Source organism: Scomber scombrus, chromosome 22 (assembly GCF_963691925.1).
Source record: "Scomber scombrus chromosome 22, fScoSco1.1, whole genome shotgun sequence".
Classification (NCBI taxonomy): Eukaryota; Metazoa; Chordata; class Actinopteri; order Scombriformes; family Scombridae; genus Scomber; species Scomber scombrus.
In genome coordinates this window covers 5,317,736-5,389,824 of record NC_084991.1, presented here as the reverse complement: position 1 = coordinate 5,389,824, position 72,089 = coordinate 5,317,736, and the positions used below count along the sequence as shown (strand labels likewise).

The 72,089-nt window shown below is 39.0% G+C and overlaps 5 protein-coding genes across 5 annotated transcripts; 3 read left to right on the top strand and 2 right to left on the bottom strand.

Moving 5' to 3' along the window:
- Nucleotides 1–42,311: 42,311 nt before the first annotated feature.
- LOC134004696 (fish-egg lectin-like) lies at nucleotides 42,312–44,736 on the top strand. The gene is made up of 5 exons (XM_062444062.1): nucleotides 42,312–42,390; nucleotides 42,531–42,767; nucleotides 42,947–43,167; nucleotides 43,256–43,383; nucleotides 44,595–44,736. Exons 1-5 carry the CDS (start codon nucleotides 42,336–42,338, stop codon nucleotides 44,734–44,736), a joined length of 783 nt encoding a protein of 260 aa, XP_062300046.1. The 5' UTR covers nucleotides 42,312–42,335.
- Nucleotides 44,737–48,370: 3,634 nt separating this feature from the next.
- Nucleotides 48,371–50,680, top strand: LOC134004704 (fish-egg lectin-like). The gene is made up of 5 exons (XM_062444070.1): nucleotides 48,371–48,449; nucleotides 48,590–48,826; nucleotides 49,005–49,225; nucleotides 49,314–49,441; nucleotides 50,539–50,680. The coding sequence occupies exons 1-5, from the start codon at nucleotides 48,395–48,397 to the stop codon at nucleotides 50,678–50,680; spliced, it is 783 nt and encodes a 260-aa protein (XP_062300054.1). The 5' UTR covers nucleotides 48,371–48,394.
- A 3,619-nt stretch (nucleotides 50,681–54,299) lies between these two features.
- Nucleotides 54,300–56,106, top strand: LOC134004706 (fish-egg lectin-like). Its single transcript, XM_062444072.1, has 5 exons — nucleotides 54,300–54,378; nucleotides 54,519–54,755; nucleotides 54,934–55,154; nucleotides 55,243–55,363; nucleotides 55,958–56,106. The coding sequence occupies exons 1-5, from the start codon at nucleotides 54,324–54,326 to the stop codon at nucleotides 56,104–56,106; spliced, it is 783 nt and encodes a 260-aa protein (XP_062300056.1). The 5' UTR covers nucleotides 54,300–54,323.
- A 4,338-nt stretch (nucleotides 56,107–60,444) lies between these two features.
- LOC134004652 (fish-egg lectin-like) lies at nucleotides 60,445–62,275 on the bottom strand. Its single transcript, XM_062444000.1, has 5 exons — nucleotides 62,221–62,275; nucleotides 61,869–62,105; nucleotides 61,422–61,642; nucleotides 61,207–61,334; nucleotides 60,445–60,586 (listed from the first exon to the last, which is right to left on the bottom strand). Exons 1-5 carry the CDS (start codon nucleotides 62,273–62,275, stop codon nucleotides 60,445–60,447), a joined length of 783 nt encoding a protein of 260 aa, XP_062299984.1.
- A 3,484-nt stretch (nucleotides 62,276–65,759) lies between these two features.
- Nucleotides 65,760–67,365, bottom strand: LOC134004659 (fish-egg lectin-like). Its single transcript, XM_062444010.1, has 5 exons — nucleotides 67,287–67,365; nucleotides 66,912–67,148; nucleotides 66,465–66,685; nucleotides 66,250–66,377; nucleotides 65,760–65,901 (listed from the first exon to the last, which is right to left on the bottom strand). Exons 1-5 carry the CDS (start codon nucleotides 67,339–67,341, stop codon nucleotides 65,760–65,762), a joined length of 783 nt encoding a protein of 260 aa, XP_062299994.1. The 5' UTR covers nucleotides 67,342–67,365.
- Nucleotides 67,366–72,089: the final 4,724 nt, after the last annotated feature.

Sequence of the window (72,089 nt, the reverse complement as noted above, 5' to 3'; positions counted from 1 at the left end):
AATGTGGGGAAGGAGTGAGACCAAAGTGCAAAAGAACAGCAAGGAACAGCAAGCAATGCGTGGATAGATAAGATTAAATTGATTTCCTTTGTAGCAAGAGTGATAAATGCAACGTCTGAGATCAAATGGAAAGACATAAGGAATGAATTCAGTGTACCGCCAAGTCAAGAGACATCATGTGTGGGTTGATACTACTAATAATTTGAATCCATCAGTGGAATGTGAGAAGCCTGATTGCTAATTGACAAGATTTCAAACCAGTTTTGTTGCGAGGAGAACCAGACAGTGCGTGTATTCAAGAATCCTGGTTAAAGCCTAACTTGGATTTTGTTTTATACAGTTATGTGGCAGTGAGGCGAGATGGAGAGGAGCATGTGGCAGGTATAGGAAATGAACAAGAGTATGTGGTAGTGGAAGTGTGGGCTGAAAGGAAAGAGTTAGTGATTGTAAATTATTATAATCCATGCAAAAGACCAGAGTTAAGCAAGTTTGAGGAGACAGAAGGGCAGAATGGTAGTATAATGGACACTAATGGGCAGGTAATAATTTAGTATGGTTAAATGATGATAGTAACACAAGAATAGATGTTAATACAGGAAAAGAATATATGCTTGATCTTACATTTGTATCAGACACCATTGCATAAGTATGTGATTAGACAGTGTACCAAGATGGAACACAAAGGAGTGATCATTACCCAGTCAGGTGAAAGATAAATACTGTAACCTCACTGAGTGTAGAGAGCATGTGTGAAAAATGGATCTTTGAGAAAACTAATTGGAAGAAATTTCTGGAAGAAAGTGATAGATATTTAAGTCAGGTTAATGATGGAATGAACATAGAAGACAGCAAAATAAAGCAAAACATAATATCGGTTGCATTAGAATCTATTTGTAAAAGTATTAGGAGCAGTACAAAGAATAAAGAAGTACCATGGTGGGATGATAAGGGTGAGAAATAGACATAAGTTAAACCAGTCATAAGAACATAATTTTCAGCCAATGATTCAGTACAAGCAAGCCCAGGCACTAATAAGGAAGACAATAAAACAGGCACTGTGATACAATCAGAAACACGACTCAGGCAGGACAGGTGCGGGAGGGGACAAGAGGTAGTGGCGTTACCCAGTTCTGACCGAGGGAAATGAGACTGCAGTAACAAATAAGGAAAAGGCAGAGTTAACTGCATCGATTTTTGTATCGTGCATAGCTCCAATAATTTACCTGAAGAAAGACGAGGCAGACAGAAAACAACATTTGAAATCATGGAGGCTTTATGTTGAAATTGTATTGCTGATGGTGGGCAAAATGTCCCTTTCTGCATGGGAGATCTAAGAAAGGCACTAGATAAAACAGTAAAGACTGCACCAGGTAAACACGAAACAAGCCTATGTCATAGCATGTAAGTGTAGGAAGTCAGGAGAAATTATTACTGCTGTGTAACAACGTGTGGGAAGAGGGAAGAATGCCAGGGAGCTGGAAGGAGGTGATAATTATTCCAATAAGGTAACCTGGAAAAGATGACAGCAGGTCTGGAAAATACAGACTAATTGCCTTGACATCACATCACACATCTACAATTAATGGAACATATGATAAATGAGAGTTTAGAGTACTTTGTGGAAAAAACACACCGAAGGGGATTCATGAAATAAAGGAGTACTATGGATTCACTGTTGTGTTTAGAGTATGAAATGAGGAAAGCTCAAATAAATAAAGAGACAGTGGCTGCAGTGTTTTGTTGTTGTTGAGAAAGCTTATATGTTATGGAAAGAGGGGCTTCCAATCAAACTGCACTTAATGTGAGTTGGAGGGAAAATTTTCAATTGGGTTATGGAGCTTTTAGATGGAAGAACCCTTTTGGGTGAAGATAGGGTCAGAGTTATCAAGTCAGTATGTTGTAAAATAAAAAAGAAAAAAAAAAGAAAAAGGGACACCTCAGGGGAGTGTAGTAAGTCCAACTTTATTTTCCAATATGATAAATGATATTTGGAATGTTGAACTCACTCAACTCCAGAAAATGCAAGATGGAATCAATTTTAAAAGTGGGGAACAAAATGGAAATTTTAATTTTCAGTGAAAAAAGCAAAAGCCACGTTCTTCAAAAAAGAGAAAGAACGGGCAGGTCATTTGAAATTGCATGGAAATAACTTGGCGTGAGATAAATTGGGAGTTTATTTACATCTGAGATTAACATGGAGAGAGCATATTAGATATGTATTTAATAAATGTAAAAAAAAAATTTTTTTAAAGTGATAAATATAGAAATGTCATGAAGTGTTCTGGCAGGATTGAGTGGGGAGCTGTTATTGCATCTCTGAAATGGATTTATGTAGCCTTAATAAGATCAAAATTAGTCTATGGAAGCAAAATCTGTACTTGCAGAATTGGATAGTACACAGACTCAGGTTCTGATAGTGTGTTTAGCAGCAGTTAATACTTCTCCAGTGTGTGCGCTCCAAGTTGATGCAGGTGAAATCCCACTGTGGTTGTGAAGGAAACAACTTGTGGCCAATTACTGGAGTCTGTGATAATAAAAAAAAAAGAGGTACAACTCTGGTGTGGCCTGTTAGACCTGTCTGGGTACTAGAAAATCCGTGTGTATATCTGGAATTATTTAAGATTAAAGAAAACAATAAGGGCCTGATTTACTAAGGGTTTGCGTGTTTAAAAACATGTGCAAACTTGACATCACCCACAAAAAATGTGCAAGCTGATCTACTAACGCAGTGCACTAAGGCTCGGTCTTTCAACTGTGCAAGATAATAAGCGCTGTCCATTTAGTATGTTTGTTATAATGAATATGTTATATGGGGCGTTTTAACCCCAGTGTGCAAAATACAGGGAGGAGAAAATGCAAATATGTTATTAAGCACACGCATTGTGATTTACCAAACCTGAAGGTAATTTTTCTGATGGAAACTGTGTCTATAAATTGTGTCTATAAAGTGTCGCGTATAAAACGAAGTCACAGCAGTTTCGCGGAGCCGTGCTATGACGACCCCGCCCAAGTTGAGTAGGTGCTTTTTTGTAATGGAAAAGGTTGTTCCTGGAACCAAACCGAGCCGAGCCGATTAGTGCTAGAACTGTATAGTGGAAAAGTGCCATTACTTGAGACATGATAGAGCTATATTTGGGACTTCCTTTGGAGATAAAAATGAACAATACTGGAGCCATACCCAGAGGAACATTTTACTGCTCAAAGCTTGCTCCTTTCCAGCACGGGGGAGACAAAACTGAGATTTCTTGCTTGTTTCTCCTAAAATTCACTAGGAGCAATAAGTGAGACATAACAGCTAGCAACAGAAACCTTACTTGAGACATGACAGAGCTTTATTTGAGACCTGCTTTGGAAACAAAAATGAGCAAAACTGGAGTTATTTAAACAACAATAACAAACCCACCCAGAGGAGTATTTTACTGCTCAAAGCTTGCTCCTTTCCACCACGGGGGAGACAAAACTGAGATTTCTTGTTTGTTTCTCCTAAAATTCAGTAGGCACAATAGGTAAGACATGACTGCTAGCAACAGGAACCTTACTTGAGACATGACGGGGCTTTACTTGAGACCTCCTTTGAAAACAAAAATGAGTAATACTAGAGCTATTATTGAGCATATATATCGACACTTACAAATGTTGAAAAAAGGCCTTTATTAAAACCAACATCTTTAGTATACAACACAGCAGCACTTTATAAAGCACAGTTTGAACAGAATCATGATAACATTTCTGACAATAGTGATCTCTTCAGAAAAAAATGCAGAGTGCCTTAACCAACCTGTAACAACTGACTATTTCAGCTAGTAGTGTAAAGACAGTTTATTGATGGTGTCTCTTCTCAGTGAAACTTCTTAAAGAAGTGTTTTACAGTGTTCCACACAGCTGCACAACAATGCAGAGCATTCAATTACATTCATCATTCAAAAGGTAGAGAAGTCATTTTCTAAACCACAGAATGAAACACAGGGAAAAGAAGTTGACAGTGAAAGCACAGCCCATCCATCACCCCAAAACAGTCAACCTAGTGGAAACACTGGTTTTAAAAATTAAAAACTGCATTACCATTTTGGTTATCCTTGGGTGAGCCAGGGTCTGGCTCATATCATCTTCGGTGGGTAGTGCAGTCTTTTGGCCATCTCTTTTTTAAATGTTCCTGCTGAACATTTCTTTCTGTGAAATACATTAAAGTATAAAAAAACATTTTTAAACTTCAAATTTACATTATATTTCTTAAGTTTTTGCAGCAAGACCTACATAAATATCATGTGTTTCACAGAAAACTTACTACTGAGAATATAGTCACTTCACCAAGAAACACATACACTCCCTAAATGCCCTACAGGTCTATATTTCAGGGTTGTTAACGGGCTTACTGAAATGATTTCTTACTATAAATGACTACTACTAAGAGCTAAGATCACCATAGATCAATAATATGATGTTGTTTGGATCCACAATAGTTACAGCTTTCTGTTCATACCCAGTTTATGCAACACACAAACTGTTTAAGGCATGCAGTATGCAAAAATAATCAAATGCCTCATTTATGGAAACGGTGAAAATAACAATTGTACTGTGTTACCTTGTCTATTCGGCTCAACCTCAGCAGACTGAAGAGACCACTCAACGACTGTTCCTTGGGTTCACAGCAGGTTTATTTAAGAGAGCAGCACATCTGTTGAATAATAAAAAAAAACACAATAACGTGGCCGGTGGTGATCTGCTGTACAGCTCCTTACCCTACACATTAAAAATGAATAAAATAAACACACTGTAACAGTCGCCATATTACATGAGTTACATTTTACATCTCAAACAGTACTGCTCGAGGCTCAACGGATGACATGACTAACGGCATGTGCTGGCACGGCTGGCCAGCGCAGCTTCACTCAAAGAAAGAAAAGACAGAAATAATAAACAATAAAACTGTGACACAGTGACTGTCAAAAAAAACATTACAGGACAACTCAAATAACATAACATGAACTTAAACTTATATGAAGGCAGTTTCATAGATTAATATCTGACTAAATCACGGAGCTGGTACAGTACATACCACAGCTGCAGTCGTCCCTGTTGCCGTTGTTCTGAAAATTTAACCTACCTCTCAGAATGACCTACCTACACAATGTGCACGTGCAGTGTGTTGACAGTGTTCACAGAGGACATATCTATCCGAATGACCTACTGCATAATATAATGGGTAATAGGTCATTCTGATAGGTATTTCCTACCTGACAGTATGTGCTACCCATGGTTTAAGCACAATCTACCCATGGTTTTAGCACAATATAATAGTCAGGTAATTCTGATAGATATTTCCAGCATGACAGGATGCGCTACCCTACTTGACGGGATGAGCTACCACGATTTCTTTAGGGTAGGTTATCCTGAGTGGGTAGGTCAGTTTATCAGACTCAATACTGAAGGAATATAAAAAATACATTTTGACGAACTTCATTAATCTATAACAACCCTGTTACAACTGCTTGAAAAACACTTGATTTCTACACCAAATTGCATGACTTTAACATAAAGTGGGCATGTCTGCAAAGGGTAGACATGCGGGTACCCATAGCATCTATTTTCATACAGTTACACCCCACAGCAAAATGTAAGTTTAGAGCATTATTTTACCCCCTTGCCCATATCCTAGGATGGCCTGCTTGGTACCAATGTTACCTTAGGTCGCGTAGTTTAAAATAAAACTAGAGTTTTCACTACAGCTTCAAACCGCGTTAGCTTTAGACAGAGTTAGCTGGCGTCATCTGCTCATTTTAAGAGGCTAATTTGTAGCTATAACATTAGCTTTGAAACTGAGCCCTCTACACACCGTCTGAAATAATTTAATGTTACATATTTCGGCCGAGGTCGCTGAATTCCCAGCGGGTTTCAAGTGATTAAGTTAACCAACCAACCAACCAACCAACCAACCCCCCCCCCCCCCCCCCCCCCCCCCCGAATAACCGGACTACTATAGCTAATGCTGCTAATGCTAACAAGTTCATAGTCATAAGGTGGTTTTAGGCTAACGTTAGCTAACGCGCTAACGTTACAATATGCAGACATGTTTTTGCCGAAGGAATCACAACCAACATGAACACTTGCCCTCTAAATGTTCAATTCAGTCAAATTACAATTAACAATGATGTGGCTTACCTTCTTTTTCCAGGTACACACGTTTCGTTTTCGCTCCCAGCTGCCTTTCCGTAGCCAGTGAGAATTCAAAATCAACCAATCACGATGCAGAGTGTGTGACGGACAACGCTGCTGTCCAATGACATTTCTAATGCTGACGCATTCGCACATCATCCAGGGTTCACAGGTCACATCTTTTAGCGCCATGTTTGTTGTGATGAGTGTCTGCAAACACATGAAAAAATGTATGCATGTGCGGTATTTATAGTTATTAAGTGGAATTTAATAAGTGGACATCTGACTGAATGTGTAAACTGTTGATGGCATTAAATAGCTTTAAAATAAAATGGGCTCTAAGGGCGATACAACCTGAAGGTGGCAGTAATGGCAGCAACATATGGATGCCATCAGTTGTGACAAAAAAAAGGTGAAAACACCATTTGTACCCATCTACAACTTTTGTCAAGAAAAAATGATGTTCTATAGAATGTGATGTCACTTGTCCTGTTACACATCTTGTAACTATGTTCATTTAGACAGAAATGCATCTTAATTAGTAGCAGTGTAAACTGAAGTGACCCTATCAAACTGTGCAGAGACTTACTATCCCGGGTTTGTTTGTGTTTGCATATTGGGTTATAAGTTACATCTTAGCAGACTTTTGGTTAAAATAAAACACACACTGGTATTGGGTTTGGTTAGAGTTTATTGGTTTAGTTTAATGTCACAAGTTTAGTATTTTCTTTGTTATTCATATACTTACATGTGTTCAGGAGACAAAGGGAGGAGGCGGCCTATGTTTCCTTGATTTATAGACTGGTGACATCATTAGTGATGTCACTGGGGAAGAACCATGTGGAGGGAGGTCTTAGAATTATTTTACCACATAATAAAGGGGGTTTTAATTTGATTTAAGTTTAGTTGCAGATGGACTATAGGGATACTCTATAAAAGTGATGCCATGTGACTGATGTAAATGTTAATCTTGTTGGTGCTTACCTGTTTCAGGAGGGGATCAGGACTTACCTGATGAGTGGTATAGTCCACATTCATGCAGAGTGCAGGCTGATGAGAGCGCTATATAAGCAGTAGCTTTAAGACTGCTCAGGGAGAGACTGTTTTGGTAGTGTAGCTGTGTACACATTCCTTAAACTTGATTTCAGTTATACTTAAGTTAAGTTAACTGTTTAGTTTTTTCTTTAGTTTTGTATATTTTTTCTGTGACACTTTGTATTATAATAAAGGACCATGGAACAACTGATCAAGCCTTCTGTGTCTGCCTCCTACTAAAGAGCGTACCCCTTTGGTCGGCCTGTACCACAGTCATGTGGTGTTGTTTACTGACGCAAGCTCCGACACAACTCCTTGAAACAAAATCATGTTAAGAAATCATGTCAGAAATACAAAAAAGCATGTGATGTTACTGATGTTCATTGCAATGAGTTACCTTCAAACCCTGTACTTTTATCAATTTGAATCACAATAAAACATGTTAATGGCCCATAATATTCTTACTCTAATTTATCAGTTTACCCTTAGTGATTCTTTACCTTCAACTGGCAAATGTTGTTTAATCGCCGTCTTACTTACATGGATTAAACTAGCATACGTTCATTTGAGTGAAATCTTTACAACACGACATCACTGAAAGCATATCTTTAATAAAAACAAACATACAAACTGAAAACAATATATGATTTAAGAATGTTTAAGAAATGTTTAAGAAAGTAATTAGTTATATAGGAGAAAAACTCCACAGTAAACCCATATAAATGTGTGAAGAACAAGGCAGGGGTTGTAAGAAAGATTTTGATATAATTTGTTTATTTTTTTTAATTAGGGTTATATAATTTATTTTTAAATTTACATTATATTATATGTTTTATATTATATTATATATTATTATATCACATTTCATTATATATACATTATACATTAAATTATATAACCCTTAAAAAGTCTTAATTGAGGTTACTCTGAAGATCCTCATATTCTCGCCGGAGTGCATCCACCTTGTGAGAAGTAGCTTTCATTGTGTTAAACTTGTCAAGCCAAGGTTTCGCACTTTGATACTGCGCTCTTAGTTCCTGGACTCTGTTTCCAAGGTGATAGCAGTCGTCCATATTAGCAGCGTGTTGTCTCTTCAGCATGTGATATTGTGTCCTCATTTTGTCTTCGTCTGTCAGTTTTTCGGTCCACTGCTGCACTTCTTGTTGCAGGTTGAGAAGGCGTCGGCTAATCACTTTGTTTTCGGCCTGCTTTGCTTGAAACTTCTCTGCAAGTCGATCTTGGCCGCTGACTCTTTGACGGAGTTCCTCAATTTTCTCCTGCAGGTCAATGTTTTCCTGGCTCATCGTTTTTTTTTCTGTCTTGATGAGCCCGTACTCATCTTTCATTTGTTCATGGTCCTCAACTTTCTTTGTAATCTCGGCAATTTCTTGCTCCAGATTGTATTTTTCTCTGACCATGATGTCTTTTTGTTCGACCTCGATGTTGTATTTCACTTGAAGTTGATCTTGACTGTATATCGTCAACTTCAGGTCGTTCAGAGTCTTCTGCAAGTTGTTATTTTGCTGACTCAAGACTTTGTTATCTGACTTTGTCAGCTTAATTTGCTCCTCCAGTGCTTCCCTGTGCCTAAATCTGTTGGTTATCGCCGCGATTTTGTTCTCAAGCAGGCGATTACTTTCGATCATCGCTTGTCTGTCTATTTCTTCAGACCTGCACTTTTCCTCCAGGTCTGTTTGAAGCTGAAGCTGGTTACGCAGCTGCTGAACTTGTTTTTGCAGCTTTCTGTTCAGTTCTGTTGCTGCCTTTCTTTGAGCTTTGATTTGTTTGAAGCTCAGATCTGCCATATAACTTTCTTCGAGCTTGGCTTTAAGCTCATCTATTTGACCAGCCAAGATCTCATTCTGTCGGTCCATGGCTTCAGTCTCTTCATGATCCTTACAGAACTTGCGGAAATGTTGTTCACTGGAGGATGAATGAAGGAGTTGAATGTTGTCGCCTTCAAACTCCTGAGGAATGGTGTGCTTACGACGAAACATTTTTGTCTTATACCAATCTTGTCTTTTTCACTGTATATAATGTGCTCTGTATGAGACACACTGGTTTATAAGTAGTAGTAGTAGATAGTACACGACTCAGTACCATTAGGATTATCCCTATTTCAGGAAAACCAGATCAAAGCCAGATCAAAGGCTTTGTGACATCATCGGGCATGTGACATCATCATAGTGACATCATATACCACTCATCACTGTCACACCACATAATGTGAGGTTGCTATGACACCCACATTGATTGACAGCTCTTTTTTATTTTAAACATAAACACATCTCAGACATTTGGGGGAGTTTTCTTTTGAGAATTTACAAAACGTATCTTGTCTACTGTGAGATTGTATTTGTGAATGAATTGTTGCTAGTGAAATGGAAATGAACTCTGTTACAAATACTTAACCACATATAATAATTCAATTCCATTCCAAGGTATTTTTTTCCAAACCCTTACTCATTAAAGGAAACATAGCTTTTGATTAAAATATAAAATCCCTTAATCTTTCCAAGCTGATATTTCCAATTAGTATCAGCTGGGGGTTTTTTTTATAAGCAGTCAGCATGGAGAGAATGACAGAATGATTTTTTTTCATATCTATAAAACAAACAAATATAAATGTGAGTTTGCCTACAATTTATGCTGCTAATATAATTGTAATGGGGATTTCATCACCATTTATAACCCAGAACTATGATGTTTGGACATAAGAATTGTGTCAGATATTGTTTGGAGAGATAAAAAGTGACCATGTATAGTCAAGAAAGAAGCCACGTACTGTATATATGAATGACTACAGTACATCACTGATTGACATGAGTAACATATCGGTGACACTTAAGCACTACTTAATCATCCAACAATCCAAACAGGCTCCTTGAGGAATATTACTATATTATTAAGTTATTTTATAGTAAAACAAGGGGTCGTGATTGAGCTTTATAGACATGGATAATAAGTTCTTCACATATAGACAATGCATATCAATTGAGCTAACTGTTAACTGTTCAAATTTGCTCATTGCATTCCACAATGCAAAACTCAGCTGGCTACAGGAGTACACTTAGTAGTTGGGTCGGCTTCAGGTCGGATCACTTTCTCACCACAAACAAACTGCTTTTTGGGACTGTAACAAAACTACTTCCTCTAAGAATGTCTTGGTGTGGTTGCTTTTGTCCACACCTGCCCAAAAGAATCGCACCAAGGGGGAAAGTTAACCAAAGTTTGATTTGACTGGACTGAAAAGTGCAAGTATGAAAAAACCCTAAGACGCAATTCCATTAATAATTTTGCTATCCTTGTTTACCACCATGGAAAGAATGCAACACAGTCACATGTTATAAGTGCTATGCAAATGGTAACAAAATATGTTAATCTAATGTATGAAATGTTCAGTGAGTAGGTCAGTAAGTGTTGGTGACTGAATGTGTGAATGTGTTGTATGGTGTTTCATAACCAATCAAATAAAATTGAGGATCAAGCTGGAGAGCCAGCAATGACGTGAGACACAAGGAATGGGGATGGCTGATCCTAAATTAATTCTGGATAGACTGGCCAGGTGTCACCAGTTATACTAATACAGTCCCCACCTACCACACACACACACACACACACACACACACACACAAGCCCAGTGCCACAAACCTGAGGTCCATGGCAAAACCAGAGGGCTGTCATTCTTTCAGCATCTTGGGACCATTTTCAATCAAGTGTTCTCACTTTAACATGTTATCTCTTGGGTTTTTGTTTTTTATGTCTTTTAATCCATGAATAAAAATCAATTCTTTGAATTCATTTACATCCCTTCATCATTGCTACTGGACTATGAAAACACCCCCGGTGATGTTAGTGGAATTTGATTGCTACTACAAGAATGGATTTTCCTAAACATTGCATGTATAGCAAACACACAGCCTATTCCTGTTGTGGATATAAAAAGATGGTGCATTCAGCAATCAATATTATTTACAATTTCAAAATGTGTAGTAACTGGGTTATGTCTGTGTGGGCTATATTACTTTCAACTGCCTATTTACTTCCTGCCCGTGACTACTACAAACCCCAAGTAAAGCCCGTAAATAAAGACACTGAATTGGATAGCAAACAATAATGCAAGCTAATGTAAGGTATTTAACATGTGGGTTGATTTACAAAAAATAGTTATGGGATTAAAACAGTTCACATTAAAAACAGTTTAAAAAGAAACAAATTCTACTTAATGTTTTCAGCAGACAATCTTCTGACAAAACTAAAAAAGATGCCGGACTTTTGTGCCGCTTGTGGATGTTCCAATGAGCAGAACATAAAAACCAGATCCAGTGGAATCACTTTTCACAGGTAAGGTGCAAAACAACAATAATAATGTGTCCGGAAAAGGAGTAGGATGAAGCATATGCTTATTTAAACCTACCCCTTCTCTCCACTACTCAATTAGCAATCCATCTACCCATACATATTTACAAAAACATAGAAAAAATAAATAAATAAAAAATAAGTGAACAAACACATAAATTATTCATGAAAACACCCGATTGTTAAAGCCCTTCATCCTCCCTGTACCTCGTGAAAACCATGTGTTTGTACCGCTTTTTAAACTGGGTCATGCTTGGACATTGCTTGAGCTCCCCACAGTATGGATAGTGGTTGTATTGTACATTTGTAAGTATTCCCCCAAACCTCTGCACAGTAATGTAAATATGGTAAGATCAGTGAACAGTAGAGAATGTGGAGTGATTTGTGGTCCAGAATGTGCTTTGCTTTACTCAGAACTGAAATGCTTCTTGACAGTTTGCTTTGTATATGTTTTATCTGAGATTTCCAGTTTATTTTATCATCAATTATTACCCCAAGAAACTTGTTTTCGTGTACTCTTTCGATGTCCACCCCCATCTACCTGTATCTGTACTTGTGTATTTTTATTGCAATTGCTGAATAACATGAATTTGGTTTTACTTAAGTTCAATGATAATTTATTTCTGTCAAACCACATTTTCAGTTTGCACATTTCAGTAGTGATCCCCCCCAGAGCAAAAAATATTAGTGTCATCTGCAAATAATACTAATTTTAATGTATTTGAAACCTTGCATATGTCATTAATATAAAGCATAAAGAGTTTTGGTCCTAATACTGACCCCTGGGGGACGCCACAAGCAATGTCCAAGCATGATGATGTATATTCCCCCAACTTCACAAATTGTTTTCTATTACTTAAATAGCTTTTCACCCAGTGCAACACTAACCCCCTGATCCCATACCGTTCAACTTTATTGATTAATATTTTATGATTGATTGTGTCAAAAACTTTTTTAAGATCTATGAATACTCCAACTGAATGTAGTTTGTGATCTCCTCAATTGATTCAGTTAATGCCAGTGATGTTGAGCTGTTTGTTCTAAATCCATATTGACTGTCCGAAAGTAATTTAAACTTGTTTATGAATTTGTCTAATCTGTTATTGAATAGTTTTTCAAGAATTTTGGAGAATTGTGGAAGTAAAGAGACTGGCCTGTAATTTGTGAAGTGGTGTCTATCCCCAGTTTTATACAGCGGCACAACTTCAGCTATTTTCATTTTGTTAGGAAATTAATCTAATTTGAATCAGTAGATGCTTTGTGTTTACATTTATTTACAATATCTTTTATTTATTTTTCTTCCACTGCTGTAAGGAACATTGAACTGGGATTTCTCTCTATAAAAAGGTTATCATTCCAATCCTCAGATAACAAAGAATCAGGAATTTCTCTGGCCAGGTTTGGTCCAACATTTACAAAAAAATTATTGAAGATGTCGACCGCATCATCCATATTGTCGTTTTTACTATTGTTATCAATAAAATATTGAGGGTAGCTCTGTTGTTTATCACCATTTTTAATAATACTGTTTAATATATCCCATATTCCTTTAATATTATTTTTGTTATTATATAATATTTGACTATAGTATTCCTTCCTACATACCCTTATAATATTGATTAACTCATTTTTATATTTCTTATATTTATTTTCTGCCTCTTTAGTCCTTTCTTATATGAATTTTCTATATAGTGCATTTTTCTTTTTACAGGCATTTTGTAATCCCTTCGTGAACCATGGTCGATCTTTGCATTTTTGTTTTCTGTAGTATTGTTTTATTGGACAGTTTTTATCATATAATGATGTGAATATTCTTAAAATGGTTTCATATGCACTATCGATATTACTGTGATTATAGACCTCTTCCCAATTTTGTGCCAGTAAATCATTCTTAAATGTATTCATAGTTTCCTCTGTCCTCACTCGTCTGTATTTTGGTTTTTCCTCTGGCTGATTTTTCAGGTAGTTGCTGTTATAAACTGTAAAAGCTGGTAGGTGGTCACTGATGTCGTTGATTAATAGTTCGCTCATTGTATTATTTTCAATATCGTTGGTAAATATGTTATCTATTAAAGTGGCACAATGGAATGTGTTTCTACTAGGTCTGGTGATTTTTGGATATAAACTCATGCTATACATTGTATTGATAAATTCATCTGTCATTTTGTGCTTATTTGGATTGAGCAGGTCAATATGAAATGGATTATTGACAGTTTACTGTCCGTTTTGATGGTCTGGTTGTACTGTTCAACTGTGTAATAGCAGCAATTGTCGTTGATGTTAGAGAAGAAGTTATTGTCAGGGTCTATATCGTGCTCCAAGTCCAGTAAATTATGGTCAGTGTATTGAAATGTTCTCAGTTCCAATTTTCCATGCTCAGCAATCCTTTGAGTTATATCCCTATTGTCTCCAGTTGTAAATGAATGAGATCTTTCAAACTGTGTCATAGTGGTATGATGTGGATGAGTCATCATACCTTACAGTCCGGATTGTGATGATCGATGTTCCTAATGACCAGAACTTTGGCTTGTTCTGGTGTCCCGTTTAGTTTAATGAATACTTTACAGTTTGATGTAAATGTGTGTTGGATTTTTTTCATGAGGTGTGCTTTTCTGGCGATATCGGCGTTTTGTTTGGTCAGATGCTCATTGATGAATACGTTAGATCCTTTCAGTTTCCTTCCTTGTTTTAACAGTGCGGTTTTGTGTTTTGTGTTGACAAATTTCATGATCACGCCTCGTTTGTCGCTGTCATCTCTCCGGGGCAGAGGGTGGCATGCCTCAATGTTGTTCCAGTCCATTTCAATCCCTTTGGATTGTAGTAAGACAGTCACCTGTTGCTCTACGGAGCTGACATCCTGCTCACCGGGCTCCCCCCCGTTGACATTGGTCACCGCCCGGGCGTATGACCAGGGTTTGATATGGAGCCCGGTCACAATCACATCATTGACCCTGGTGAACTACTCCAGCTCCGCCACTCGGCTCTCCAGGTGCAACAGACGCCGGTCCTTCTCGGCGTTCTGTAACCGGAGAGCCTTCACCTCCTCCACCAGGTCTAGAATGGATTTAATAAATCATCTCTCAGAAAATAAGTTACTTCATACATAAGGAAACAACATAAACTCACTCAAAATAATGCATCGAAGGCTGACAATCGACTGGAAAACTGGCAGTTCCACATCCATGCAGCATGCTCCAGACCAGCAGACAAAGAGAAGAGGCTGAGCAGAGGCTGACTGAGTGTTTATCACCTCAGGTGAGGCCTGTTAGGTTGAGCCATGTAAGCCCCTCCCACCCAATCCTCGGCAGGTGGGAGTATTTTCTACAAGTGGTGTCTGTGTTTCTCAAAAATAGGCTGCACCACATTGCAAAAATGACTTCACTCAAGTACAAGAGTGGCAGCACAAGAAAGAAACTGTGCAAAATAGTTCTCTTTCAGGGGTTTTAGCTCCCATAGGCCTGATTAATGAAAGACAGGTCTTGTAAATATTTTTTCTAGGGGGATTCTTTATGGTCTTACACTTACCTTGAGTATTTCCAAGTTCTGCTACTTAACCCTACAATAATAATAATGATAATAATGAGAGTGATAATAAAAATAATAATAGTAATAATGATAATAATAAAATGATAATGAAGATAGTATTGTTAATTATGAGTGATAATAATAATAATTGTAATAACGGTAATAATAAAAAGATAATGATAATAGTATTATTAATTATAATGATAGTGACAATAATAATAACGATAATAATAATAAAATGATAATGATGATAGCAATATAATTATAATGATAGTGATGATAATAATAACAATAATAATAAGCAATACCTCTTAATAGATGGAGAGTGCCAAGTTTGTGGACCAAATTCGAAGCATCAGAAACAACAGGGGATGAGCCACAGACTGTCTGATTCACAAGATTAATACAGTGAGGACGGCAATGGACATACAGAGCAAGAGGATGTTTGCAGCTCCATCATAGGTCTGCCCTCCAAGACAAGACAAGAGTCACCACTTGAGCCAAATCCTTTCCTGTTGTCGAGGACACTTCATATAGACCCACAAAGTCTTCATGAAGGACAAGATCATCATCCACATAACAGATGCATACGGCCTCTTGTTCAGCTCTTGACACATCCCTGGTTCAATCAATAATAATGGAGAACTGCAGTGTGGGCAACTCCTGTATAGTATTTGCAATTCTCCTAATGATGGAGTTGGCCATTATATTCCATATCTCATTTGAATTTCAGGGCTTGTGTAGTTGTTTGAGGGCTTACATAGCCATCTCTTCAGCACATCATCATCCTTTGATCTGAGTTGCAGAAGCTGCCTCAGATTGCCTTTATATCTGTCATGGCCACGCAGAGCAAAACCCTGGTGGGCAAAAAAATTAATTGGCATAATTATTCTGTGCAGGCATGATCTGTGTAATCAGATTTGTGTCTTTATAATCAAGCAAAACTTCTTAAAGAATTTGAAAGAAAAGTAAAAAAAAAAAAAAAAAAAAAAAAGTCATCTCAAAAGTAAAACTTATAACAATCAAATTATTTGTGTTTAATTGTGTAAACTATTGGTCTTTAAAGTTTTTTTTGTTTTTTTTTGTTATTTCAGTAGTCACATAAACCTCTGGTGTAGGCGAGTTTGTCAGGGGTGCGTCCCCATTGGCGAATGAGACTTTGACTGACACAGCTCAGTGCCTCAATGTGCAGTGTATTATCATGGGTAGCCAGTGTGAAAACAACATGGGCATCTCGAACACCAGCACCAGCTGGGCATTCACTACCAACTAAGATGAATGAAATGAAAGTATTCTGTAAGTGTCTGTACTGTACTAGACGTTTTGTTGATTTGTTAAGTTAGAAGTGAAGCTAATTTAATTACAAAATTTACATAATTGTAATCCGTTACATTACTGGGAGAAAATGTGTAATTAAATTACAGTTGCTTTTGGAAATTTTGATATGGTCATGTGCCATTCAGTCAGACTCAGCAACATGTCGGAGGCGCAGAAGAATAAATTCCTGTGTTGGAAATACAAACACAGACATCCCAACTCTCCTGGAAGTTCTGGGAGTCTCCCGCATATTGATAGCGGCTCCTTGACGCCCATAAATGAGACACAATCTCACGGAATCTGGAGTGAGTGAGCGGTGACGTAGTCCATGAAAGGGTCTATGGGTCAGCATCAACAGTGATCAAACACTGATCCCAGAAAAGATGCTCCATTGGCTGAAAGACAGTAAGGTTACATGTAACCCCCATTTAAAACCTTGTAAAATAGATAATGTAATTATGGTAAGGTGAATCTGTGATGACCTGATTTTGAATGTTAAATAAGTACATAAATTAATAAATATCATGATTAACTGTATTGATGTAATTCACATCTATGAAAGAGTTAAAACAGCGCCCCCTAGTTAAATCTGCTCCCCTTACATTGCATATAAGACCGTGTTGAGAGGCAGCATGTCCTCTTCCCGCCTGAGCAGGGATGAGTTAAAGCATGAACAGATTCATCTACCCCACAAAAACAACAAACAAAACTGTAGCAGTTACAATCCTGCTGCTAATTGCAAAAGTTAGGACTGGGATGCTTATGTGTCAATTGCAGCTTGCTGTGATGATAGTAACATAGAGCTAATCAACCGTTAAACTTGGTGAAATAGTGTGAAAACGTTAGCGTTAGTAACCGTTAGCGTTAGCCGCGCTAGCACGAGCTGCGCTAGCCACAGCTTAATCTATTAGTAACTGCTAATGATAGCTCGGATGTTGCAGGCCTGTGACCTACTACGCTTAAGCTGACTAGCAGCTATTTTCTTAAAAAGCTCACCAGTGGTGATGCAGCCTTTGAATTTAAGTAATGTGTGTTGTTTACTAAGTTTCATGTTAATTTTAAAACGTTTTATCAGCCATAGTGTGATTAAAATTATCTTTTGCTTGTTCAAGCTAAAGTGAGTTGAAGCTAAACGTATGTTGTGTGTACAATTGTGTAATTGCCCTTTTGATTTTTAATGTTAAAAAACAAGCTGTTAAAGGAAGAATTCAAGTTTTATTTTGTTTTAGTAACAGTTCAATTACAGTCGAATGATACAAGGTGTTATATTATTTGTTAAATATAGATAAACAGTGCTGTAGTGACTTTGGTGGAAAAGAATGTGTTTGAGCTGCGTAACAATTTTCCTGGCTTTGAGAATACAAGGCTCGAGTTGGCTTTAATAAGGGGGGATTAAATGAATCACCTGTTGAATAAGAGTCCATATTAAATTTTAAAAAAGGATTTATTCAACCACAGTAAGATAAAATAGGAACAAATAATTCAATTAGTACCCGTTGAATACAAGTTAACTATAATAACTTTCAAAAGTAATTTAAAAAAGGAAAAAACAAATAAGGCTTAAGGCCAGGCTTTTACTTGTCAAAACTGGTCACTGCTAGTTAGCTCAATTTAAATGACTACTATTAATGAATGACTTACTTTACTCTTGTATGAATAAAAATATCAGCAAGCAAATATATCAAAGAAACCTGTTCTGACAGTACCACATGAAATGAGCGCCACCTCTTAACACGGAATTCCGTGATGATTCAAATTCCGTGTCAGTACCACGGAAACAATACCAATGGAAAGTCAGTTAGGATCCTCTGTGGTGGTGGTCACACGGATTCTCTGGTTCAACAATGTCACGCAGTGAGGGGTGGTTAAAAAATATTTTCTACTATAATAATAACCATTACATTACTCAATATGTATTGCTTTCTTCCGAAACTACCAAAGCGCCATCAGCGCATCCGGAGCAGTCAGATATCTGCTACACAGCTAATAGACTTCCCGTTAAGGAGTCACGTCACCTAGCACGGTACTGTGCGGTCTGTGCTGGTAGGCTTCATAGCGAAGTCATTTGAAAAGGCATCTCGCTGCGAGAAGACGTGTGGAGTAAAATCCAGTGTACCACAAAGGCCTCACTGTAAAAGAATTGGCTGTAGCCATATGGGGTACAATGGAGTTGAGGGGAAGAAGTGTGTCTGGGAAGGAAAATATTTTTTAGTTCATAGAGCACAAATTAAAATAATCGTAAAACAAGGCTGATACTTAAATGTTTTTTTTACCCCTCTCTTTTTAAGAGTGCTTCAGATGGTGGAAGACACTGGCACAGACAGAGAGGGAGAAGGAGAAGCTGGTGGGATATTACCTTTCCCAAAAAATCCAGGACATTGTGAAAAAGGAAAGGAAACAGCTTGAAAAACTGTTGGATAGTGTTGTTACCACTGGTGTTAATTTAGTAAGTGTCTAGTAAATAATTTTCCTGCTCCAAATCATATGTTGTATGTATGTTTTTACATACTACAAACACTATAATGTTTGCATCATCATTTATCAGCAGCGTAATCATCAGGCTAGCCCAACTAAAATGTACTCAAGACCTTTCTGACCAGCAAATAAACGATGACAACCAGCTGTTATCATCCATGTCCAGATTTGACCAGCTTAACCAGCAAGTCTGTCCAGCTAGTGTCCAAAACCCCATTAAACCAGCTAGCCTTGCTGGTCTAAGCTAAATATTAAGCTAATTAAGTAAGTAATTAATTAATTAACCATAAAAATGCATGAAGAATTAGGTAGAGATGATAAGAAAGATGCTGATATGTTTGTTTATTTAATATTTTATTTATGATTTAGTGATTTATAATACATATTTTACATTCTATTATATTACATTACATTATATATACATTATATGACACCAAATATTGAAAAAAGTCAGAAATAACTCTGAAGGGTTAGGGTGACTCTGCTGCAGGACAATCTGTTGCTGGCTCATTGTTTTGTTGGCTGTCTTTATGAACCTATATTCATCTTTCAGTTTTTCATGGTCCTCAAGCCTCCTTTGAATCCCCACATTTTCTTGCTCGAGATTAAATTTTTCTCGGACCATGATTTCTTTTTGTTCGACCTCTACGTTGTATTTGTCTTGAAGTTGACCGTATATATTCAACTCCAGGTCGTTCAGAGTCTTCTGCAAGTTGTTATTTTGCTGACTCAAGACTTTGTTGTCTGATTTTGTCAGCGTATATTGCTCCTCCAGTGCTTCCCTGTGCCTAAATCGGTTGTTTATCGCTGCAATTTCAATCTCAAGCAGGTGATTACTTGTGATCAGTGTTTGTCTGCTTGTTTCTTCAGACCTGCACTTTTCCTCCAGGTCTATTTGAATCTGAAGCTGGTTACGCAGCTGCTGAACTTGTTTTTGCAGCTTTTTGTTCAGTTCTGTTGCTGTCTTTCTTTGAGCTGTTATCTGTTTGTAGCTCAGCTCTGCAATATAGTTGTCCTCAAGCTTGGCTTTAAGATGATCTATGTGGCCAGCCAAGATCTTATTCTGTCGGTCCATGGCTTCAGTCTCTTCATGAACCTTACAGAACATGAAAAGGAACTCTTGCCACTGTCCCCGCATCCTGCCCCTGTCTCTGACTCTCATGTATGATGTCACGAGATTCAAAATTGATAATAATTTAGTGAAGATTATTCACTCCTTTACATTTATAATCACGGAATTCCGTGATGGTGGTATTTAGTAATGTTTAAAATGTACGTGTAATTACCACGGCAACAATAATAATGTAAAGTCAAGTAATAAATTCCATTTATATCCTCAATAGAAAAACATAAGAGTCCTTGATAACTCAAAAACGACTACTCAGAACTGCTCATATTCTGACCTTTCATAGCATGGAGCTGATCATTTTTGACTTGGCTCAAGACTTTATAATTAGTCCCTATTGTTTTGCGCCTCACCAGGTGATATGGTCGCAATGCTGTATCGTTGCACCTGTCCAGCTGCTGAAACTGGCCCCACACAACAAATCAATCCATGTGCCACTCAAACAGCTGGACACAGGATTTAATTAGTAAATTAAATCTGTAAATAGTAAATAGTTACAGTAAGTATAAAGACAGTGTTCAGATTGTTACAGATGGATCAAAGGATCCACAGACAGATAAAGCAATGTCTGAAGTTGTTGTGACAATAGTTAGTAAATGGAATTTAATGAGAGAACATCTGACTGTTTGAATGTGTATGGAATAGTGACAAATAAGGGTTGACAAAATGAGAAATTCAAAAATCTCTTAAAAATGTGGTTTTTTTTTGCAGCGTCAGGTATATATATATGTATATTTTGTGTTTATGTTGGTTTTATGTCATTGAAATGACATTTGCAACATTGTTTTTTTTTAACCAAAAGTAAAACTGAATGTGCCTGAAAAACTTTCTGAAAAACCTTTTTGGCTTTGTCATTATGTGGTATTGTGTGTAGATTGATGAAGGGAAAAAAGGAATTTAATCCATTTTGGAATAAGGCTGTAACATAACAAAATGTGGGGAAAGTGAATGGGTGTGAATACTTTCTGGATGCGCTGTAATAACCAGGTATGCTTCGCCAGAAGCTGTTGTAATTTTTAGTTTTTTAGTTTTAATATTGAGAGAGTAACCATTTAGATTCCCAACATGTGGTCAGTTTATCCAAATTTGTCCAAAGTTTTGACACACCATCCCATCTTTGGTACTGGAATATATCTTTCTAGTGTATCGCCATATTTCTCAGTATTTCTCATTATGTGCTTATCATTCGTAAATTCATCCTAAATTGTAGACTTTTACAAAATCTCTTTTATTCAGGTTTCCCCACAGTAATATATAAAATGAACCAAAAAATTCACGTAATGTTACTGATGTTCACAATGTTTACACTACGACATCACAGACAGCAAAAAAACCAGTCCCCCAGAGTAAACCCATAAAGATTTGTGACGAACAAGGCAGGGATTTTAAGAAAGATTGGTTTATTTAATATTTTATTTATTTTTTATTCAGGATTTAGTTTTATATAATGTATTTGTTTTATTTACATTATATTACAAGGTATTCTATTATATTACATTACATTATTTTGAATTATATTATATTAATTTGCATTATATTATATTACATTATATGTACATTATATTACATTAAATAGCTCAAAAAGTCTTAATTGAGGTTACTCTGAAGAACCTCATATTCTCGCCGGAGTGCATCCACCTTGTGACAAGTAGCTTTCATTGTGTTAAACTTGTCAAGCCAAGGTTTCGCACTTTGATACTGCGCTCTTAGTTCCTGGACTCTGTTTCCAAGGTGATAGCAGTCGTCCATATTAGCAGCGTGTTGTCTCTTCAGTATGTGGTATTGTGTCCTCATTTTGTCTTCGTCTTTCAGTTTTTCGGTCCACTGCTGCACTTCTTGTTGCAGGTTGAGAAGGCGTCGGCTAATCGCTTGGTTTTCGGTCTGTTTTGCTTGAAATTTCTCCTCAAGTCGATCTTGGCCGCTGACTCTTTGACGGAGTTCCTCAATCTTTTCTCCTGCAAGTCAATGTTTTCCTGGCTCATCGTTTTTTTTTCTGTCTTGATTAGCCCGTACTCATCTTTCAGTTTTTCATGGTCCTCAAGCTTCTTTGTAATCCCGGCAATTTCTTGCTCGTGATTTAATTTTACACAGAGCATATTTTCTTTTAGTTCGACCTCGATGTTGTATTTCACTTGAAGTTGATCTTGACTGTATATCGTCAACTTCAGGTCGTTCAGAGTCTTCTGCAAGTTGTTATTTTACTGACTCAAGACTTTGTTGTCTGACTTTGTCAGCTTAATTTGCTCCTCCAGTGCTTCCCTGTGCCTAAATCGGTTGTTTATCGCTGCGTTTTTATTCTCAAGCAGGCGATTACTTGTGATCATTGCTTGTCTGTCTATTTCTTCAGACCTGCACTTTTCCTCCAGGTCTGTTTGAATCTGAAGCTGGTTACGCAGCTGCTGAACTTGTTTTTGCAGCTTTCTGTTCAGTTCTGTTGCTGCCTTTCTTTGAGCTTTGATTTGTTTGTAGCTCAGATCTGCCATATAACTGTCCTCAAGCTTTGCTTTAAGCTCATCTATTTGACCAGCCAAGATCTCATTCTGTCCATCCATGGCTTCAGTCTCTTCATGAACCTTACAGAACTTGCAGAAATGTTGTTCACTGGAGGATGAATGAAGGAGTTGAATATTGTCGCCTTCAAACTCCTGAGGAATGGTGTGTTTACGACAAAACATTTTTGTCTTATACAAATCTTGTCTCTTTTCCACTGTATATAATAAAGATAAAGATAAATGTATTGATAATGGCGGAGGTGAGGGAGCAAGCAGGCAAAGGGAGCTGGAGGTAGGCTGGACTGTGCTCAGGCTGGAGGGGATGGGACCAGAATCAAATCTATTGAAAAATAGGTTTAACTTGTTAGCCCAGTCTCTATCCCCAGGTTCAGGGTCCCTCTTCCCGCTTTTGACCTGGCCTGAAATAGTTTGGAGTCCTCTCCAGACCTCGCTTGAGTTGTTCTGCAGTTGGTCCTCTATTTTTTCTCCTGTAGGTTGCCTTGCACTCTCTGATCTTTCTTTTAAGATCCCTCTTCACCCTCCTCAGTTCCTCTCTGTCACCAGATTTAAAATCCTTTCTTTTCTCCAGCAGCAAGGCTCTTAGCTCAGGAGTCACCCAGGGCTTGTTATTTGAGAAACATCTCACTCTCCTGGTGGGCACGGTGGTCTCTACACAGAAATGTATGTATTCTGTGATACAGTCCGTTAAACTGTCTATGTCCTGTCCGTGTGGCTCAGACCACTGCTTCACACACCTTTTTGTGGGGGGCTGTCTCTTCACCATAGGTGTGTAGGCAGGGAGCAGATGGACCAGGTTGTGATATGAGCGGCCGAGCGGGGGGAGCTGTAGGCGTCTGCTGTGTTTGTATACAGCAGGTCCAGAGTTTTACTGTCCCTGGTGTAGCAGTCCACGTACTGATGGAAGTTAGGGAGAGTGGCAGACAGGGAAGCATGATAAAAATCTCCGGTGATGAGGAGAAAGGCTTGAGGATGCACTGTCTGTTGCTGTGACACAACACTGTGGAGAAGCTCGCAGGCTGCATCGGCATTGGCCGAGGGAGGGATGTACACCGTTATTGCGATGACGTGTGAAGGTAGTATGGCCGGATGCTAGCAGCTCAATGTCCCTAGTACACCGTTGCTCCTTAACATAAATGTGGCCAGGGTTACACCACTTTCCTCCGCCCTTCTTCTTACCATTCGCTCTCATGTTCCTGTCCGCTCTGACAAGATGAAATCCATCCAGCTGCACCAGTGAGTCCGGGGTGAGCTTGTTTAGCCAAGTCTCTGTGAAGTGGATCAGACTGCACTCCCGGTACTCCTGCTGCAGCCTCATTAGCGCCACTAGCTCATCCATCTTGTTCAAGAGAGACCTCACATTCCCCGTAATAACAGCTGGAAGGCATGGTTTGTACCGACGTCTTATTCGGCACATAATTCCGGCTCTGCATCCCCTCCTCCTCCTCCGTAGTTCAGCCGGGATCTCCGGTCTCTCTTCGGGGGGTAGCCTAGCTTGGCCTAGCCTAGCACATAAATACACATACTGTGTATACATACAGTATATGACTGACGCAATTATATGACATCACACAATACACACTAGATGACACCTCCGCTCTGACAACGTTGCCACAGCAACCTGTCAGATTGGTCATTAATGTGGCCCAGTCTGAACAGAGCCAAATCCGATTTGGACACTTTCTAAAAACAGTGTGGACAGTCAGGCCTAAAAATAGGATTTGAGAAGGAATCAGATTTGAATCAGATTTGCCTGCAGTCTGAACGCAGCCTTAATCAACACAGTTTAACATCAAGTCAGTTGCACTAAATGGATATCAATCTGTCCATTTAAGAAGCTCAAGTGATTTAAAGAGTCAAACTTCTTATGTAACTTAAGCAAGTCAACCTCCATCTAAAATATGACATTCATGAATATTCGTGAAAATGTACTTTGGGTAGAGGGTAAGGACCAAACTTCCCAGGACTGTCTTTGAGCAATTAATTGTCAAACCATAGTGTGCATGTGTGTGTGCGAATATGTGGTTATATGTGGAAGGATGCAAACGTGAAACCGTGGCAGACATTTAATGGGAAATACTGTGTGATTGAACAATTAAATTGAATTTGGATTTTATCAATCTGTGTAGGTCCTAACCTATCTGCATGGGCCACCCAAGTAGAACATGAATACAGCTTTGAGTTAATCAGAATTTGGAAACCATGTGATGGAAGAAAAATCTACAATAACTGAATGTTATTTTTGTTTTGCTTCTTTTGTGACATTTTTCTTGTCCACTATTGTCATCATAGCTTTGAAGCATCAGTCAGAAGCTTGAAAAATTGATTGGAATCTGTAAAAGTCTGCTTGTGGTATTATTGAAACATGAAGTGTGTAAAAAGAAAAAAAAATTCTACGGTCTTCTCTTGTGGTTTTCCAGGTTTAATGAAAAGGTAGAAAAGTCAGAGTTGTGAATATGCTACTGGAGATTTATAGGTTTAAAGCAAGGTGCTGAAAAGACACAATTATCCCTTAATAAATGAAAATAAAGAGACCCATGTCGACTCACAAAGCAATTTTGTTTTGACATCAACGTATGACACAAAACAGCAAGACAAGGTAATCATCCATCTTCTTTGAGTGCATGTGGTTTCCATGGAAACAACCTTGATATATATACAAAGATGTTGAAAGAGTTGTGGGATTCAACGAGATTGGATTTTCCTCAATCACCAGCTGAGCATAGAGGTTACACATACACAAACATAAACACTTTTACATCTTTTTCTTTCTTTGTTGTCTTTGTTGCCCTCACACCACTAGAACAGGGCATGTCAGACAGGTGTGTGCCTGTGTTTGTGTGTGTGTGTGTGACCTCAATGTTCCGCTGGAGATTTGGGAAAATCCAATCTCATTGAAAAATGTTCAGTAACCAGTTCTCTGAGCCTGACACTGCTGCTGCCAGCTAACATGACTGCATTCCACCTCTGAGGAGGAAGACTCCAAGTTTCACTCCTTCCATTCCTATCAAAAATACTTGAGTGCACGTTCTTTAACCAAGTCTCTCGATCTTTAAGAAAAAGCTACAGGCCCAGCTTTTTAGCAAACACCTCCACCATCCACCTGGTGGATGAAAGAAAATAAAGCTTCTATGTACTCTATACGCTGCTTGTTGGCACCTTTGTCCTATTGGATTTGAACTTAGCTTCATAGCACTGACTAGATCCCTGCTTGTGTTGTATTAACTCTCAGACATGCGTTGCTTTGGATAAAAGCGTCTGCTTTTTCAGGGGTGATAATAAGTGCTAAAAGTGTGTGTGTGTGTAATTAACACATTCTTATCATCAAGCATGTGTTTGTGTGATTCCAGCACATCTTGTCACTGGGAACTTTACTGATTGCTTGGCAACTGGCCCTGTCATCTCCTCCCGTCTAGCCGAGAAAAGTCCAATCACAAATGTCTTTGTCTTTCTGTCAGCCAATCACAGATGTGCACATATGCAAATACTGGAACATACTGTATGCCGGTACTCTTATGCCAACAAACACTGTCTTGTGTCAGACGAAAAAAAATGTCTAGATACATTATCTTCAAGGCTGACAATAATAGTAGTGTGATGGGGGAATGAGGAGCAGGTGAACCCAAATGCAGAGACCGCAAACAGGGCTGCAGAAAAGTATCTTTATTCTGAGAGGTAAACAAAACGGATTAGAACTGACAAAACCATACAAGAACTGAAGAAGACTGACGAGGCTTAACAAGCACTAGACAAGGCTAAACAGAACAGACTAAATCAAACAGTACCAAAACAGGAAGAAAACAAACAGAGAATCCAACACAGCCTGAACCAAAAACCAAAACTTAAATACACAAGGGATGATTACGAACAGGACACAGGTGAGTAAAACAAGACGCAGGTGAAACACAGGAGGAAATCTACTAAGGTGGGAAAACACAGGAATTAAAAATAACAGAAAACATCATCATCTTAAAAGATTCTCGCCTATTTTTTTCCACGTGACACGCACAATTCTCAAAAGTAGAAAGTGAAAATGATGTGTTGATAATCATTATTGACATCATACTAACAACATTACACCTTCCACTACAGTTACAATGTCTATATCTGGACAATGTAATACAATCTATGTAGTCACTATGGTGGGAAACTCCAGTGTCAGTGAGGAGCATCTTTTTGACTCACTTTCTGTAATATGAATTCAAACCGGGACTCCTGCCTGTTGCTCTACCTGCCTCCAGATGGAGGTGTGGTCTTGTTATATTCCTCATATCTTGTCAGTTGCCTTTTTGACAGTTATGTGGAGGTTTGTTTGTCGGAGTGTGTTTGGCTCATTTGGGGGAACTCAGTGTCGTCTGGAGGGATTTTCTTCACCTGGAGCGGTGACAGCGGGGATTTAACTGGTGTCAGAAACAAAGCTCCACTTTCTCCACACATATTAATATTTATTCATTTTTTACAACTGAGCACACACTTCTTAACCTTTTTCTGTCTAAACTAAATATAAATTAGATTTATAATGACATGAAATGAAACATTCTATTATTTAAATGAAATGTAGAAAGATAGAATTGGCAGTAGCAGCTCAGTAGCTTGCTCAGATAGAGGTAGGCAGTGTGGCCCGGGCATTAGAATGGGGCACTGACTACTTTAGAATATGCATGCATTCCAGTCATTCCATTTTTTCTATATAAATTAAACCCACATAGTCACCCACTAATTGTTAAGCTCATTAAGTCTGATCTCCGATGACAATGTATGACAATCATCTAAGATAAATACAGACTACCATCTGTTGTCTGTATACTCTGGCTTTTGTCCATCAATCATAATAAAGAATTGGCACAGATCTGAACAAGATCAGTGAGCTCATACTGTATTAAGCTTGTTGAGAGAGTAGCAAACAGTAAGACTGGGATTGTGAGTCATCTTGCTGTGTGATATATTACTGCCAGTGCTTGGCTGCGATTACTCAGTGTAGACACGATGCAGCGAACCAGAAATACAAGTCAGTCCTGACAAAAATGAGCGATCGTTGTTGAGATAGTTTAAAAAGTCCAGATATAGGGATGTGTGTCATTCTCGCTGAGTGGTTTACTTATTCAAAACATGCATGACCTGAGATGATGCAAGCAAGAAAACAAAGCAGAGAATAGAGGGCAAACAAATAGAATAATGCAAGACAAAACCCAACAACACAATCTGTGATGTTCAGTGCACATTCTAAATACTGTTTTAATCTCCGTTTTCATCACGTCTATCTTATTTCAAGCTGCCTCGGCTTCTTCAAGCTAAGTTAGTGATTTTCTGGGTGTCTTGGAAACCGTTCAAAAATATGAGGGAGAAAAGTGATTACAAAATAAAACAGGAAGTGCATGAAATAATAAATATAATGTATAAACATGACCTTGGAAGTGGAGCGGAGCATGACAAATAGTTTTTGTCTTCAGGCCAAATACTCAGCTACCTTTAAGAGATCAGGTTTTCTGAAAAGGGCAACTAACCCATCCACATTTTAATCATACCATTATACATTTATTTGTTTACCTTGCTGATATTTCTCGTCTTTTAGTTCCTTTGGTTGTGCCTTGTATGTTCAGTGTTGCTAGAAACTCAACATTTAACCTAAATTGTCAGCAATGTTACAATTCTGTGCTAAAATACAGTAGAACCACATTCACAACAGCATTATTTGTTCTAACCTTCATTTTTTTTACTGTTGCCAAAAATCCGTAGCAGTTTTTAAAAAAGGGTCAAGACACTACTTAAAGACATTCCTGTCCTTTAAAAAAAAAAACACACGACAAACAGACATTCATGCACATAAGCACCTGCGTTACATTAGCGTGAGAACTGCAGCAGCAAACCAGAGTTGGTCACGACCCAGAGCTGAAAACAACATCTGTAAAACCACCATCTTAACAATTCTGTTCCCATCTGCAGAGATTTTCATAAACCTAAATAAACATTTGCCTTTGAAATTATTTTGCCTTTTTTTTTTTCTTTCACAGAAGGGTACGTTTTTCATACCAGCAGAGTGCATGTATTTATGAATATGCATTAGCTACATGCTGTAATTAGAGGCCATGTTTTTAAACTCATCTGAAATCAATCCAGTAAAGTGTGTTGGATCTTTGAAGGATGATGCACTTTAGCATTACACTGATTGATGGGGGTCAAAAATGTAAAAGTTTTACAAATCTTTAGCAACATTTTGACTTCTACTGTTCATACAGTGCAGGTGCATGCAAAATATAATGCTTTTAAGGACCAAAATGTATCTATAAGCTCAGTACAATACATCCATTCAAATGTTTAGACAGACTGTAGTAGGAGTACAGGGCGGCTGTGGCTCAGGAGGTAGAGCGGTGGTCCTTGGGCAAGATACTTAACCCCAAATTGCTGGCTGTGCCAACGGTGTGTGAATGAGAATGAATAGTTAACTTCCTCCTGATGTTGTACCCTGCGTGGTAGCCCCTGCCATCAGTGTATGAATGTGTGTGAATGGGTGAATGAGATGTAATGTAAAGCGCTTTGAGTGGTCGTAAAGACTAGAAAGGCGCTATATAAGTACAGTCTATTTACCATTTACAGGCTTACCTTTGGTAATTGAGCCATTGTTATGATCTCTAAGTGAATAAAGTTAATATGTCTGAACAATAACACCGTCACTAAGAGTCAAAAGGCATTCATACAGGGGGCCGCAGATAAAATACCTCATAGTCCTTGACCAGGAATTCTAGCTGAGGGAGCTCACTCCCTAGACAGTAGGTGCTGTTATAGCTGGTGGTTTCTCCGATAACCTAGTCATCACCTCCAGCATCCACCTGCTGCATAAACAGACCTGAAAACACACATAGACGTGGGTCAGTTGTACCTGTGCACCATATGTGCTGTAAATGTGTAAATTGCATGCTGCTAACGTGATGAATCCGTCACTCAGGGATATTTCTATGTGGAAGCAGCGCACTGCACAAGCACTATTATATTATATAGTACATTTGGCAAAAAAATGAATGATGATGACCAGATAAACCTATCGAGGAAAAACTGCATTTTTTCATACCAGAATAATAACAACAAATAATCATAGTTACCGGTAGTTCGAAACAAAGTTGCCAGCTACATATTTGTTGACATTGTTTGAGGTGTCAACTCCACACAATCCTGCAGGTCTAGTCTAGTTGAGCCCAGTCTATACCACGATGATCCACTCAGGAAATACACATAATAGCTGCTGGCCCTGGTGACAGTTTTCCCCTGCCCAGCATCAGTCTGTTTAACATCTATCCTGACTCTGCCTGAAGATGACAAAATCCACCTACCAACACCTCAACATCTTAGTAATTAACATGTTATATCTTGTTTCTTTATTCCATACAAAGCACAAAGTGTAAAAACATCATATTGTGGCTTAACAGGTATTGTGTCCTCAAAATGAGGTTGCCAGACACCTAGCAGAGACCAAAATCGATCAAAATAATGTCATAATAGCACACTCACACTGTGTGTGTAGTGGTGTGTGTAAGTGTGTTCATAAAGGACAAGTCTGCGCTTGTGTAAATATACCTGCCCTCTTACCAGACCATCAATATTGCGTGTGTTCTTCTATCTCTCTATCTCTCTCTATCTTCTACCTTTGGATTTGTTGCTTGTTTGGACTACCTGAATATAAGCCTGTTTAAAATCCCTTTTCATCAACCTCTCCTGCCTCAGTATCTGCATTTTGATCCTCTCCTCTTTTGCATCGTACTCACACGTGTGACAGCACAGCCTTCGACTTGAAAAATGACAAGAGTAAAAGTGCTCCTGTGTATGGTATGGTATGAAAGAGGATTAACACTGTCAGTGATGATTTGAAAAGCCACCACTCTTGTACACATGAACCTCTACTCTGATAAGTATTCCCACTTCTGCACAACACTGAATACATTTCATCCATTGTACTCATTGCAAACCTCTTACTGTAAACACTGCCAACAATGAACACAATGCATCATATTCCTTAACACAACTGTCAGTAATTATTTAAACATCTCAGCTGGTTAAACTATCAGCACGCTAACAGCACAGTGATCCTACTATCAATACGATACAGACAAAAAACTTTATAAATCCATTGGGGGGGGAGTGAGTGCCAGCATATAAATAAGTCGGACAACAATTAAGACAATGGTCCTTGCTGCGGTGGACAGATATGTCCCTGTAGACACGTTTATTTATGACGAACCTACACGTGATTGCCAGGGTGTGTTTATTACCAAAACACGTGGCCCAACTTGTATGTAGGTTATTTCCTTATATTCAAAACACATGCAAAAATGTTTTAAAACCATGCATTGTTGATATTCTTGTTTGCTAGCCTGCAATTTTAACCTTTACCTTCACATTTTGACATTTTTTTGCACGTTTACCAGCACCAACTCTCAGTGGAATAGCGTGTGAAATGTAAAATATTCTCTCAAGTGCACAATACAAACAGAAGGGGGTCTCTCATAGAAGTATTGCTCCATAGCGCTACTAGTGATCAAAAAATTAAGTTATTTTCAAGGCCCCATGTTTTACAGTGCAGTCTCAACATGAGGGGATCTCTCCAATGAATACAATGACCATAACCTATATAGTACACATATAGTATAGTATGTGAGTATATAAATGTACAAACTTATCCCTAAGTAATGAGTTGAAAGCTCGTCAGAACAGCTTTTAACAGAGAGGCTTTTATATACAGTACTGTGCAAATGTAAAACTTTTAGTATCAATATATTGCAATGCTTTCCTTATTTTCAGAAAATATAGCCTCACAACAAATGCACATTGCAAATAGACAGCCAACAGACCGATATGTTACAGTTACACATTTAAAATGTTTAAGAAAACAACATTAAACGATGACCTTATCTGTCGTCGCTGAGCTGTCGCGCCATCTGCAAACCATAAAGCATCACAGAAAGGTAGTGAAGGTCAGGGTAATGGACTGAAACAAATCCCCCCCCCTCTAAATAAATAAATAAAAAAACGACCGGGAAAAAGCAGGCGCAGCAGAGCACTCACGCGCCGGGTGTCATACGCATTTGAAACAGTGCCAACGAAGGAGACGAGTGAAGTCTAGCTGGCGTTTGGGTGTTAAATGCCGGATTGATTTGTGGCTCCATTTGCGGCTGTGTCGCTGAGCTGGAATGGTAATACCACAGAAGTGAATTATGATGCAATATTAATGAGGAAATGATGTTTTCGCTTTTCGGCAAACAGATGTTCTCATCATATTAGACAATCAAGAAGAAAGCGTCGATTGATTAATAGCACTGTCTCTTCCATTCTTCCATCCTCTCCTTCCCTCTCCTTACTTTAAGTGGCGTCTAACTGACATTTAAATGGCATCACTGTGTTTGTCTGCTTGGGAGTTTGGCACCTGCGTGTGAGTTGATACAGCCTGTGTTGCACTTTTAATCATGCGGTCTCCCGCCGGGCTCACCGGAGAGACAGGCGTGCTGAGTCCTTCACCTCCCCCCCCTCCTCCTTCTCTTCCTCCCACACTGCTTCATCCTTGCACTTCCACAGCACGTAGCATCAAGAAGACTGGCAGCATGTAAACACTGACACGTACAGTACACCACATCATGCTCTCTTGGGAAAAGTGAAGCATTTCTGTGAGTCAGCAAGGTTTGGTTGTTGATTCATGATTACTTTATCTGTAGTCTCCTTATAAGAATCAAATACCTGCTTAAAGTTGAAGGTATTTTATCACTCTTTTCTTGTTCAAGGATCTACAAAGAATATCCTTCCCCCCTCGTGTACTGTCTCTCTGCATCCAATTTATTCTGCCCCCCCTCCCCTCCCTGTCTATTGTCCCTCTAAGTGGGTGCTCTGTTCTTCTCTACCTTGACCCTAAATAGCACCAAACTGAGCTACATCCTGTTTAATGGTAAACAGACTCACTGTTCACAGACCACTGAGCAGGTATGAGGCATCGGGTGTAAACTCATAAATCTCACATGCATGCATTTCAATCCATGTTACTTGCGAGTACAGTTCGCTTTATACTTTTCTCTCTGTTCTCAGTGTCTGTTTCGTAGTTCAATTCAGTTCAGTTTTCAAAGTTGTTGTGTTAATTGAATAAGAGGAGCTGTGAATCCACAAAATATAAAAGACGTGCAAAGAATATTAATATTGGGATAATATGCAGAAGTATCAGCCTTCAAAAAACCTTCTCTACATGAAGCTGCATCATACCTCTTTGACAGCTCAGCCTAAGACTGATTTACTGAAGGTCAAAGGCACCTCTGGAACTTTGAAGCCTCCAAGTATGCTACTGTCCTAGGGGACGACGGACAACAGAGGTGCGTATGTTACTTTAGACTGCACAATGCCTGAGAGACCCATCCTGAGGCTCTTAATTTAAGAGTTATGAGTGATGACTATATCTGCACTCTGATGGAGGCTATCCATCACAGGAATAGAGGTTTACCTGTTCTAAGTATGTAAGTATGAGAACAATCAGTGTTACATTCACAACAATGTGTGGCCTTTATTGCTTTGCCTACCCTGTTCCCTAACAACACATGTCTAATCTTTAGGGTCTTGAGGGGGTGGGGGGCTGGAGCCAATCCCAGCTGTCATTGGGTGAGATGCAGTGTACACCTTGGACAGGTCGCCAGTCCATCACAGGATTTATAAAAAATGAATTACTTTGAATACAGTTTCTTACATATTTGTCCTCTTAGTTCTGTAGCTGAAAGAAAAGACGTCACTCAACTGAATGGTACTCCAAGATACCTACAAACTCAAGAGTATACCGGGCCCAGGTGTGTCCAATGTTGCTGATGGTGCTGCCTTAAAGGGCCAGCCCCTGCACACAGTAAAACAAGAAGAGACCTTTAGCTACATCAGTAGAAAAGATGAGCAACTGTGTTATAGAATATTTGGTTAAATGATAAAAAAGTCAAAAGGCTTATGCACTTCAAAATGTATTTTGGTAAAATATATCCAATCATATAGCATAGCATACCTGTTAAAAGATTCAGCAGCTAAATTAAGTTCACTTTTGGAGTCTGGGTGTGGCATGCTGTTTCGTACCTAGTTGTACCTAGCTCTTGTTCACGCATCTGACTGGACTTCTAAACACATCACAGCAGCCGCTGAGGCTCATGGTCATTGTAGTATATAGCTACCTGCCATGCCCAACTTAAGACTTGGTACTAACTGCTAGAACACATAATATTCATGAGCCACGATCAAATTTCGCACTTGTTCTGTTATCTGTCAACAGAAACAGACAAATATGTAAATGAGACTATTGTGGCTGCATTACGGTGACTTCTCAGAATCTGAACATATTCAAAACAGATGGTCAGAATAGAACACTATAGTTTTCTTAAATCCTCCAGGAGACTGATGTTTCTGTTGATGAACACTGAGAAAATCACAAAAAGAAAAGTTGGTTGGTGTAGGTTTCTATAACTTAGGTAACTTCAAGTCTCCTCTGCCCATTAAAATGCAGGAGAAAACTCTCACATCAAGTTTTCCTGATGGTACCTTTAGCCTTTAGATTGATCTCCTCTGTTCTTCTCTGAGATAAATCAGAGAGTTGGTTTGAGTTCTCCTTTGTAGCACCTATAGAATACAGACAGATCACCTGGAAGCACAGTCCTCATGTAAATGTACTGATTCAGATGCAATAGAGTGATGCTCCAGGATAGAGAGAGGAGAGGAATTCAACTATGTGAGCAAGTGGAGGTGTGTTTGTATGGTTCCAGGATGCCAGAACATTGTGCCTTTAAAGGGCAGTGCCCATTAACAATGATACACCAATGATGACATTTATACACAATCAGGAAACATTACTGTATTTTGATGGATTACACGCTGTTTATCATTATTATCACTATAATTGTTCAATTTAGACCCGAGGGCAGTGTAACTCCTTAATTCACAGTTTTCTAAAGGGTGTGACTATGTTAGTTCATCAGCAGTGGCCAGAATCAATTGGTATCATCCACTTATTAAGCTGAATGACAGTAATAGGTGTCATAATGCAAAAGTGGGTCCAATATCCGGTCTCCACTCACCACAGGACTGACACTAAGGGCTTCAAAGACATTTGACTTTGTACACATCTCCTGACATCGGCCTACATTAAGGATTATGTCAAGATTGCACACAAACAGGGTTTTAAATCAAAATGATTTAAGGGGCTTGTATATGGGGATTTCCGAAACTGTCCCTACCAATATTTTTAACGATCTCGAAAACCATTTACACAGAGTTATTGGCAAGGTCTGTACTGTCAGGAGTTGTTAGAATCGTGCTTTCTGCCAAAAATGTTTTGATGGAGAGTGAAAAAGAGCTCTGAGGCGTTATCCTGACCTGATGATTGGGCAATATCAGATGGTATATATCGAGTATTTTTAAATGATTAAAAGTAACAGAATTAAAGCGTATTTGCTGGGAATTTCTAACGTAACACAATCAATATCATAACACATTTCAGGCTTAAAGGCATAAGCGAATTTGTGATCATAGCTCATGTGCTGTAATCAATCCAAAATCAGTGACATGTGTTCAGGTCCTTACAACAATAACCTTATGTATAAGGTAAACTAGCTACAGCCTGCCAACTGATCTGATTGTTTGTGAATGCTCTTCATTGTTTTAGGTGGAGAGTTCTGCCAGCAGCAGCACAGAGACTTACAGACAGGTGGAGATGCAGGCACTCAAGTGAACTCTGCATGCCGGGTACATCTTGGATTATATAGTCCAACTCAACACTAGACTACAAGAGAGGACAGAGTTACAGAATTTCAGGTTCACAGCAGACTTTTGGTTCAAACAGAGTAACTTTGGCGCTATATAAATAACACTGACTTGAAATGGCCACAAAACACAACTATACATATTGTTTTTGTCCAACAAAAAAATGTCCTGACCAAAGTTTGACATTTGAAATGACAAAGTAAAACCTTGAAATGTCATGACAAAACATTTTTGCATTTTCAACCTCTACATTCTCACTTTGCATGAACTGCTCTGCAGGATTGAAGCGCTTCACTGTCACACAGCAGTAGAGAGTTTGACCTACGGTTGACACGGGTTACTCTGCAGGTTTGACTAGTCTGTCATCTAACCCATTTAGCGTCAATCTCGCTAATTAAATAGATTTATGAGTAGAGTTGGTTCAGTCATGTAGGGAGTGGTTTACACAAACCACATCACAAATCTATTTAAATCCTGCAGTGAAACGGAGCTGCACAAAAAAGACCCAGAATGTCAATTTCAGTCTTTTCCAAACAAACTGCGGTGAGAAGGAAACGCAAACCGGCAACAGAAAATGGTACTGAAATCCAAGATATTATAGGTATAGCAGACATGTTGACATCCGGCAGCCAGCATTAACTCATGCTTGATAAGCCAAGCATAATACATGCACCACGGGGTTACTGCTCAGAGGATTGCTGGAATTTCTGATCTCAACTCTTGACAAATGAGCGGTCAACGAAATTGTAAATGTTCTGCTTGTGAGCCCATGTGATCTCTTAACAAGGCCTGATGCTCTATAGCAAAAATTAACAAAGTTTCCATTAAAATCTTCCCCCAATAAACTGTTGGTGTGATTTCCCCTCAAAAATCTTTCTAGCACATACATACATGCTCCTTTTAACAAGCTCAAGGGGCACAGGGGGCAGTGTACCTCTTACTTCCACATTTGGTGTTGCTGAGCTGTAAAAATGGAACAATTCCTGCTGGGTTTAGATGTGGGAATATAGCAAAGTCTTTCCTGTCTCCCTCTCTCTTGCCTTCCTGCCCCCACCTCAGTTCAACTCCTTGTTCTTTGTCCCCCCCCCCCCCCCCCCCCCCCCCCCCAGCAAAGTCTCTCAGAGACATCGGATTCTTTTTTCTCATCGTCTTCCTGCACCCCACCTCCCCATCAACACACACACATGCACACACACCGCTGCTGCACGCTCTTATCCATTGAAATTTGAAGCATCATTTCATCACAACCTCCCATCTCCCCCGAGTTCTTCATGCTTGCGCTCGTCTTCGCGATCGATACAGCCAGAGGAGATTCGATAAGAAGCTTTAAAACTTCTCTCGACACCTTTTCCACTCCTCTACATACACACACACGCACACACACACAACAACAATAACAACCTCTCTACCTTCCCGCTCCAGTTTTGATTTTGTGCCCTCGGGTTAAGACTGAATTCCATGTGTGACACCTGCCAGAAGCTACTAAGTACACAACAATAGTCTCTTTATGTTATCGTGACTGACGATCATCTGTTTTTTTTAAGCTACAGTATCATCACACTACATGTGAGTCTGTGCCCTCATTAAAAATCCTTGTTGCACATGTAAGGTTTCTTCTATTCATCTGTTTTAGTACTCAAAAAATACTGGACGTACATGCTATTACTCAACATGTCATTAGATTGCATTGACTTTCTTTCGTTTTTACCACTGAGGGTAATTTGGTGCAGATTCATAATGTGTGTGTGAACTGTTCTATTTCGTTTGGCCTAGAAATGTATTTTACCTTGTGACCTAGGCCCAGATAAGTGGTGGTGGATAAGGCATGGATGTATTTTACTGCTATTTTTGACTTCACACATGCTCTCTCCTGCAATCTGGATGGTAAAGATTGCCTCCTGTACAGCAGTGGAGAAGCTGACTTTTGATTTCAATCAGAAGGTGGATCTGGGAGTCAAAACGCTTCTTTACGTAAATATCTCTTATGTAGTCTTGTATAAGTATCCATGGTCCATCTAAGCCACTGCTTCTATAAATGTATGCTTGACTGATTGATTTTACACAGTATTAGAAGTATTAGCCTTTGAAAACAGCTGTATAAACCCAGTTGTGTAATGTGTTCTGTGGCTTTCCAAAGTGAAAAAAATCCCTTATGATATTTTGATGGTTACTTCAGCCTAGGCTTAGAGGCTATTAATGATATAATAATATAATTGTGTTACAAAGTGGGGATATGGAGTTTGTGCCAGGTAAATATCCATATTTGTCAGAGTGTTTAAGATGTAATTGAGTTGCATCATGGGTAGCGTAGGATCTAGTGTGATCTAGTGATCTAGTGACCTATATTAGGGACTGAAAATCAGTGCATCTCAGCTTCTGCTGCTTCAATTTTTACCATTATTTTTAAAAAATCTGTCTGTCTTGCAATTCCCCCATTGTTATGCAAGTGCAATACTAAATCAGTTGGGTACCCCTTTAAATTCGCAGTTACCTACCATTGTAGTAATATGGTGCACTTACTGATCCTACATCAGCCCCATTATTATTGATTTAGCTCCATCTGAGAGAATGTTTTATATTGAACATATTAAATCCAGCTTTGTGTTGATTTCTTCTGTGCACATTTTTTAAGCAATTTGTGTTCCTGCTGTTGCTGCTATTGAGCAAAAACGATCATTTGAATAAATTGAAATATAAAAATTTCATTTTATTTGTAGTGCACTGAAGTCACTGAAATCAAATACTACTTCTAATTGTTTTAAATTACCCACGGAGTCTTTTGATGACTTATGAAAAATTCTATCTCCACTTCAATGTACATCATTATTGCTGAGCTAGGATCAAAGTTCAGCCGTGTTTAATGAAGCCTGCTTCAGATCTCGTGTATGATACCTGCAAAGCCAAAGTAGGGCCATGCACCCTCGTGACTGTTACATGTAGAGCTATGCCAACATGAAAGAGAGACTTCAATGGTTATTAGCGCACATTTTCAATTTTCTGCACATCAAAAGTTCGCATTTTCCAATTAACCTCTACAGATCACTTCATATTATGGCTGTAGTGCTCTATACATGCAGACACGCACCTCTGGCAATGACATGAGATGAAAGTATTACCATTTTTGCCAGAGGTGAAGGATTCTGGATGAATTCTTCTTCTTCTTCTTCATGTGGATGCCCTGAGCATAACTGCTTACTGCAATCTTATTTTATTTTAATTATTAATGTTACAAATATGAAAACCTGTATTATACAATGAAAGTATAACTAAACTAAGAACTAAGTATGGATCAGGCAAAAACAAACTAACAAAAACCATGCGAATATGTTGAAGTGCAATTTTTTTCAATAAAATATATCCAAGAAATATTATGATTGTGTGATAATATCAGGTAACTTTAGCATCCTCTAGTGTCAGTTTACAGGTAATGTTAGCGTCCTTCAGTGTCAGGCTACAGATAATGTTAGTATCCCTCTGTGTCAGTTTACAAATAAAGTTATCATCCTTCAGTAAAAGGTAGATTACAGATAACGTTAACATCCTTCATTTTTAATTTACAGGTAACGTTAGCATCCTTTACAGGTAATATTAGCATACGTTAGCCTCGGTTTAGAGGTAACGTTAGCATCTTTCAACGTCAGTTCACAATAATGTTAGCATCCTTCAGCCTTAGTTTACAGGTAACATTAGCATCCTTCAGTAGGTCTGCTTAGCCCCTTGACACAATGTAACATTGGGCTATATAAATAAAATCGACTTGGCTAGAATGTTTCAGCTAAAGTTTACAGGCTTTAACAGCTTGCAGCAACCCCATCCACCTCAATCACAGCACATGTTGCGCTGCTTGCTTAACTGTCTCTCATATTATCTGAAGTTCCTGCACTGTTTGACATTTTAGAGCTGTTAAAGCTGTTTTCAGTGTTCCCCCCACAGTGAGCAACTTCCACTGAAGTGAGCAGGGCGCCATCTTGAACCTCAATATCCACTTCTTTTAAAACTTCCTTGATCTACGTACGGCTTAATGGTTTATTTCAGAGACATCGGTGTTGGAGTGTGTTTAGCCATGTCCAGACTCTGTTTTTGTGCTAGATGCTAAGCTACATCTTAACTCAGACAGTTCTGTAATGAACTACAAAAGTTTAACAATGAACAGTTGCATTTACTGAGTGAGAGGCGCCATTGAGTCAAAACTATGAGTACCTATGGCATGTGCAAACAGATAGTCCACAAACCCTGTTACACATCCACCACAATACAAAAACAAGTCTACACAAATGTTAGTTATTACCACCTTGGCACAAGACACATTTTCAAATCCATTTTTCTCTGTATAAATGAAAACACAAGGAAGTCTGTGACTGGATTACTAAGAGATGATGCATTACACAATCTGAATCATCACAGATAAATATTGCAGATGGAAAATAAACGTGTTTGTTTTTGAGAGGTGTTCTCTATCAAAAGCCCCCTGTGCTCTCTCAGTTTGAATGTGAATAATAATGCTTCATATTTTCTTCGACAGCATGATGTGCTTTGATTCCACCTGGCAAGCAAGAACACAAACAATATCAAAAGAAAACAATTTGGTGCAATTTGGCATTGAGCCGGTCAGCCAGCTGCTTGTTAGGGTTCACATGTGAGATGTTTGGGTAATGGAAGGAAAGCCTGCAGGAGGCCGAGCTTAGCAAATTCAGCCCAACACTGCGTTGAAATGGATCATCAGCCAGGGGTCCACATTTCTCAACACATTTACTCAACAGGGTCTCATGGTTATGTCATGTAGTTCAGTGGGCAAGCCAGTTTGGCAAATACTTCGGTGAAACATACTATGTAGACAGCTGGCAAAGCCTCAAAGCAAGTAGCCTACAGTTCACACATAACACGTGTGTGTGTCAAATGTAGATGGCATCATATTAAACCATATAATTATAACCCTCATTTCTCCACATTTATGGAATGGCTCATCTAGCCTGGATGTGATTAATTCTGGAGCCAAAACTAATGCCATAATTGGAGGAAAGAGACCGGCAATGCTGTGCCATCAATCCACCACAATCATATTCCCAATCCACATCCTCTATCAACTGTAGAGGTACAAATGTAGCAAGTGGGACTAATATTAGCAGCATCTCTGGACTTAAAACCACCTGCAAACAGCATTGGAGGGGGGTGACATACGTAAAGGTCTGCTGGCCAGGACTAGAACCAGGGTCCGCTGGGTATATGGCATGCGCTCTTAACCACTCGACCACCTGCACGTCCTTCAAACCTTAGCGAGGCTAAGAATCAACAGTCGTGCTAGCACACAAGGCTGTAATGCTCAGTGTAAAGAACTGTAATAGAAACTTTGCCTTTATCATTGCTCTGGATGAAAGGTCAAGAAACTCACCAAATTTACAACAACAATTCGAGGTTTTTGTTCTTATCTGGATAAGACAAGAAGATACAAGGTGTTAGTGAGCTTCAGAGGTGTTTGTAGGTGTATTATTGTTTGTAGGCTACATGTTTACTCTGCTTCCTAATTAAAAGATCATTTTTGATTTATAAATTAGACCTCCTAGTCTATTTACTACATACAGCATGTTAAGTATTACAGAGATAAAATGTGCAAACCAGACTTCACTGCATAAACTCTGTGTGACGCGAAAGCAAAAGTCACGGTAAGGTACAATACCTGTGGTTACAGTCAGCGCTATTGAGTTCAGGGTGTGGAGGTTACTGGGTTGTTGCCATGTCTTCATAGAGACATCCGTTTCTCTTTCTATAAACCTTCCAACAAACAATGTTGCTATAACAAAAACATTCCCCTGTAAAGTATGTAAAATATGCAGGGTGTATAATAGACGCTGGCAAACTAGGTGAATATTTGAAATGAGCAGTTACAGTAAATAGTCAACATTTCCGCATGGTGTCCCGGAATTCTTGCAAAACCAGTTAGGACGTGTAATTAACAAATGATTTCAGCGCTGTGAATATGAATACGATGAACTGTATAACCTATGTAGTGAAGTATGCAAATTTCTGTTGAAAATGGGTGCAATGTGACTAGGGAAAACTGAGAAATGTGGTTTATGAATGATGCACCTGTGGCATATCTTTTTTTAAATGTTTGGGTGTCAATTATCATATCAGTACTTTCCAGGCATATACACTGAACAAAAATATAAATGCAACACTTTTGTTTTTGCTTCCATTTTTCATGAGCTGAACTCAAAGATCTAAAACATTGTCTATATACACAAAATACATATTTCTCTCAAATATTGTTCACAAATCTGTCTAAATCTGTGTTAGTGAGCACTTCTCCTTTGCCGAGATAATCCATCCCACCTCACAGGTGTGGCATATCAAGATGCTGATTAGACAGCATGAATATTGTACAGGCTGGCCACAATAAAAGGCCACTCTGAAATGTGCAGTTTTGCTTTATTGAAGTATAAAGCGCAGTGCAACACATTTCCTTGGCATAGAGTTGATCAGGTTGTTGATTGTGGCCTGTGGAATGTTGGTCCACTCCTCTTCAATGGCTGTGCGAAGTTGCTGGATATTGGCTGGAACTGGCCCCAATCAACAACCTGATCAACTCTATGTAAAAGAAGATGGGTTAGGGTTAGGCAAATGGTGGTCACACCAGATACTGACTGGTTTTCTGACCCCCCCAGACCCCTTCAATAAAGCAAAATTGCACATTTCAGAGTGGCCTTTTATTGTGGCCAGCCTATGGCACACCTGTTCAATATTCATGCTGTCTAATCAGCATCTTGATATGCCACACCTGTGAGGTGGGTTGGATTATCTCTTTGTGAAGATCATGTTTGAGTTCAGCTCATGAAAAATGTGAGCAAAAACAAAAATGTTGCGTTTATATTTTTGTTCAGTGTAATTACTCCACATTCCCTCATAACTCCCCTGAAGTGACTGCAGAACCAGTTTTGGCTGTAGTTAAGCATGTGGTTCAGATCTATGGATCTAGAGTATATAAGCCAGACCAGCCTGATGGGATGTTGGACTCCAGCTCCACAGAGATACAGAGGTACATCCAGAGGTGCACTGCAGGGTACAGACTCCCAAACAGAGACATCATGAAAGCTGTCGCAGCCTTCTTGCTTGTGCTGTGTCACCTGGCCGTCAGTCATGGTAGGTCCTGTTGTTTACAACATTTTTAAATCCAATAAAGTTATTTGTTGTAGCAATTTAAGGTGAAAATATTGGATTTTGTTTCTCTTTAAATGGATATATAGTATCCACTCGCATCAATGATGATTTTTTCTTCACAGCCTGGACCTGCAGCGAGGCTCCACGGCTGTATAACGTCAAACAGATTGATGCTGGGCTGGGGAAAGTCGTCGCCACAACCACCAGCAATTATGCGTATTTCCTGATTGGTTCACGCTGGTACAATCTGGGCACAACTAGAATCAAGCATGTCTCAGTGGGACCTGCAGGACTGTGGGGAGTTGACATCTTGAACAAAGTCAACAAATATGTATCTGGCAGATTTCTTCCATCTACTGGTAACTATGATTTCTTTTTTTTATCATTATTTTGACATGATGAAATGTGATGAGTTGAATCAAGTTTACTAAATAATATAAAAGCGCTCATGCAGTACTCTGTTCTGAGAGACTAACCATGTTTTTCAGTATGCATTTCACACATTTACAACTGACTATGTACCTATGTGTGTCTACAGGATTGACTATGCATCAGGTGGATGCTGGAGGTGATGGCCAGGTTGCTGGAATATACACCAGCTCCAACTCCGCCTACTGTCTGAGAAGTGCCACAGCGATGGCCTACAGGGGAACAGGCTCCCTCAGCTGGACTTCTATGGCAAGGACTTTGAAGTACATCAGCTGCGGCCCACTGTATGGATGCTGGGGAGTGGACTCAAGCTACCATGTTTACGTCACGGTTAGACACTGCAGCGCCAGTGAAATCTCATTATCATATAATAACATTAACTCCATTCACACAACTCTATGTATGCCTCTTATGACAGAGAGTCACACCAACCACCTGTGGCGTGTCTGGCTGGGAGTGTGTGTCAGGGATAACTGCGAAAATGATTGAGGTGGGGACCGATGGAAACGTCTTTGCAGTAACAACAACAGGCAAGGTCTACCAAAGGTAAGCCTGTCGTTCCTGTAGTCTGAGAGCATTCTTTAACTCTAACCTAAAGCATTCACACAACATTCTAGTTGTTACAATACAACATTTAAAGACTGTGTAAAGTGAATTCAGACATTTTCTTCTAAACACATTAAATAGGTCATAAATGTATTTCAAAAAAATGTGTAAAAAGCATTTCAACCATTTAGATTTGAATTGTGGCGCTAGGCTTCACAAACTGTGTTTCAACATTTCTGTGTTCAGGATTTAGTGGGCGGGTCTGAAAATTGGCATGAACCCGCCCCTGCTACTGTAGGTATAAATACATTCAGCGCACACTACTACTACTACAGTCTACAGTTAGCCAGTTAGCCAGTTAGCTGAGTTAGCCGCCGACTTAGCAAACGAGCTAGCGGCAGAAAGCTCTCAGACGTAGCGTCCATGTATCGGTTAGTGGTGGTGACTTTGATTGACAGGTGACACTTGGTAGGGGGCGGGGTTTCAGCGGACTAGGCGGGCACTCCAACAGCGTTTGGGAGCAGAGAAAGATGCTGGTTTTTACACATCTTTGAAGCCTAATTTCATATATTTGGCGATTTTTTTTAATCATTCAAATTTGGCAGGATGGTTAACAACACACTTTTCTGTGGTATGTCAAACTCAGAACACATATTTATTCTTAATTTACACGGACTTTAATCTTTAATTTGGTTTAGTTTATTGTATTGTATCTTACTTATTTATTCTTTTTATTGATGCTCTTTCTATTTTTTACTATCCACATACTGCTATAATATTTCCCCACCGTGGGACTAATGAAAGAATATCTTATCCTATCTTAATTGCTGGTAACAAACATTGTATACAACTACCAGAAAAGATACAAAGAGACAGAAAACCAAAATATATTAAATTCAAGTAATATGGCTCATCACCTTGAAGCATACATTTAAAGTTTGTAAGATAACTGGCAAGTTAATCCATGCATGAAATTCCAGCATGCATGCTTATGAAATGAAACTGACAATAAAAATAATTACCCCTTAAGTAACATGATGCATCACTGTGATGCTGCCTGTTTCAGCTACAATTACCCTCAAGAGGACTGTGTTCGAATAATTTTAAAAGTATGTTTTCTATACAAATCCTGTTTAAAGATAAGTAATATCAAAAGGTGGAGAGTCTTCATAACTCTCATTTAAATCTCATCTCATCTCCTCTCTCAACAGATATGGTATCTCCAGCATTCAACCACAAGGCTCAGGTTGGCGCTTCGTCTCTGTGTGCATGGCCATCAAGCACCTGAGCTATGACCTGGGCACACTTTGGGTTGTAACCACAAGTGGTTTCACTATGCGATGCACACACTAATGTGTTGGCTGTCCTTGACTCCTTAAGAAATGATGCACAAAACTAACTGAACATTTAGGTCAATTCCTTGAGGGTAATGGGGCATGTTGTTAACAATTTACAAATGTAATATCCACCAGGTATACTTTTATGTTGTCTTCAAAATCATAATAAAAATAAAATGAGTAAATCAAATTTCTTGTGCGTATTTCTTGATGAATTTAATGATCAAGCTATTGTGGGTTCATACACTAGAGAAATGGATGGGGGGGTGGGGTGGAAACTGAGATGTAACATTATGTATTGAGAATGGGGTCACATGGTATGGCTGCAAATGACTTCTACATTTTAATGACAAGCACTGAAGTATTTAAACCTACTTTGAGCACTGCCGGTCATTACAAAGCTTTTTCTTTGCATTTTTGGGGCTCTTTTATATGTTTGCTCAGTTATGTATATTTCAAGACCCCCCTCTAGACATGCATCTCAAGTGAAAAGTGGAATTAAGAAATTATTTCAGCGCTGTAAATATGAATATGATTAACTATATCACCTATGTGGTGAAGTATTCAAATTTCTGTTGAAAATGGGTGCAATGTGACTAGGGAAAACTGAAAAAAAAATGTTGTAGATTCACCTAGAGCAAAGCCACTGATGGTTTATAGAATGCAGTTGCTAAATTAGTTTCCTTGCAGAGCGACCTGTTAGCAGAGACAAAGCTGGCATGGCATTAACAGAACAAAATGTTTTTTTCTAATTGAATTATTTAGTACCATTACATAAGGATCATAAAACAGTGCGCCGAACTTAATGTGGATCGTTGCAAACTTATTGAGAGCTGCACACCAGCTCATTTTTGTCCTTTCAGGCATCACTCCAAAAGATGAGGAAAAGTGTTTTTTAAGTTTGTGTTGATATCCAGAGCCTGGCAGACCTGTGCAGTTGCATGAAGACAGACATTTGAAAACACAGAAGGTTTGATGTAATTCACATTAAGGTACCCACATTAGAACCACACGGATCAACCTGAAAATCTGTGCACTGGACCTTTTAATACTACTATTATAAATTGGCTATATATCTGCACTTCAATATACATAATGAATGATAAGCATTTGACTGTAGTCATTCTAAAAGCTGCGGTTTTAACTATTGGATGCATGTCGTTTTTTGAAGAAGAGATAAAATAGTTTGATTGTGAAATAAATAAATAAATAAATACATTACAGAAATGAACAAAAAAACAACAGAAACGTTTTTGGTTATTTCCTGCAGTCATCTTCTGATTGTTGGGGCAATAATTTACATTAGAAATACATGAAAAGGTTTATGAATGATGCACCTGTGGCATATCTTTTTTTAAATGTTTGGGTGTCAATTATCATATCAGTACTTTCCAGGCATATACACTGAACAAAAATATAAATGCAACACTTTTGTTTTTGCTCCCATTTTTCATGAGCTGAACTCAAAGATCTAAAACATTGTCTATATACACAAAATACCTATTTCTCTCAAATATTGTTCACAAATCTGTCTAAATCTGTGTTAGTGAGCACTTCCCCTTTGCCGAGATAATCCATCCCATCTCACAGGTGTGGCATATCAAGATGCTGATTAGACAGCATGAATATTGCACAGGCTGGCCACAATAAAAGGCCACTCTGAAATGTGCAGTTTTGCTTTATTGAAGGGGTCTGGGGGGGGGGGGTCAGAAAACCAGTCAGTATCTGGTGTGACCACCATTTGCCTCCCGCAGTGCAACACATCTCCTTGGCATAGAGTTGATCAGGTTGTTGATTGTGGCCTGTGGAATGTTGGTCCACTCCTCTTCAATGGCTGTGTGAAGTTGCTGGATATTGGCTGGAACTGGCCCCAATCAACAACCTGATCAACTCTATGCCAAGGAGATGGGTTAGGGTTAGGCAAATGGTGGTCACACCAGATACTGACTGGTTTTCTGACCCCCCCAGACCCCTTCAATAAAGCAAAATTGCCCATTTCAGAGTGGCCTTTTATTGTGGCCAGCCTAAGGCACACCTGTGCAATATTCATGCTGTCTAATCAGCATGTTGATATGCCACTACTGTGAGGTGGGATGGATTATCTCTTTGTGAAGATCATGTTTGAGTTCAGCTCATGAAAAATGTGAGCAAAAACAAAAGTGTTGCGTTTATATTTTTGTTCAGTGTAATTACTCCACATTCCCTCATAACTCCCCTGAAGTGACTGCAGAACCAGTTTTTGGCCGTAGTTAAGCATGTGGTTCAGATCTATGGATCTAGAGTATATAAGCCAGACCAACCTGATGGGATGTTGGACTCCAGCTCCACAGAGATACAGAGGTACATCCAGAGGTTCACTGCAGGGTACAGACTCCCAAACAGAGACATCATGAAAGCTGTCTGTAACAAAAACATTCCCCTGTAAAGTATGTAAAATATGCAGGGTGTATAATAGACACTGGCAAACTAGGTGAATATTTGAAATGAGCAGTTACAGTAAATAGTCAAAATTTCCGCATGGTGTCCCGGAATTCTTGCAAAACCAGTTAGGACGTGTAATTAACAAATGATTTCAGCGCTGTAAATATGAATATGATGAACTGTATCACCTATGTAGTGAAGTATGCAAATTTCTGTTGAAAATGGGTGCAATGTGACCTGAGAAAAATGTTGTAGATTCCCCTAGAGCAAAGCCACTGATGGTTTATAGAATGAAGGTGCTAAATTAGTTTCCTTGCAGAGCGACCTGTTAGCAGAGACAAAGCTGGCATGGCATTAACAGAACAAAATGTTTTTTTCTAATTTAATTATTTAGTACCATTGCACAAGGATCACAAAACAGTGCACCGAACTTAATGTGGATTGTTGCTAACTTATTGAGAGCTGCACACCAGCTCATTTTTGTCCTTTCAGGCACCACTCCAAAAGATGAGGAAAAGTGTTTTTTAAGTTTGTGTTGATATCCAGAGCCTGGCAGACCTGTGCAGTTGCATGAAGACAGACATTTGAAAACACAGAAGGTTTGATGTAATTCACATTAAGGTACCCACATTAGAACCACACGGATCAACCTGAAAATCTGTGCATTGGACCTTTTAATACTACTATTATAAATTGGCTATATATCTGCACTTCAATATACATAATGAATGATAAGCATTTGACTGTAGTCATTCTAAAAGCTGCGGTTTTAACTATTGGATGCATGTCGTTTTTTTTGAAGAAGAGATAAAATAGTATGATTGTGAAATAAATAAATAAATAAATAAATACATTATAGAAATGAACAAAAGAACAACAGAAACGTTTTCGTTTTTTTCCTGCAATCATTTTCTGATTGTTGGGGCAATAATACATTCACATTAGAAATACATGAAAAGGTTTATGAATGATGCACCTGTGGCATATCTTTTTTTTTTTTTTTTTTTAAATGTGTGGGTGTCAATTAACATATCAGTACTTTCCAGTCATATAATTATTCCACATTTCCTCATAACTTCCCTGAAGTGACTGCAGAACCAGTTTTGGCTATAGTTAAGCACGTGGTTCAGATCTATGGATCTAGAGTATATAAGCCAGACCAACCTGATGGGATGTTGGACTCAAACTCCACAGAGATACAGAGGTACATCCAGAGGTGCACTGCAGGGTACAGACTCCCAAACAGAGACATCATGAAAGCTGCCGCAGCCTTTTTGCTTGTGCTATGTCACCTGGCCGTCAGTCATGGTAGGTCCTGTTGTTTACAACATTTTTAAATCCAATAAAGTTATTTGTTGTAGCAATTTAAGGTGAAAATATTGGATTTTGTTTCTCTTTAAATGGATATATAGTATCCACTCGCATCAATGATGATTTTGTCTTCACAGCCTGGACCTGCAGCGAGGCTCCACGGCTGTATAACGTCAAACAGATTGATGCTGGGCAGGGGAAAGTCGTCGCCACAACCACCAGCAATTATGCGTATTTCCTGATTGGTTCACGCTGGTACAATCTGGGCACAACTAGAGTCAAGCATGTCTCGGTGGGACCTGCAGGACTGTGGGGAGTTGACATCTCGAACAAAGTCAACAAATATGTATCTGGCAGATTTCTTCCATCTACTGGTAACTATGATTATTTTTTTCATCATTATTTTCACATGATGAAATGTGATGAGTTGAATCAAGTTTACTAAATAATATAATAGCGCTCATGCAGTACTCTGTTCTGAGAGACTAACCATGTTTTTCAGTATGCATTTCACATATTTACAACTGACTATGTACCTATGTGTGTCTACAGGATTGACAATGCAGCAGGTGGATGCTGGAGGTGATGGCCAGGTTGCTGGAATATACACCAGCTCCAACTCCGCCTACTGTCTGAGAAGTGCCACAGCGATGGCCTACAGGGGAACAGGCTCCCTCAGCTGGACTTCTATGGCAAGGACTTTGAAGTACATCAGCTGCGGCCCACTGTATGGATGCTGGGGAGTGGACTCAAGCTACCATGTTTACGTCACGGTTAGACACTGCAGCGCCAGTGAAATCTCATTATCATATAATAACATTAACTCCATTCACACAACTCTATGTATGCCTCTTATGACAGAGAGTCACACCAACCACCTGTGGCGTGTCTGGCTGGGAGTGTGTGTCAGGGATAACTGCGAAAATGATTGAGGTGGGGACCGATGGAAACGTCTTTGCAGTAACAACAACAGGCAAGGTCTACCAAAGGTAAGCCTGTCGTTCCTGTAGTCTGAGAGCATTCTTTAACTCTAACCTAAAGCATTCACACAACATTCTAGTTGTTACAATACGACATTTAAAGACCGTGTAAAGTGAATTCAGACATTTTCTTCTTCTTCATTAAATAGGTCATAAATGTATTTCAAAAAAAGGTGTAAAAAGCATTTCAACCATTTAGATTTGAATTGTGGAGCTAGGCTTCACAAACTGTGTTTCAAGATTTCTTTGTTCAGGATTTAGTGGGCGGGTCTGAAAATTGGCATGAACCCGCCCCTGCTACTGTAGGTATAAATACATTCAGCGCACACTACTACTACTACTACAGTCTACAGTTAGCCAGTTAGCTGAGTTAGCCGCCGACTTAGCAGCCCAGCTAGCGGCAGAAAGCTCTCAGACGTAGCGTCCATGTTTCGGTTAGTGGTGGTGACTTTGATTGACAGGTGACACTTGGTAGGGGGCGGGGTTTCAGCGGACAAGGCGGGACCTCCAACAGCGTTTGGGAGCAGAGAAAGATGCTGGTTTTTACACATCTTTGAAGCCTTATTTCATATATTTGGCGATTTTTTTTAATCATTCAAATTTGGCAGGATGGTTAACAACACACTTTTCTGTGGTATGTCAAACTCAGAACACATATTTATTCTTAATTTACACGGACTTTAATCTTTAATTTGGTTTAGTTTATTGTATTGTATCTTACTTATTTATTCTTTTTATTGATGCTCTTTCTATTTTTTACTATCCACATACTGCTTTAATATTTCCCCACCGTGGGACTAATGAAGGAATATCTTATCCTATCTTAATTGCTGGTAACAAACATTGTATACAACTACCAGAAAAGATACAAAGAGACAGAAAACCAAAATATATTAAATTCAAGTAATATGGCTCATCACCTTGAAGCATACATTTAAAGTTTGTAAGAGGACTGGCAAGTTAATCCATGCATGAAATTCCAGCATGTTCGAATAATTTTAAAAGTATGTTTTCTATACAAATCCTGTTTAAAGATAAGTAATATCAAAAGGTGGAGAGTCTTCATACCCCTCATTAAAATCTCATCTCATCTCCTCTCTCAACAGATATGGTATATCCAGCATTCAACCACAAGGCTCAGGTTGGCGCTTCGTCTCTGTGTGCATGGCCATCAAGCACCTGAGCTATGACCTGGGCACACTTTGGGTTGTAACCACAAGTGGTTTCACTATGCGATGCACACACTAATGTGTTGGTTGTCCTTGACTCCTTAAGAAATGATGCACAAAACTAACTGAACATTTAGGTCAATTCCTTGAAGGTAATGGGGCATGTTGTTAACAATTTACAAATGTAATATCCACCAGGTACACTTTTATGTTGACTTCAAAATCATAATAAAAACAAAATGAATAAATCGAATTTCTTGTGCGTATTTCTTGATGAATTTAATGATCAAGCTATTGTGGGTTCATACACTAGAGAAATGGAGGGGGGGGGGGGGAAACTGAGATGTAACAGTATGTATTGAGAATGGGGTCACATGGTATGGCTGCAAATGACTTCTACATTTTAATGACAAGCACTGAAGTATTTAAACCTACTTTGAGCACTGCCGGTCATTACAAAGCTTTTTCTTTGCATTTTTGGGGCTCTTTTATATGTTTGCTCAGTTATGTATATTTCAAGACCCCCCTCTAGACATGCATCTCAAGTGGAAAGTGGAATTAAGAAATTATTTCAGCGCTGTAAATATGAATATGATTAACTATATCACCTATGTGGTGAAGTATTCAAATTTCTGTTGAAAATGGGTGCAATGTGACTAGGGAAAACTGAAAAAAAAATGTTGTAGATTCCCCTAGAGCAAAGCCACTGATGGTTTATAGAATGAAGGTGCTAAATTAGTTTCCTTGGAGAGCGACCTGTTAGCAGAGACAAAGCTGGCATGGCATTAACAGAACAAAATGTTTTTTTCTAATTGAATTATTTAGTACCATTACATAAGGATCATAAAACAGTGCGCCGAACTTAATGTGGATCGTTGCAAACTTATTGAGAGCTGCACACCAGCTCATTTTTGTCCTTTCAGGCACCACTCCAAAAGATGAGGAAAAGGGTTTTTTTAAGTTTGTGTTGATATCCAGAGCCTGGCAGACCTGTGCAGTTGCATGAAGACAGACATTTGAAAACACAGAAAGTTTGATGTAATTCACATTAAGGTACCCACATTAGAACCACACGGATCAACCTGAAAATCTGTGCACTGGACCTTTTAATACTACTATTATAAATTGGCTATATATCTGCACTTCAATATACATAATGAATGATAAGCATTTGACTGTAGTCATTCTGAAAGCTGCGGTTTTAACTATTGGATGCATGTCGTTTTTTGAAGAAGAGATAAAATAGTTTGATTGTGAAATAAATAAATTACAGAAATGAACAAAAAAACAACAGAAACGTTTTTGGTTATTTCCTGCAGTCATCTTCTGATTGTTGGGGCAATAATTTACATTAGAAATACATGAAAAGGTTTATGAATGATGCACCTGTGGCATATCTTTTTTAAAATGTTTGGGTGTCAATTATCATATCAGTACTTTCCAGGCATATACACTGAACAAAAATATAAACGCAACACTTTTGTTTTTGCTCCCATTTTTCATGAGCTGAACTCAAAGATCTAAAACATTGTCTATATGCACAAAATACATATTTCTCTCAAATATTGTTCACAAATCTGTCTAAATCTGTGTTAGTGAGCACTTCCCCTTTGCCGAGATAATCCGTCCCACCTCACAGGTGTGGCATATCAAGATGCTGATTAGACAGCATGAATATTGCACAGGCTGGCCACAATAAAAGGTCACTCTGAAATGTGCAGTTTTGCTTTATTGAAGGGGTCTGGGGGGGGGGGTCAGAAAACCAGTCAGTATCTGGTGTGACCACCATTTGCCTCGCACAGTGCAACACATCTCCTTGGCATAGAGTTGATCAGGTTGTTGATTGTGGCCTGTGGAATGTTGGTCCACTCCTCTTCAATGGCTGTGCGAAGTTGCTGGATATTGGCTGGAACTGGCCCCAATCAACAACCTGATCAACTCTATGTAAAAGAAGATGGGTTAGGGTTAGGCAAATGGTGGTCACACCAGATACTGACTGGTTTTCTGACCCCCCCAGACCCCTTCGATAAAGCAAAATTGCCCATTTTAGAGTGGCCTTTTATTGTGGCCAGTCTAAGGCACACCTGTGCAATATTCATGCTGTCTAATCAGCATCTTGATATGCCACACCTGTGAGGTGGGATGGATTATCTCTTTGTGAAGATCATGTTTGAGTTCAGCTCATGAAAAATGTGAGCAAAAACAAAAGTGTTGCGTTTATATTTTTGTTCAGTGTAATTACTCCACATTCCCTCATAACTCCCCTGAAGTGACTGCAGAACCAGTTTTTGGCCGTAGTTAAGCATGTGGTTCAGATCTATGGATCTAGAGTATATAAGCCAGACCAACCTGATGGGATGTTGGACTCCAGCTCCACAGAGATACAGAGGTACATCCAGAGGTTCACTGCAGGGTACAGACTCCCAAACAGAGACATCATGAAAGCTGTCTGTAACAAAAACATTCCCCTGTAAAGTATGTAAAATATGCAGGGTGTATAATAGACGCTGGCAAACTAGGTGAATATTTGAAATGAGCAGTTACAGTAAATAGTCAAAATTTCCGCATGGTGTCCCGGAATTCTTGCAAAACCAGTTAGGACGTGTAATTAACAAATGATTTCAGCGCTGTAAATATGAATATGATGAACTGTATCACCTATGTAGTGAAGTATGCAAATTTCTGTTGAAAATGGGTGCAATGTGACCTGAGAAAAATGTTGTAGATTCCCCTAGAGCAAAGCCACTGATGGTTTATAGAATGAAGGTGCTAAATTAGTTTCCTTGCAGAGCGACCTGTTAGCAGAGACAAAGCTGGCATGGCATTAACAGAACAAAATGTTTTTTTCTAATTTAATTATTTAGTACCATTGCACAAGGATCACAAAACAGTGCACCGAACTTAATGTGGATTGTTGCTAACTTATTGAGAGCTGCACACCAGCTCATTTTTGTCCTTTCAGGCACCACTCCAAAAGATGAGGAAAAGTGTTTTTTAAGTTTGTGTTGATATCCAGAGCCTGGCAGACCTGTGCAGTTGCATGAAGACAGACATTTGAAAACACAGAAGGTTTGATGTAATTCACATTAAGGTACCCACATTAGAACCACACGGATCAACCTGAAAATCTGTGCATTGGACCTTTTAATACTACTATTATAAATTGGCTATATATCTGCACTTCAATATACATAATGAATGATAAGCATTTGACTGTAGTCATTCTAAAAGCTGCGGTTTTAACTATTGGATGCATGTCGTTTTTTTTGAAGAAGAGATAAAATAGTATGATTGTGAAATAAATAAATAAATAAATAAATACATTATAGAAATGAACAAAAGAACAACAGAAACGTTTTCGTTTTTTTCCTGCAATCATTTTCTGATTGTTGGGGCAATAATACATTCACATTAGAAATACATGAAAAGGTTTATGAATGATGCACCTGTGGCATATCTTTTTTTTTTTTTTTTTTAAATGTGTGGGTGTCAATTAACATATCAGTACTTTCCAGTCATATAATTATTCCACATTTCCTCATAACTTCCCTGAAGTGACTGCAGAACCAGTTTTGGCTATAGTTAAGCACGTGGTTCAGATCTATGGATCTAGAGTATATAAGCCAGACCAACCTGATGGGATGTTGGACTCAAACTCCACAGAGATACAGAGGTACATCCAGAGGTGCACTGCAGGGTACAGACTCCCAAACAGAGACATCATGAAAGCTGCCGCAGCCTTTTTGCTTGTGCTATGTCACCTGGCCGTCAGTCATGGTAGGTCCTGTTGTTTACAACATTTTTAAATCCAATAAAGTTATTTGTTGTAGCAATTTAAGGTGAAAATATTGGATTTTGTTTCTCTTTAAATGGATATATAGTATCCACTCGCATCAATGATGATTTTGTCTTCACAGCCTGGACCTGCAGCGAGGCTCCACGGCTGTATAACGTCAAACAGATTGATGCTGGGCAGGGGAAAGTCGTCGCCACAACCACCAGCAATTATGCGTATTTCCTGATTGGTTCACGCTGGTACAATCTGGGCACAACTAGAGTCAAGCATGTCTCGGTGGGACCTGCAGGACTGTGGGGAGTTGACATCTCGAACAAAGTCAACAAATATGTATCTGGCAGATTTCTTCCATCTACTGGTAACTATGATTATTTTTTTCATCATTATTTTCACATGATGAAATGTGATGAGTTGAATCAAGTTTACTAAATAATATAATAGCGCTCATGCAGTACTCTGTTCTGAGAGACTAACCATGTTTTTCAGTATGCATTTCACATATTTACAACTGACTATGTACCTATGTGTGTCTACAGGATTGACAATGCAGCAGGTGGATGCTGGAGGTGATGGCCAGGTTGCTGGAATATACACCAGCTCCAACGCCGCCTACTGTCTGAGAAGTGCCACAGCGATGGCCTACAGGGGAACAGGCTCCCTCAGCTGGACTTCTATGGCAAGGACTTTGAAGTACATCAGCTGCGGCCCACTGTATGGATGCTGGGGAGTGGACTCAAGCTACCGACTTTACGTCACGGTTAGACACTGCAGCGCCAGTGAAATCTCATTATCATATAATAACATTAACTCCATTCACACAATTCTATGTATGCCTCTTATGACAGAGAGTCAAACCAACCACCTGTGGCGTGTATGGCTGGGTGTATGTGTCAGGGATAAGTGCGAAAATGGTTGAGGTGGGGACCGATGGAAACGTCTTTGCAGTAACAACAGCAGGCAAGGTCTACCTACCAAAGGTAAGCCTGTCGTTCCTGTAGTCTGAGAGCATTCTTTAACTCTAACCTAAAGCATTCACACAACATTCTAGTAAGTACAATACGACATTTAATCTTTAATTTGGTTTAGTTTATTGTATTGTATCTTACTTATTTATTCTTTTTATTGTTGCTCTTTTTATTTTTTACTATCCACATACTGCTATAATATTTCCCCACCGTGGGACTAATGAAGGAATATCTTATCCTATCTTAATTGCTGGTAACAAACATTGTATACAACTACCAGAAAAGATACAAAGAGACAGAAAATATATTAATTTCAAGTAATATGGCTCATCACCTTGAAGCATACATTCAAAGTTTGTAAGATAACTGGCAAGTTAATCCATGCATGAAATTCCAGCATGCATGCTTACGAAATGAAACTGACAATAAAAAATAATTACCCCTTAAATAACATGTTATTACTGTTTCAGCTACAATTACCCTCAAAAGGACTGTGTTTGAATAATTTTAAAAGTAAATCCTGTTTAAAGATGAGTAATATCAAAAGGTGGAGAGTCTTCATAACTCTCATTTAAATCTCATCTCATCTCCTCTCTCAACAGATATGGTATCTCCAGCAGTCGTCCACAAGGCTCAGGTTGGCGCTTCGTCTCTATGTGCGTGGCCATCAAGCACCTGAGCTATGACTTGGGCACACTTTGGGTTGTAACCACAAGTGGTTTCACTATGCGATGCACACACTAATGTGTTGGCTGTCCTTGACTCCTTAATACTATGAGAATCGAAGGCTCTGGTTTAACTGGTTTGGGGGAAATAATTGATGCTTTTTGATGCTTAATGAATTAGGATTTTTTCTCTAATGATTCAGAAATGATGCACAAAACTAACTGAACATTCCTTGAGGGTAATGGGGCATGTTGTTAACAATTTACAAATGTAATATCCACCAGGTATACTTTTATTTGTCTTCAAAATCATAATAAAAATAAAATGAATAAATCGAATTTCTTGTGCGTATTTCTTGATGAATTTAATGATCAAGCTATTGTGGGTTCATACACTAGAGAAATGGATGGGGGGGGGAACTGAGATGTAACAGTATGTATTGAGAATGGGGTCACATGGTATGGCTGCAAATGACTTCTACATTTTAATGACAAGCACTGAAGTATTTAAACCTACTTTGAGCACTGCCGGTCATTACAAAGCTTTTTCTTTGCATTTTTGGGGCTCTTTTATATGTTTGCTCAGTTATGTATATTTCAAGACCCTCCTCTAGACATGCATCTCGAGCGGAAAGTGGAACAGTAATGCGTGTGTGATTTATTCTACAATAAAAGCATAATTACTCAATTAAAATCCTCAAAATTGCATCTATTCCACAATCTATGAATAATCCAAATACGTAACCCATTCTCAGTGTCTGCATCGAAAGCTTCAAATGTCAACATCACACTTGTAGAAGTTGAATAATGAACCAGGATTGGATAGTGGTGATGTCACATATCTCGCTCATAAAGGAGATAAGCTCTGAGCAGCAGCAGCCCTCAGGCCTGAGCTGGAGAGTGCACCTACTTGGCTGGACATGGGGTGGCGGTGTTGCACACCAAATCTGCAATAGTGTTGTCCTTTGGAGAGAGTTCCATATGTACTGTACAGTACAGTAGGGTCTGGAAGGAGCTTTGGAGGTCCTTGAGAAGGGGGTTACCCTCTAAAAAATAAAATAAAAACAGAATTAGGGTTAATAGAACAGAAAAGAAAAATGAGCAAGGATAAATGTAAGACACCAGCCTTTAGAAACAGGTGCAGAAAGGGACAGCAAAAACAGGTGAACCTCTCTCAAAGTCCTTTTAAGTCGTTTAAGACTAAGAGATGGCCTTTAATAAGTACTGGTATGATCAGGGTCCGCAGATCCTTAAAAAGTCTTAAATTTAGCTTTTGATATTCAAGGTCTAAAATTGTCTTAAAATGTCTGGAATTGTAGGAGTTAAAACATTAAATTTGATTTGAGTGTAATTATACTTGTTCAGTTTATGTTATTCATCATTATTATCATCATTTCTGATTATTTTACATAAAACCAACCAATCAACTAAATAATTCCAGTAAAATTAATCAGCAGTTTGAACTATAATGAACCTAATCATTAGTTACAGTCAATGACTTGAAAATAAGCTCCATTGCAACCCACTACAACAGTAAAATCCTGCTTTTGCATTATTATATGTCTCATAATATATTATGTATGAGTACAACAGTCACATGTGACAATTTTCTGCATTGAGTACTAACTTGAATACAAAGGTAATTACAAGGTATTAAAAAATCATTAAATGTGTACTTTAAAATGTGCAGATACCCTGTATGATGCCTTTTAGTGGTTTGAATATTCAGTATTCTGCTTTTTCTCTCCCCTGTTTAGAAAGCAGCAAAAGGATGCACTCAAACTGGAGAAGGACTCTAGAGTCATTCAGAGGACATGAAAAAAGTGCTTTGAATAGAGCCACCATGATGTGTTGGAAAAGTTACAAAATCACTCCAGCACTGATGTCTCTGAGCAATTTCAGTATTTCAATTTTCTGTATATTTGGTGAGAAAAAGGAAATGTGAATACTTTCAGTAGGTAGTTTTAACAGAAACTGAACTTCATTCAGTGCATGTAACATCTAAAACTATTTGATCCATTCTTCCAACTTTACAGTTTCATCCCATTCAACCTACCCGTGTCATTCCTCACAAAGTCAAGTAATGCTTTGCTGTTCTCAGGAGGCAAGAAAGGATCATTGGAATGAAACGTGTCAGAAATGTATCCTCTGGTTTCCATGCATTAAAGAGATAAGATGCACAGTCAGTTACTGATTCAAAGAGTCTGAGACTGTGAATGTGCATCAGTCACAGCAGAGCGGTACCTGACAGACTGCAATGTGGTGAGACTTGAAACGTGATTCCTTGCCGAGCTGAGACGAATCGATACAGTCTGGTAGTCACGTGCTGTGGTTGACTGTAAGGACACCATTGTTATTCTACAGGTGATAATATCAGAAAAAGTAGAGGAATAGATGATTATGAAAAGTGAAACAAGACTATAACTGACAAAAAACACAATTTATAATCCTCTAATGTTATTTCTTAATTCTTTCTTTGTCAGCAGTTGGTCAAATCGTCAACTGAACTGTACAATCAGAAATCTCCAACCAATTTTATGTTATACCCATAGACTGTATATAAAATGGACGTAACATCCGTGACGTCACCCATTGGTTTGTGGACTGCTGCTTGGAAGCGAATAGTTTCGGATCTGGGCAGCACCATCTTGAAAATTTGCGGTGCATGCTGGGTAAAAGAAAAACACGGATTCTACTTATATGGGCATCAGGAGGAGCAAGAGGCGTCTTCCTGAACCTGTGAACCAATCAACCTGTCAATCACGATGTAGCCACGCCCTAATGCATACCCTGCTTTATCGTCAAATATAAAATCAGGGAGGCCAAAATTTTACAAATGAACATCATACTGCTTTAAACTAGCGATTGAGACCATAAACACATTTTGAAAACGTTTACTCAGGTTATAAATCAAGTGAGAAGTTGGGGAATTCTCCATTGACTTGTATAGAGACGGAAGTCCTTTTGACACCGAAACGGTCGCCCCCTGGTGGCCTTTTGATAGAATGCAGTTTTAAGTTACTTCTGCGTTTGCATCATTTCAGAGGACCGGAACTCCCCGCCTGGTAATACCATTTTATGAGTACAATTCTCCGACTTTATTCTTATTAGTATTCATTTTAATATTGCTGCAGTCCATCAGAACAGAGTCTAAAAAGACGTCTTCACCTCTCAGGAACTGACATCAAACACAACTTTACCCTTCATGGATAAACTCACTGATTTTCTGTAAAATTCACTGTATTTCCCTTAAAAAACGTGTTTTTCTTCTTGTTCCTAGTTGGATGTTTGAGCTTCCTTGTGTAGTTTTTCCCCCACATTAATCTGCTGAAAGTGGAACATTTCTCAGATTTTTAAGGGGAAGGGGGCATAACTGGGATGTGTCACAACTAGCCAATCCTGGTCCAATATTCAACTTATACAAGTGCTATGTGAACATTGGAAGCTTTTGATGTACAGACACTGAGAATGGACTTTATGTATATAGCATATTCATAGATTGTGGCTTTTTTAAAAGATGGAGAAGGAATAGATGCCACTTTAGGGATTTTAAAATGGTAATAATCCTTTTTTTGGGAAAAAAGACATTACTGTTCCACAAGGAGTATTTTTATATCTCCAAGGATGGATTAATATTGCCAAGGTACCCTAGACATTGCCAAAGCTCATGCTACAGTTCTTATTTTATTCTGATTGGATAACACTGCTGTCAGGTGGAAACATTGTAACTCCATAATTCATTTTGGACCAATTAGATTTCTGCGGCGACTGCATTTATCAACAGAAACAGAAACAGTCAAGCCTTGTGTCATTTTGCTGTGGAGCCCGACAATAAAAAAATGCACAATTTGTATTTCTCCTTTCATTGAGGGCCCCTTTCTATTCAAGGGCCACTGGGTAATTGCTCCATGTAAGGTAGATCCGGCTTTTCTATCAGCATCTATCTCTTGATGCATGTCTCGAGGGGATCTTTATATATATGAGTAACTCAGCTAACGTATAAAAGAGACCCAAAAGTGCTCAAATGCTTCAGTGCTTGTCATTCAAATGTAGAAGTCATTTACAGCCATAACATGTGACCCCATTCTCAATACATACTGTTACATCCCAGTTTCCCCCATCCATTTTTATAACATATGAACACACAGTAGCAAAATCATTCATTTTTTTAAATTATAATTTTGAAGACAACATAAAAATATACCTGGTGGATGTTACATATGTAAATTGTTAACAACCATTACCCTCAAGGAATCTACCTTCATTTTCAGTTAGAGTTTTTTGCATCATTTCTGAATCATTAGGGTGATCACAATACGTTAAAGCATCAATTATTTTACCCCACACCAATATATTTTACATAGCCAAAACAAGACTAGATTCTCATAGTATTAAGGAGTCAAGGACAGCCAACACATTAGTGTGTGCATCGCATAGTGAAACCACTTGTGGTCACAACCCAAAGTGTGCCCAGGTCGTAACTCAGGTGCTGGATGGCCACGCACATGGAGACGAGGCGCCAACTTGAGCCTTGTGGACGACTGCTGGTGATGCCATATCTGTTGAGAGAGGAGATGGATGCAGAAATCTGTGAAACCATCAACTGTTTTTAATGTGTGACTCTCCACCTTTTGATATTACTTATCTTTAAAGAGGATTTGTATTGAACTCAGACTTTAGAATTTAAAAAAATGATAGCCTGCAGTCAAACACAGTCCTCTTGCGGGCAATTGTAGCATCATGATACTTAAGGAGTAATAATTTCTATTTTTCATTTTCATTTTGTAAGCATGCATGGATTAACTTGCCTGTCCTCTCACACATTTTAAATGTATGCCTAAAGGTTATTTGAATGTGATATACTGTATCTCTCTTTCTCTTTGTATCTTTTCTAGCAGTTGTATCAATGCTTGTTACCAGCAATTAGCATATGTATGCATCTTCTGCTTATTTTAATTGTCATCACAAATCACTATTGGCAATTCTTTCTTCTGTGTTCTTCTGTATGCATGTTATAGAATCTTTTTTATTTCTTCATTGATTCATTTTAGATCTTAGCATTTTATTTCTTTTTTTGGGGGGGTAGATGTTTTTTAAGCTCTTCAGGGGAACCGCATCTGCATTGTTTCCATGCACACAAATAAAGAATGCTCTCAGACTGCAGGGATGACAGGCTTACCTTTGGTAGACCTTGCCTGTTGTAGTCACTGCAAAGACACTTCCATCAGTCCCCACCTCAACCATTTTCGCAGTTATCCCTGACACATGCTGCCAGCCAGTCATGGCACAAGTTGTTGCTGTAATTTTCTGTCATAAGAAGCATACATAGAGTTTTGTGAACAGGGTAAATGTTAAAAAGGAGTATGGGATTTCACTGGCGCTGCAGTGTCTAACCTTTGTCACGTAAACTTGGTTGTTTGAGTTCGTTCCCCAGCATCCGAACAGTGGGCCACAGCTGAAGTACTTCAATAACCCTCCAAAGGCAGTCCAGCTGGGGGAGCCTGTTCTCCTGTAGCTCAAAGCCCTAGAACTTGTCAGACAATAGGGCTTGTTGGAGGAGGTTACTCCAATAACATTTCCATCACCTCCAGCATCCACCTGCTGCATAGTCAATCCTGTAGACACACATAGGTACATAGTCAGTTGTAAATGTGCAAAATACATACTGCAAACATTGTAAGTCTCTCACTCAGGGATCTTTCTACATAGGAGCACTGTACTGCATGAACACTATTGTATTTCATAGTAAATTTGGCAAAATTGATGATGATCAGATAAACCCATAGAGGAAAAACTGCATTTCATCACATGAAAATAATAATAAAAAATAATCATACTTACCAGTAGTTGGAAGAAATTTGCCAGCTACATATTTGTTGACCTTGTTTGAGGTGTCAACTCCCCACAGTCCTGCAGGTCCCACTGTGACATGCTTGAGCTTATTTGTATGCAGATAGGACCAGTATGAACCAATCAGTAAAAACGCTTGATTGTGGCTGGTTCTGGCGACGACTTGCCCCTGCCCAGCATCAATCTGTTTGACGTTATACAGCCGTGGAGCCTCGCTGCAGGTCCAGGCTGTGAAGACAAAATCATCAGTGATGTGAGTGGATACTATATCTCCATTTTAAAAAAAACAATCCAGTATTTCCACCTTAAATGACTACAACAAATAACTTTGGGATTTACCTACCATGACTGACGGCCAGGTGACATAGCACAAGCAAAAAGGCTGCGACAGCTTTCATGATGTCTTCCTGTTTGGGAGTCTGTACCCTGCAGTGCACCTCTGGATGTACCTCTGTATCTCTGTGGAGTTTGAGTCCAACATCCCATCAGGTTGGTCTGGCTTATATACTCTAGATCCAAAGATCTGAACCACGTGCTTAACTACAGCCAAAACTGGTTCTGCAGGGACTTCAGGGAAGTTATGAGGAAATTTTGAGTATTATATGCCAGGAAAGTACTGATATGATCATTTACACCCAAACATAAAAAAGAGATATGCCACAGGTAGATTATTCATAAACCTTTTCATGTATTTCTAATGTAAATGTATTATTGCCCCAAAAATCAGAAGATGACTGAAAAAAAAAAAAAAAAAGACTTAAAGTTAATTTCTGTATCTATGTTTTTACATTCCTACTGGGTTTTTTTTAAGTATCTATTGGTCTAACATTATTTATATTATTTGTTCTCTTCAAGAGTTCATCTTCTCTTCAATAAAAGACATGCATCCAATATTTAAAACTGCAGCCTTTAGAATGGTAACAGACAAATGCTCATCATTCATTATGTATATTAAAGTGCGGACATATAGCCAATTTATAAAAGTAGTATTAAAAGGGCCAATGCACCAATTTTCAAGTTGATCCCTATGTGGTCTCTAATGTGGGAAGTACCTTCATATGACATGACTTATATGACATTAAAGTTTCTATGTTTTCATATATCCCTCTTCAGATGATGCATTTTGCTCTGGATATCAACACAAACTCAAAAGCACTTTTCCTCATCTTTTGGAGTGGTGCAGCAAGGACTCTGAACTCAGGGACAAAAATGAGCTGGTGTACAACTCTCAATATGTTTGCAATGATCCACATTAAGTCCGGTGCACACCTGATTCTAATAATTAACTAGTTATCAAGCTTCAGCTGCTTGATAAAAAGCGTATTATTAGAATCAGGTATGTGAGAGTGGGGAGATACCTAAAACATGCAGGGCAGTAGCTCTCCAGGAGCAGGGTTGGTGACCACTGCTCTACAGGAAGGCGAGACAATAAGACACAGGTGCAACACATTAGGGCAGGGCAGGTTATCACACAAGCAGGAAACACGTGAGGGCAGGAAGTGAAGGACCTGAAACGAGACAAGAGGTGAGTATGAAAATAAAACAAAAAAACATATGATAAGAAACACTAAGAGAAACAAAATGTGACTTAACTAAAAGACTGAGGCGTGACACTACACAAAACAGCATGCGTCACTGTGTCGTTATTTCAAATCACCGACATGTATATGAAAATGGACACAGCAGAGTTTGACATCACCCACGTTAGTCCTGCTTGCTACATTTGTAACTCCATAGACAGTTGGATTGGGGATACGATTGTGGCAGATTGATGGCACAGCATTGTCAATCTCTCTCCACCAATCATGCTATTGTTTTTGGCTTCAGTATAGATCACCTCCAGGCTAGATGAGCCATTACGTGAATGTGGAGAGATGAGTATTATTATACAGTTAACTCATTGTGCTTGTTATGAGGTTTTGCCAGCTGTGTATGGTTTCACAGAAGGATTTGCCAAACTGGCTTGCCCACTTAACCACATGATGTAAACAAGGTTCACAGATTGGAACATTTTGATAAAGGAAGAGTCTAGAGTCTCGTGTGTGATGGGAAACATGGCTTTTATAACAAGCTTGTGGAAGACTTACTTCTCAGACATGACCTGGTAATAACACATACCTGCATCATTTTAAAAAACAACTATGTTGCCTGCAGTTGTCTCCCTTTTGATGGCAATGTCATTATGGCAGTAAATAGGTGCACCACTAGGTCTTGATCATTTCAAACTTTTTTGTCAATTATTATGTGGAAATACCTGCAAAGAAGCAGTCATACTGGAATTTGCTGGAGAAGAGGTTTGCTGAGGTCACAAGTTGACTCAGCGATGTAGAAACTCACTGAATTGATGTTAGCTCACATACTGTATGTTATGTGTTCATCTGGATATTAATTTACAAGACAAGATCCTGTGAATGTGCATCAGTCACGGCAGAGTGGTACCTGACGGACTGCAATGTGGTGAGACTTGAAACGTGATTCCTTAACGAGCTGAGACGAATCGATACAGTCTGGTAGTCACGTGCTGTGGTTGACTGCAACGACACCATTGTTATTCTACAGGTGATAATATCAGAAAAAGTAGAGGAATAGATGATCTGATTATGAAAAGTGAAACAAGACTATAACTTACAAAAAACACAATTTATAGTCCTCTAATGTTATTTCTTAATCTTTCTTTGTCAGCAGTTGGTCAAATCGTCAACTGAACTGTACAATCAGAAATATCCAACCAATTTTATGTTATACCATTTTATGAGTACTATTCTCCGACTTTATTCTTATTAGTATTCATTTTCAATATTGCTGCAGTCCATCAGAGCAGAGTCTAAAAAGACGTTTTCACCTCTCAGGAACTGACATCAAACACAACTTTACCCTTCATGGATAAACTCACTGATTTTCTGTAAAATTCACTGTATTTCCCTTAAAAAACGTGTTTTTCTTCTTGTTCCTAGTTGGATGTTTGAGCTTCCTTGTGTAGTTTTCACCCACATTAATCTGCTGAAAGTGGAACATTTCTCAGATTTTTAAGGGGAAGGGGGCATAACTGGGATGTGTCACAACTAGCCATCTTTAAAAGAAAGATTGTGGCTTTTTTTAAATGATGGAGAAGGAATAGATGCCACTTTAGGGATTTTAAAATGGTAATTATACTTTTTTTGGGAAAAAAGACATTACTGTTCCACAAGGAGTATTTTTTATATCTCCAAGGATGGATTAATATTGCCAAGGTCCCCTTGACATTGCCAAAGCTCATGCTACAGTTCTTATTTTATTCTGATTGGATAACACTGCTGTGAGGTGGAAACATTGTAACTCCATATTTCATTTTGGACCAATTAGATTTCTGACAGCGACTGTATTCATCAACAGAAACAGAAACAGTCAAGCCTTGAGTCATTTTGCTGTGGAGCCCGACAATAAAAAAATGCACAATTTGTATTTCTCCTTTTATTGAGGGCCCCTTTCTATTCAAGGGCCACTGGGCAATTGCTTGTGCTTGTCATTCAAATGTAGAAGTCATTTACAGCCATAACATGTGACCCCATTCTCAATACATACTGTTACATCTCAGTTTCCCCCATCCATTTTTATAACATATGAACACACAGTAGTAAAATCATTCATTTTTTTTAATTATAATTTTTAAGACAACATAAAAATATCCCTGGTGGATGTTACATATGTAAATTGTTAACAACCATTACCCTCAAGGAATCTACCTTCATTTTCAGTTAGAGTTTTGTGCATCATTTCTGAATCATTAGAGTGATCACAATACAGTAAAGCATCAATTATTTTACCCCACACCAATATATATTTTACTTAGCCAAAACAAGACTAGATTCTCATAGTATTAAGGAGTCAAGGACAGCCAACACATTAGTGTGTGCATCGCATAGTGAAACCACTTGTGGTCACAACCCAAAGTGTGCCCAGGTCATAGCTCAGGTGCTGGATGGCCATGCACATAGGAACGAGGCGCCAACCTGAGCCTTGTGGACGACTGCTGGTGATGCCATATCTGTTGAGAGAGGAGATGGATGCAGAAATCTGTGAAACCATCAACTTCAACGACTGTTTTTAATGTGTGACTCTCCACCTTTTGATATTACTTATCTTTAAAGAGGATTTGTATTGAACTCAGACTTTGGAATTTAAAAAATATGATAGCCTGCAGTCAAACACAGTCCTCTTGCGGGCAATTGTAGCATCATGATACTTCAGGAGTAATAATTTCTATTTTTCATTTTCATTTTGTAAGCATGCATGGATTAACTTGCCTGTCCTCTCCCACATTTTAAATTTATGCCTAAAGGTTATTTGAATACAAATGAAGAATGCTCTCAGACTGCAGGGATGACAGGCTTACCTTTGGTAGACCTTGCCTGTTGTAGTCACTGCAAAGACACTTCCATCAGTCCCCACCTCAATCATTTTCGCAGCTATCCCTGACACATGCTGCCAGCCAGTCATGGCACAGGTTGTTGCTGTAATTTTCTGTCATAAGAAGCATACATAGAGTTTTGTGAACAGGGTAAACGTTAAAAAGGAGTATGGGATTTCACTGGCGCTGCAGTGTCTAACCTTTTTCACGTAAACGTTGTTGATTGAGTTCGTTCCCCAGCATCCGAACAGTGGGCCACAGCTGAAGTACTTCAAAGTCCCTGAAAAGGCAGTCCAGCTGGGGGAGCCTGTTCCCCTGTAGCTCAAAGCCCTAGAACTTGTCAGACAATAGGGCTTGTTGGAGGAGGTTACTCCAACAACCTGGCCATCACCTCCAGCATCCACCTGCTGCATAGTCAAACCTGAAGACACACATAGGTACATAGTCAGTTGTAAATGTGCAAAATACATACTGCAAACATTGTAAGTCTCTCACTCAGGGATCTTTCTACATAGGAGCACTGTACCGCATGAACGCTATTGTATTTCATAGTAAATTTGACAAAATTGATGATGATCAGATAAACCCATAGAGGAAAAACTGCATTTCATCACATGAAAATAATAATAAAAAATAATCATAGTTACCAGTAGATGGAAGAAATTTGCCAGCTACATATTTGTTGACCTTGTTTGAGGTGTCAACTCCCCACAGTCCTGCAGGTCCCACTGTGACATGCTTGAGCTTATTTGTACCCAGATAGTACCAGCGTGAACCAATCAGGAAAAATGCTTGATTGTGGCTGGTTCTGGCGACGACTTGCCCCTGCCCAGCATCAATCTGTTTGATGTTAGACAGACTTGGAGCCTCGCTGCAGGTCCAGGCTGTGAAGACAAAATCATCAGTGATGTGAGTGGATACTATATATCCATTTAAAGTGAAAATATCCAGTATTTCCACCTTAAATGACTACAACAAATAACTTTATTTGATTTAAAAATGTTGTAAACAACAGGACCTACCATGACTGACGGCCAGGTGACATAGCACAAGCAAGAAGGCTGCGACAGCTTTCATGATGTCTCTGTTTGGGAGTCTGTACCCTGCAGTGCACCTCTGGATGTACCTCTGTATCTCTGTGGAGTTTGAGTCCAACATCCCATCAGGTTGGTCTGGCTTATATACTCTAGATCCATAGATCTGAACCATGTGCTTAACTACAGCCAAAACTGGTTCTGCAGTCACTTCAGGGAAGTTATGAGGGAATGTGGAGTAATTATATGCCCGGAAAGTATCAATGTGATAATTGATACCCACACATAAAAAAGAGGGATGCCACAGGTGCATCATTCATAAACCTTTTCATGTATTTCTAATGTAAATGTATTATTGCCCCAAAAATCAGAAGATGACTGAAGAAAAATAAAAACTTTTCTGCAAATGAAAAACATAGAATTTCTGTTGTTAATGTCTGTATGTTTTGCAATCCTACTGGTTTTTTTTTTTTTAAAGTATCCATTGGTCCAACATTATTTATATTATTTGTTCTCTTCAAGAGTTCATCTTCTCTTCAATAAAAGACATGCATCCAATAGTTAAAACTGCAGCCTTTAGAATGGTAACAGACAAATGCTCATCATTCATTATGTATATTAAAGTGCAGACATATAGCCAATTTATTAAAAAAAGTATCAAAAGGCCCAATGCACCAATGTTCAAGTTGATCCCTATGTGGTCTCTAATGTGGGAAGTACCTTCATATGACATTACTTATGGCGCTTTTCCACTACACAGTTCCAGCATGACTCGCCTCGACTCGGTAAGGTTCCAGGAACCGTTTCCATTACAAAAAAGTACCTACTCAACGTGGGCGGGGTCGTCATAGCACAGCTCCACGAAACTGCCGTGACTTCGTTTTATACGCGACACAAAACACATAAACAATGGAGGACATTGAGGCAGTGGTGTACTTGCTGCTGTATGTGGCTTTTTGTCAAACACAAAGCAAGAAAATTGAGCCGTATGGCTGTAACGCTGCTGCCGGTATTTAAAAATGCCGGGTTTGATTCTTGTGTGGGACGGCTCATGACTCTTCCAGCGACAACTCTTCTGACCAATCAGTGGCCAGCAGTCTGGTGACGTCACATTTAGTATCGGCTTGGCTCGCTTGGAACCTCACCAGAGCAGGTACTAAAAAAGTACCAGGTACCAGGTACTATCCTTAGTGGAAATGCAAAAAAAAACGAGGCAAGGCGAGTTGTGCTGGAACTGTGTAGTGGAAAAATGCCATTATATGACATTAAAGTTTCTATGTTTTCATATATCCCTCTTCAGATGATGCATTTTGCTCTGGATATCAACACAAACTCAAAAACACTTTTGGAGTGGTGCAGCAAGGACTCTGAACTCAGGGACAAAAATGAGCTGGTGTACAACTCTCAATATGTTTGCAATGATCCACATTAAGTCCGGTGCACACCTGATTCTAATAATTAACTAGTTATCAAGCTAAAAAGCGTTTTATTAGAATCAGGTATGTGAGAGTGGGGAAATACCTAAAACATGCAGGGCAGTAGCTCTCCAGGAGCAGGGTTGATGACCACTGCTCTACAGGAAGGCGAGACAATAAGACACAGGTGCAACACATTAGGGCAGGGCAGGTTATCACACAAGCGGGAAACACGTGAGGGCAGGAAGTGAAGGACCTGAAACAAGACAAGAGGTGAGTATGAAAATAAAACAAAAAAACATATTATAAGAAACACTAAGAGAAACAAAATGTGACTTAACTAAAAGACTGAGGCGTGACACTACACAAAACAGCATGCGTCACTGTGTCGTTATTTCAAATCACCGACATGTATATGAAAATGGACACAGCAGAGTTTGACATCACCCACGTTAGTCCTGCTTGCTACATTTGTAACTCCATAGACAGTTGGATTGGGGATACGATTGTGGCAGATTGATGGCACAGCATTGTCAATCTCTCTCCACCAATCATGCTATTGTTTTTGGCTTCAGTATAGATCACCTCCAGGCTAGATGAGCCATTACGTGAATGTGGAGAGATGAGGATTATTATACAGTTAACTCATTGTGCTTGTTATGAGGTTTTGCCAGCTGTGTATGGTTTCACAGAAGGTTTTGCCAAACTGGCTTGCCCACTTAACCACATGATGTAAACCAGGTTCACAGAGTGGAACATTTTGATAAAGGAAGAGTCTAGAGTTTCGTGTGTGATGGGAAACATGGCTTTTATAACAAGCTTGTGCAAGACTTACTTCTCAGACATGACCTGGTAATAACACATACCTGCATCATTTAAAAAACAACTATGTTGCCTGCAGTTGTCTCCCTTTTGATGGCAATGTCATTATGGCAGTCAATAGGTGCACCACTAGGTCTTGATCATTTCAAACTTTTTTTGTCCAATATTATGTGCAAATACCTGCAAAATAAACATTTCCATCAGTTTTAGCTTGTGCTAATTTGCAAATGTCATTAGGGTTAGGATGTTGACAAGCAGAGCCACAATGCTTGCATATGGTTTGGCACCTGGTGTGTGAGAAGCAGTCATACTGGAATTTGCTGGAGAAGAGGTTTGCTGAGGTCACAAGTTGACTCAGCGATGTAGAAATGAAATTCCTGTTTGCTCACACACTGTATGTTAGCAATGGGCAAAACCTTTGTTTACATTTACAAAGAATGTGCTTAAAGTTTAATTCATTCATTTATTTTTTGTGCATTTATTTTTAACAAGACAAGATCCTTCTCAAAAAGTGTCTAATTTACAGTGTTTCCTGATTTATTAAGCTGATTTTATTTAATTTGGGTGTAAGAAGTGATTTTCTTCAATTAAACAAAGATAGAACTGAAGTACCTGTGTTTGCTATAATCGTGCTATATAAATAAAGTGGATTGGATTGGATTGGATGTTAAAAACCACAAACCAAGCCAGAAATCTAGGTATAGTCATGGACACAGTGGAATTGTCGATGGACATGGAGAAAGTGTTGAGTGTTGCTAGGGTTGATCTGGTACCAATGAGGAGGACCTCAGTTTTTTCGCTGTTGAGTTTAAGAAAGTTGAGTGAGAGCCATGATTTAATTTCCAGTAAGCAGTCCGATAGGGCGATGGGTGGCAGAGTGGAAGAAGGCTTAGTGGAAAGATAGAGTTGGGTATGATCAGCGTAACAGTGGAATTGAATGTCAAATTTCCTGAGAATATGACCAAGAGGCAGAAGATAAATAATGAACAGGAGGGGGCCAAGGACAGAGCCCTGGGGAACACCACAGAGACTGGAGAGGAGCCGGATCTCAGGATCTTCAACTCAATTGAATAAACTGTGTTCGGCCAGAGAAATATGATCGGAACCAGGCCAGAGGGATGTCAGTGATTCCAATGGAGGATAACCTGTCCAGGAGGATTTCATGGGAAACAGTGTCAAAAGCTGCGCTCAGGTCAAGGAGAACCAGAATGGAGAGAAGTCCAGAGTCAGATGCCATCAGGTGGTCATTGGTGATTTTCACTAGTGCTGTGAAGGGGACGGAAGCCAGACTGAAATTGTTCATAGAGATTATTGTCAGACAGGTGGGTGTGGAGCTGGGCTGCAACAGTTCTTTATAGTATTTTGGAGAGAAATGGCAGGTTTGAGATGGGTCGGAAGTTGTTCAAATCATTCGGATCAGCGCCAGGTTTCTTGAGTGTTGGTGTTATTGCAGCAGTCTTTAGTGATGATGGGACAACACCAGAAGTCAGTGAGGAATGTATGATGTCGGTTATTAACGCGGATAGGGCAGGTAGGTAGATTTTTACCAGGTGGGTAGGTAGGGGGTCTAACTGGCAGGTAGATGGCTTGGATTTATGAATGAGACCAGTTATTTCAGAGACAGTTGGCAGTATGAAGCTGGCGAGCGGAGAGCTGAAGGACGATGTAGGCCAAGAGTGCGGAGAGGATGCAGAGTTATTTGAAGCAGTCAGTGTCTGGTGGATATTTTCAATTTTGGCATTGAAGAAGGTCATGAAGGCATCACACTGTGTAACTGTGAGTAAGTGAGGTGGTATAGCGTCAGGAGGTTTCAGAATATTATTGAGAGTTGAAAATAAGGCTCTAGTGTTCCCATCAGCTGTCCTGATTAAGGTTGAGTAGTATGTGGTCTTGGCTGAAGAAAGAGCATCCTTGTATTGAAGTATGTGATTATAATACATTTCTTTGTGAACTGCAAGGCCGTTTTTTGCATAGAGGCGCTCCAATCGACGGCCTTTGGTTTTGAGCTGGCGTAGTGCTGGTGTGAACCAAGGAGCAGAGTGGGTAAAAGAAACAGACCTATTTTTCAGAGGTGCAAGAGTATTTAGCAGTCCATGAAGTCCATCATTGTAGTGAGATACTAGTTCATCTGTGGTGGATCCATTTGCTCTGCTAGGGAAGTCATCAATTCCATTGGAGAGGGCCGACAAGTCAATATTCTTAATATTTCGGAATGTGATAGAGCGATGTATGTTAGTCTTATATTGACATTGCAGGATATTAACTTGTGGTCTGAGATAGGCAGGTCTAAGGCACAACAGTTATGAGGGGTTGCACCCCTAACCCTAACCCTAACCCATTAGTGTGCAATACAAATAAACTTGCCTTGTCTATATCTTCCCATCCCCCTCAATCATCTGCCGTTAGCCTGACAGGTCATATTTACTCATTAAGAAAATAAAATGTGGACCTTATCTGTTATAGTTAATAGCAAACCATCAAGTATCACACAAAGATGGTAAAGGTCAGTGTAATGGACTCAGACAAATCCTTTCTAAATAAATAAATAACTACC

Bases quoted from the DNA above. Each gene is read 5' to 3' on its own strand.
- LOC134004696 (XM_062444062.1), top strand. From the start codon at position 42,336: ATGAAAGCTGTCGCAGCCTTCTTGCTTGTGCTGTGTCACCTGGCCGTC. The intron at 43,168-43,255 runs GTTAGACACTGC...CTCTTATGACAG, and splicing joins GCTACCATGTTTACGTCACG to AGAGTCACACCAACCACCTG. The intron at 43,384-44,594 runs GTAAGCCTGTCG...CTCTCTCAACAG, and splicing joins ACAGGCAAGGTCTACCAAAG to ATATGGTATCTCCAGCATTC.
- LOC134004704 (XM_062444070.1), top strand. From the start codon at position 48,395: ATGAAAGCTGCCGCAGCCTTTTTGCTTGTGCTATGTCACCTGGCCGTC. The intron at 48,450-48,589 runs GTAGGTCCTGTT...TTGTCTTCACAG, and splicing joins TCACCTGGCCGTCAGTCATG to CCTGGACCTGCAGCGAGGCT. The intron at 48,827-49,004 runs GTAACTATGATT...GTGTGTCTACAG, and splicing joins CAGATTTCTTCCATCTACTG to GATTGACAATGCAGCAGGTG.
- LOC134004706 (XM_062444072.1), top strand. From the start codon at position 54,324: ATGAAAGCTGCCGCAGCCTTTTTGCTTGTGCTATGTCACCTGGCCGTC. The intron at 55,155-55,242 runs GTTAGACACTGC...CTCTTATGACAG, and splicing joins GCTACCGACTTTACGTCACG to AGAGTCAAACCAACCACCTG. The intron at 55,364-55,957 runs ACCTACCAAAGG...TCATCTCCTCTC, and splicing joins AACAACAGCAGGCAAGGTCT to TCAACAGATATGGTATCTCC.
- LOC134004652 (XM_062444000.1), bottom strand. From the start codon at position 62,275: ATGAAAGCTGTCGCAGCCTTTTTGCTTGTGCTATGTCACCTGGCCGTC. The intron at 61,643-61,868 runs GTAAGTATGATT...GTGTGTCTACAG, and splicing joins CAAATTTCTTCCAACTACTG to GATTGACTATGCAGCAGGTG. The intron at 61,335-61,421 runs GTTAGACACTGC...TTCTTATGACAG, and splicing joins ACCAAGTTTACGTGACAAAG to AAAATTACAGCAACAACTTG.
- LOC134004659 (XM_062444010.1), bottom strand. From the start codon at position 67,341: ATGAAAGCTGTCGCAGCCTTCTTGCTTGTGCTATGTCACCTGGCCGTC. The intron at 67,149-67,286 runs GTAGGTCCTGTT...TTGTCTTCACAG, and splicing joins TCACCTGGCCGTCAGTCATG to CCTGGACCTGCAGCGAGGCT. The intron at 66,686-66,911 runs GTAACTATGATT...GTGTGTCTTCAG, and splicing joins CAAATTTCTTCCATCTACTG to GTTTGACTATGCAGCAGGTG.